Raw genomic sequence first — 72,089 nt, forward strand, 5'->3', positions numbered from 1 at the left:
ACACCCAGGAATGGGATTGCAGGACGATATGGTAGCTCTATTGGACTTTGGGTGATTATGATGTATTAATGTACATTCATCAGTCATAAGCTATGTACCACTCTGGTGGGGGATGTTGATAATGGAGGAGGCTATGTATGTGTGGGAGCAGGGGGTATACAGGAAATCTATTTACCTTCCTCTTCATTGTGCTGTAAACATAACACTCCTCTAAAAAAATTGCTTTAAAGAAATGAGCAGGAAAGAAAATCATTTAATTCAATCTGTCAGGAAACTGATATCTTAGAAAAAGTTAATATTTTTTTTAGCAATGGGCCATAACATAAGGTACTGTCTTTACTTTTGCTTTGAAATACATTAAAATTTTTAGAGGTAATTGAAAATTTGACTTAAATTTAACAGTTTCTTGTCTTTGTGGAATGCTCACTCTCAACTATCTGTATTACGGAACCTTAATGAGTATTTGTTGAATAAAAGACACTCAATTTCTCATTAATCACTTAAATTAAATGACTTGGAAACAACACTTATCATAGCTATATAAATGGATATATTAAGAAGTATGGTTGCTTTCTGCTATATGGAAATGAGAATATTTACAAAAGAGAATAGAGTCTATTCTTTTAATATTCTTTTAATCTTTTTAGGATTAAGTGTATTATTGACTCTAAAAAAAGATTGCCAGATGTTAATATTTTGACATTCCTGGCCAGGGAAGAGGGGAACAAGACTGCATTAATTATCAGCCTGGTGTTTAAGTCAAATCATTAAAAATGCCAGGATGATTGAAGTATTTGTACTGATGACTGAGGAGTGTGATTAGAATGAGGAAGGGGAAGTAGCTGAGCCAGTGAGATAAGAACAAGAATGTACTAGATGGGTGAGCTTCAGGATTTGAAGATGAAGAGAATTTAGCCATAGGAAAGTTACGACTTTACATTCCGAGACTGGTTTTCTACTTTTATGACCGTTGCTTTTCCACATTTCTGCTCAGCACTGCAATGAAGGCAAAATACAAGCAAAGCATTGTTTTATAAATTAATGAATATCTTAGTGCTTTATTTAAATACAGCATATGAAGGTGAATCAACATTGACAACTTTCCTCAAACTACAGAATGCAGTATCTTTTTGAAAATTATTTCATGTAGTTTTTCTATTGAATTATTTTCAGTTTTCTTTTAATGATATGATTCAGAAACAAACACTAAAGACATAGTGTAATATTGGTAAGATAGTTATTACCTTTTTTAAACTATCTTTCCATACTCTTCTTCTAATTATCTTAACCCTACTTCATTAAACACTCAGTTTAAGATATTAGATCAATTCTTCTAAATTTTTTTCCTTTCTTCTCTTACTCACAATTTACTTTAAGCTTACTTTAAGGATACCATAGCCAACCCAAAGTCTCTCTTAAGAAAACTTTGGACTCCATATTCACTGAAATTCTACCCATTTCTTCCACATTCCCCCTTATGGTAGATAAAAGATGACCACAAATTCTTTAGAAAGATCTCCTTCTATTGAGTTGTGAATCAGTGTCCATCTTGTGACTTGATTTTGACCTATAGAACTGTAGTGGAAGAGACACTGTTTAACCTACAAAGATTGGCCTTGAGAGTTCTGTGGCATTCACCTTCACCACTCAGGAAGTTCCCTCTTGGAAGCCAAATACCATCTAAGAAGTTGGACTACCCTAAGAATACCATGACCTAGTCACATGCGGGAAGGGAGGCTCCTTCAGGAGTGCCAAGGTACCCTGACATGTGAAACCCAAGGAGATGACATTGAAGAACGCAGGATGTTTCAGCCTAAAGGCTATAAGAGTATAGAGTATACTCTATAGAGAGTAACAAAAGCAGGCACTGAAAGGACAAGGGAAAAACTTAGGAGGCAAAACCCTGACTTTATTGATGGATCAGAGTTAATTACAGAGTAAATGAATTCTACTAAACTTATAATTTACCCAGGGTTAGTCCTGATCTTCTCTCCTAATAAATGACACCACTTGGTTTACATCTACTTTTTTCTAGCATTTAGAGGAAAATGTATATAGTCCAAAATGAAGACCAAACAATCTAATTGCTAAAAGAAAAAACAAATGGAGGCTTTAGTTTTTGCTTAAGAACCAGAACTTAAGTTTTAATACAGTCAACCCTTGGTATTTGCGGGGGATTGGTTCCAGCCCCACCCCCCTAACAAAATCTGAGGATACTCAAGTCTCATATAAATGGTGCAGTACAGTCGGCCTCTTTGCATCCATAAATGCAGACATCGTGGATAGGGGGTGCTGACTGCATACATTTTAATTCAATTTTCAGATTCCTATTTTAGTCTCTAATAATGCCCTATATCTTCTTAGTCACTGTCCTCTTTTTTATGAACAAATAGAAATTCTAATATTAAAACAAACTCTTTACAATAATATTTGCATCTATCTACTCATCTGTCTTCTCCATAAAATTGTAAACTCTTCAAGAAGAGTCATATCCTATTTATTTGTGTGTTTTTATTAACTAGTAAAATACTGAACACAAAATTAAATGTGTGATTAATTATGGTTGAATGAAAGAATTAAAGGATCCTGTATAATTCATATATTGTACATTATGCTGTCAGAGAGGCTAGCTGGTTAACTTATAAGTGGAACTGAAATAAATTCAATAGGTATTATTAAAAAATATATATTCAGAAATTCCCTGGCAGTCCAGTGGCTGGAACTCGGTGCTGAGAACTGGGATCCTGCGCGCCACGTGGTGCGGCCAAAAAAAATACACACACACACACACACACACACACATACACACACACACACACATGCACACACACATACACACACACACGCATATACACACACATACACACACACACATACACACATATACACACACACACACATTATATTCTTCATGGTTATTCTATGTAATTTGCAGAAACATGAAATACATGAATTTATTCCTAGAAATCTATTTTTAAATTAATCATAAATCTATCAGGTATGAAGTTTCTTATTAATGGACCTTAATTGTAGTTAATTCACTTGCTTTACATTAAAAGAAAAATATTTAAAGCAATTCATTATCTTTTATCGGCCAGACAAAATCCTGAAGGCAGTTAATCTGCAACCACCATGATATCCCTTAAGTATATCAAGTAAAAGGTAACAGTAATCTTGAATTCACATAAACAGCTAACTAACACATCATTTATACACTACTGAAAGATATAAATCTTTAAATTATGGAATGAAATAGTATGTAATACATTTACACACTTCAGGAAATATATTTTTGAAACACTCCTGAAAGTCTCTGTGGTATATGAGTTTAGACATACAGCTTCTATAGATAAGCACTTAATTATTCTCCCTAATTATTACTCTTTTACAGCACTCAAAAGCATTGATTCTAAAGCATTTCTAAAATGAACTTTTTTCCCAATCATTTGTTCACCAAATTATTTTTAATTTTGACGACGTGTCTGTTTCCTATGTATCATCTCTAAAAGTTGTAATTTTAATCCTAAAATACGTCACATCCCTAAAAGGAAAGTTTCTTTTTGTCATAAAATACCATCATCTAGGGCTTCCCTGGTAGCGCAGTGGTTGGGGGTCTGCCTGCCAGTGCGGGGGACATGGGTTTCAGCCCTGGTCCGGGAAGATCCCACATGCCGCGGAGCAACTAAGCCCGTGCACCACAACTGCTGAGCCTGTGCTCTAGAGCCCATGAGCCACAACTACTGAGCCCGCGTGCTGCAACTACTGAAGCCCGCGCACCTGGAGCCCGTGCTCCGCAGTAAGAGAAGCCACCGCAATGAGAAGCCCGCGCACCGCAACGAAGAGTAGCCCCCGCTCGCCGCAACTAAAGAAAGCCTGTGCACAGCAATGAAGACCCAACACAGCCAAAAACAAAATAAATAAATAAATGACCGTCCGAGCTTCATTTTAAAAAAAAAGAAGTACCATCATCTAGTAGCTGAAATTCTTCTATGAATATTTCCATGTTTACTTTAGCCGAACAAGATTTTTTATTTACAATCAAACACCCTCTAAGAGTAAAACAATGGTTAGCTATTAACCCCCCATGTATTTAATTATGAGTGAAATCTTCTAAGTCAGCACTTGTGAACTCATGGAATCCTTGCCAAAGGAATGGCACCTTTTATAGAAGGCAATAAGTTGCAGAGGTAATTACGGCTCATGAGGCACCCTAGAGAAAGACAAAAATTGTTGGGGTCCCAGAGGAGTGCTGGAGTTTGACAAGAGTGTGTGTGTAGCTACCAAGCAAATAACTTTGGATGGAGAATTAGGAGATGCACTAAAGCGGACATCAGGATACTTAAATTATTTTTTTTTTCTTTGCCACTTATTGCATGAGGCTGGGTAAAATACTTCAACCTCTCTAAGGTAATCTCCTCATCTGCAAGTGCCAAGAATACTAACTGAATGTGTTGAGTAAAGAATATGAATGTGCAAGCAAAAGCATAATAAAACTTAGAATTATACACAAATATTAGATATAGTAACTGTAAAAATTTATCTAGCACTAACAATAAATAAATATAAATAAATAAGAACCCTGAATCCTAATGGGAAATTAATAAGTTTAGATAGCAATATGCATAATTAGGCATTTTATAAACACTTGATTATTATATTAATCATGCTGTCTACAGAAAATAAAGCATATTTTTATATTTGCCCTTCTTTTTCTGAAATGAAAAAAATAATAGATATTGAAACCTAGGTAGGAGTTTTCAGTCAAAACACTAGTTATATTTATTAACTGGATTTAAATATAGCACACAGAAGGAAGCTCTTAATCAGGCTAAAAATAAGTTTGTTATTGATTTGAGTCCCTAATTTTCTTACACTTAGTAATCAAAGGCACAATGTAACCTATTTTTAGGTTTTTTTAAGCCAAGATGCCCTAAACCTTTTTGAAAATAATTTGTGCCTAGTAGACAAAAATATCAACTATGACACAATAATTTAAAAATACTGTGTGCATAGTACTGTTTTTCAGATGACTAGAGCCCCCATTGATTTTTGAGCTTTTCTTCATGAGTACTTCAGACATTGACAGCTTACTAACAATGCAATTCAGTTAGAAAACGGTAAGGTATACAATTCCTAGAAATCTGTGATGCTTTTTAATTTTGAAATTTATTTAACAAACATATAAATAAAGTTTTTTTAAAAAGTTACTTATCTTGAAAACATCAAAATGAACACAAAAGAAATTCAGTATTACATAGTCGGCAGACATAAATATGGAGTAGCCCAATTTTACTGGCTTTGATTTGGTGGTGATTACCACATCCAAAATTTACATAGAGTAAAAGGTAAAGTTTTTTGTTTATCACTGCTGTGGTGTGAAAATATCCGTATCTTTCATTCTAATGGTCCATGCTATGACTCTACAATCTATCTCCAATGCTACTGGCCTAGGCCAGTGTCCCATCAACTTGACCAACTACACTCTAGCCCCTAAGGACTCTTTCTGACTACAGTATTGAATCATCCAATCCATTCTTCTCTTGATTCATTAAAAAAAATCAAATTGGAACATGTCACCTCTTGAATGGCTCTATGTTGCTAGTGCCTAAGTTCTAAATTCTCCAATACAATCTTCACAATCTGTCATTAGGCTACTTTTCCAGGATCATTACTAACTACTTTTCTACTTTTCTCCCTCATGTCCACATGTAGTTTAATCCACAGCTGCTGTGAACTAATTCACAGGAATGCCCTTCCACATTTCTGTATTTATCATATGTTTGTGCAAGAATAATGTCCTATGCATAAAATGTTATTTGATCTCAACTCTCTTCAAATATAAACACCGATAGCCCTTCTTATGAAGCGTCCTTGACTCACCTTCCTTAGGGGCTCTTCATATTCTGTATATACCAATATGATACTGATATATATATATATATATATGTGTACACATATATACGCAATACATACTGTATAAATTTTATATATTATATACAAAAGTACTAATGTATTTTCTTCCTCAACTATCCTATATCACATAGAGAAGGTGTTTGATATTTGTACCAGATGTATCCTGGTTGCCTCTATTAGTGCTTAAGGACATCTCACTACAAATGAGAATACTGTCAAAAGATATTTTCAAGAACTGTTAAAGTCATAATTCTCATACAAGTATAAAATGAACACGTCAAAGATTTTTTTAACTCATTGATTACTGGAAGACTCACTAAGATGTCACTACTGGCTCATAGAAGATTTCAAAGTACCATTTATATTTAGGTCCTTCAGCAGAGCAAAATGAATTTACAAATAGTTATAAAATTGACGTTTTCCAGTTTAGGGACATCAACTGCCCTCCATCTGCATGTCTATGTACAAGGTCATCTGCATTGTTATCTAACAATTTGAAGTTGAAATAGTTCAAAGACAGTGAGTGTTGAGCATATTCTGGATGAGTACACAGGCATTCAATAATGCATTATTTTTCTATGCCCATTTTCAAACATTTCTCAATTTTTCCTGAGAGTATTAATAAAAATTTTTTGAACAAAACTCATATTTTACAACAAAACATGCATTATTAAGAGAACAAGGTGCAAGAGTAAGAAAATTATGCTCTACCAGGTACCTAATATTGATACTGTTCACTGGGGGCATGTAAGGGAATTTAGAATATTTCTGAGAAGCTTAAAAGGATAAGTTACTCAAGCATAAATATTTACTTGGAAAAATATTTTAGTGAATATATTTCTAATAGATGATGATTAATTCTAAAGCCAACACAAAGCAAACAATAGGTCATGTCTATTCAAGTGGTGAATTCGTCCATGAATTTTATTCTAATCATGACCACTGGGAACTTTATTCATTTTTAGAACCTGACTCCAGCATCATCTTCTTAATAAAACCTAACCTGTTAAATGCAAGAGACATCATCCCTTCCTCCTTGGCAATCCACACTATGCCTGCAGACACTTCTATGATAGCACAAATCCACACTTAATCCCCTGATGTATTGCCTATTTCACCATTTTAGACACAAACCCCTTGAGGGTAGAATCTGTGTCTAATCCATCCTTGTTTTCTCGGTATCTCACACACTTGTCACATACATGATTTTTAAAAATGTTTGCTGAGTATCTGAATAAAAAGGAAGAATATTTTAAAAATGACATTCATCTTTAAACACATTAATGGAAGCCTTTTTTCTCATTTTTGAACATTTAATACATTTATTTAGTACATCAAACTAACTTAAATAAAGCAATGAACCACAACAGAGAAAACACTAAAATTAATATAAGCTCATGAGCTATCTATACCTACTACCTCTTGTGTTTACAAGCTCAACTAGGTCATGTTATGAATACATGCCTTTTTTAAGACAGTGGTAAACTACTAAGAATTTGAAAATAATTAATGTTTAACGATAAGACTAAACTTGCAAACAGTATTTAAAATTATAAACATATTATACTATATATGTGATATAAAATCATATATTGCATTTTATATATATATGTATATATATATAATTGTAGTAATACTAGGAGATAAAATATTTTCTGTATCGACTTTATATTAGCTACCTGTTCTCTTATATAACTATAAGGTTCCTTACAAAATAAAAAAGGCTTAAAGCCTTGTCTAATTTACTGTTCATTTTCTGCTCAAACTCCGCCTCTGGTAGAGTTTGTGAACTAAAGTTAATTATTAAAGGAATTATTAGGACAAGTTATCTTGCATATTAATAGCTCTAGTGGTTATATCCAGAATTTGCATTAAAGTAAGCTCTCAGGAAAGAAAAACAATGTACAGTTTTGGGTTTTTTTCATAAATGTTGGGATTCTGCTGCTCTGAGGGTGTGAATCTATACTGACTCTACAAATTAATATTGATGTTTAACAGGGTTGACTAACATTAATCATATGCTTAGTATGTACAGCCATGGATAGAGGTGCTTTACAGACATCTTGCTACAGTCTATTCTAACATCCTATGGGGAGGTCTAGAGACACCCTTTTCTAAATGAGAAAAGGAAGGTTCAGAGAGATCAAGCATATCTTCCAAGGTGAAACAGGAAGTGAATGCCTGACCAAGAAAAAGCTGAAGGCTGTGACTCTAATACCCTTGCTCAAGTAGCGAGAGAAGAAGGGGCTTAGGATCCCTGACACAAGGGGGTGACTACATGCCTCTTGGAGTCCAGAGCACATCATGAAGGAACTTTACTGCCTTTTCAGTTTTGCATATTCAAATTTGAGAAACAGCTTGTGATAATTATACATTAATTAGAGATGGAAATCTTCACATCAGCCATATAATGCGACAAGAAATGGCAGACACCAAAAAAAGCAGGAATGGATATTAATTAAATTTAAAAATAGACAAATGATAAGTTACTAAGTTATTCAGAGAATAGATAGTAAATGAGGACAGTTATTATACAATAATGTAAAGCAGTGATTTAACCAGTGAAAACTGCCCCTGTGTAACGTTGGGGTAGCCCTTGAAAAGGCTTCTGTGCTTTAGGCGGCTATAGGAGATGGCAGACTCTGTAAGGGTGGAAAACTGCACCTCTATCTGGAGAGGGAGGGCGGCAAAGTATCTGAACAATAACTGGGCTCCAAGGAGACACGGTGTCTAGCTACCCCTTTCTTTCTTGGTTTTAAAATCCCTGCTTCCAGGTTCAGCCCTGGTGCATCAGGAGGAGTGGGTGAGTGAAGAGCTGAACAGTGTAAGTCTGACTCCTAGCCCATGGCTAGGAGGCTGTTAGGTGCAATACTGGTTTGGCCAGATACTGGGGTGCCTGTCCCTGTAATGCTTCCTCCTTCAGTCCGTAAGCAGTCACAAAACAGGTGACGTCTTCACATGAAGGGACGTAAGAGAACTTAGTGAAGGAAGTACCCCCAGAGCTGTGAACAGAGAACTATCAAGCTTTCAGAGATGGTATAATACTCCAAGTGTGACAGGGAAAAGAGTAGAGAGGGGCTACCTGAACCTGGGGGGAGCTTGTGTAAGTTTAACAACACTTTTGGTAATAAAATTGTTAGGTGAGAAGAAGCTAGAGAGTGAAAATCACAGCATCTAAGCAAAGCTAAATCGCTTCCATACAGATGGGCTGTAACCAACACAGGCATGGAGTGGTCTTTTCTCACCTCTGCCTCTCAGGTGCAATAGTGTGACTGTGTCTTGACCTGGGAGGTGCCTCTGGGCTGCTCTAATTGAGCACTTGAACTTTCTCTTCTTGAAAAGTCTCATAGCGGCCTTTCCCCACCTCCATCCCAGCTTTGTTCTTTCTTATCAAAATCCACTCCTTCTATTTAAAAGAGCAAGAAGCAGCACTTTTGTTGAATACAGGAGCAGACAATAAGCGTGATAGCTAAGTATGCCAGGCGCTGTGTGAAGAGTTTTATAAGACTCTATCTCATTTAATCCTCAGTACAGTCCTAAGAATACTAGGATCATCTCCATTTCACTAGTGGGTAAGGAAGTAAGGAGAGGGACTTCCCTGGTGGCACAGTGGTTAAGACTCCGTGCTCCCAATGAGGGGGCCCAGGTTTGATCCCTGGTCAGGGAACTAGATCCACATGCATGCTGCAACTAAGAGTTCGCATGCCACAGCTAAGAAGCTGGCAAGCCGCAACTAAGGAGCCCACGAGCCACAACTGAAACCACTTGCCGCAACTAAGAAGCCCATGTGCCGCAACTAAGGAGCCCGTGTGCCGCAACTAAGGAGCCTGTGAGCCGCAACTAAAGAGCCCGCCTGCCACAACTAAGACCCAGTGCAACCAAATAAATAAATAAATAAATTTTTTTTAAAAAAAAGGAGGTAAGGGGAGAGAGAGAGATTTTTTTGTAACTAATTATACTAGCTATCCAGGCTTTTATCAAAGCCTTTTAAACCTAATGGTGACTTCATATCAACAACATTTCCACATAAAGATTTTAAAAATCCTTTCACATTTTGCAAAATTGGCTAACTGACCCAATAAATTCCCAACTAAACTGATCTATAGAATGTCTCTCTCTCTGTCTTTTGCAGAAAGCCTTAAAGAAAACAAACTCATAATAATACATACAGTTTTTATATAAGATCTTTCAGCCTTTTTCATATGTTCCTGCCCACATGTGACGCTGTGGCACATAACTGGATACCTGTGGGATGAACTCAGATTGTGATATGTAACCAATAGTGGACAAAAATACCTGCTTTATGGGATACATAAAGATAACACTTTCCCAATTGGTTCGCAGGGAGTTTACCTTGTAGCTCACTTACACACAAATAGGAGAGCAAACACTTTCCCTCTGGAATACCAAGGTGTTCTATTCTGAGAACAGCAGAATCCAATGCAGGTGGCTATTGAATTAGCTATTAACAGTTGATTAGGAGGATATATTTCAGAATGTATTATTTCTCTCCAGAACAAAGAAAAGGCAATTTTAAACAGAACTCTCAGCTTCTAACATTTATGTCTGATTCCATCATACTATTTTGTGAAACAGAACTATAATTCAAACGTGTAAGTTAATGGAGTTTGACAGGAAGGTACACATCACATTTTGCAAAAGAGCCTTGATTACTTCCAGTGTTTCCTCTTGGTAGTAAAACCTTGACAGCTTCCATTTCTCAAAAGAACATCTTTATTATTTTCTCCTCAATTTAAAGTATTAACTTTAAAATAGCTGCAAGTAAACGCGATTTCTGAACTGAAAAGAAAAAAAAAAGCAGGTAAGAGGAATTTGTTACCCACTTTCTTCCAATCTTCTATCACTTAAGAAACTTAAAGTAACAAATGGGTGCAATTTAAAACTCTGAATACTTTAAAATGTTTTAGTTATCACTTAGAGACTGTATCACTCAGGGTCCAGGCAGAAAACAGGTTGCATACACTCAAATTGGGTGAATTGAGGAGGATTCAATAAAGGCACTATTTACAAAAGTGCAGGCTGTGGTGTAGAAAAACTATAAAGAACAGTTCACTACGGCAAGGCACTTTACTATATCTAGAACTAAAGAGGCAAAAAAAGGGATCCGGTTACTATAACCAGAATCTGTGATCTTTAGTTGAGGGAAGCAATCAGCTTAACACAACCTCACAGCCAGGGAGTAGGGAAGTACCTTGGCTTCTCTTTCATACCTTTTTATGACACTTTGGTGGTATTCAAAGAAGCCCATTGATACAGTCCATATCAGTCAACCTCCCTGAGTACAAAGTAACTTAGAAAAGGTAGAGTGGAGGGGTAAATGGAAGATATCTAGGAGAACACTCTTAGACAATCATTTAGATTATTTTTCTTTACTGACCTTTGGTCTTAAAGGACACACATTTGAGTCAGGATTTGCAATTTCTAAGGGCCATTCTAGAATCAAGTTACATTTTAGGAGGGAATGACATGATCCAGCTTGTACTCTTGAACCATGCATGGCTACCAGAGTTTTTCAACAATATAAGAGAGCTGGAAGCGGTGTCAGTTTGACAGTCCAAAGAATCCAAGGAAAATCAGAAAGCAGATCAACAGGTCATCTGATAGACTTCAGGCAGAATAACTGACCCGGACATCAACTGATTCCAGAACAAATAGAAGCAATAGCAATGTACTGTCTTGTCCATAAGCTTCACTGCTGGTTTACTCCATCATCGACACATTATTTCTTTTCTTGAGCATACCTGTATAGCAGCAATTCTGCAGAAATCAGCAGCACCCTTTCCATTCTAACAGCATGAAAAGGACTTTGAGTTGTATAACTGTCTCAATAATTATTCTTCAGTTTCACCACCAGTTATAAAATATAAGCATTTGTTTTCTGTAGACTCTTTGTATCTATGACACATTTAATAAATTCAACAAAAATTATTAAGTGATTACATGTGCCTGAAAATATTCTTCCTGCAGGGAATAAAACAGTGACGTAAAGTCCTACCTACAGGGTTGACCAAAGTCTGAATCCCTTTTGCACTCATAATAATACCAGGCAAACTCAGGGAAAATCTACACTGCAGGTAAAAACTATTATTAAAGAGTTGATTGAATAAATTCATATCATAATCATTGTTCAGAGTTTTATGTTCATTTCATATATGTGGAAAGTTACAGTCCTTGCTTTTAAAGAATTTATATTTTTGCAGAAAATACACACAAGGCTAGGCATCATGTTGCTCTCTACCCTTTCCTTTCTTTCTTTATTGCCACTGTGTGAATTTATAGAACAAAGGACAAAGTGCTCCATTCAAGTGAGATGGAACATCGTCAAGCGCAGCACAGCATTATGCATGTTTAAAGTATTGGTGAAGATATACAGAATAGGAATGCAGATTTGCATTTTATTTTTATTTCAGGGGAGCAGAGATGGGCTCTGCTACACACATATCTATTGAAGCAGTCACTGATACATGAATTCTTCCCTATTTGTTCCACTTTCATCCACTGCAGCACCTGGAATCACATTCTTGTTTGGTATTTTATTAGAAGGAAAGGCGGTAGGCTGGTTTGAAGGGTAAAGTTCAGGGTTTCTTTAAATCCTTTTTTTTTTTTTTAAAGTTTTTTTTTTTTTTTTTAAACAAACTGCAACCTATTTTATTTATTTATTTAATTTTGGCTGTGTTGGGTCTTCGTTTCTGTGCGAGGGCTTCCTCTAGTTGTGGCAAGCGGGGGCCACTCTTCATCGCGGTGCGCGGGCCTCTCACTGTTGCGGCCTCTCTTGTTGCGGAGCACAGGCTCCAGACGCGCAGGCTCAGCAGTTGTGGCTCACGGGCCCAGTTGCTCCGCGGCATGTGGGATCTTCCCGGACCAGGGCTCAAACCCGTGTCCCCTGCATCGGCAGGCAGATTCTCAACCACTGCGCCACCAGGGAAGCCCCCTTTTTTTTTTTTTCTTTTTTTTTTGACATTTCTCGTATTGCACCATGTCAAGTAAGCATGAACCACTGTGTACAGTATATTGAATTTTCTTCAGGTAGTTCAAAACAAATTAATTCTCTACCCACACATCATTTAAAGTACTAATTCCCTGTGCAGCCCAGCAAACTTCAAGCTGTACCTGTTCAGCATTTAAAGTTAAGGCAGCGCACCATAAACACCTGTTAAAGTTTATAGCCATCTGCTTCCTCAAGAAATCTAAATTCTAATAATATGAAATTAACAGATGGGAAAGAACTGTTACCTCAGCTCTGAAGAGGGGACCTGCAACCTTTGAATTAACATGGTGCCATTTTGCTGGTAATTGTTTGCAATGGCCACAGGGACACAGTTCAACAATGATGGCCCATTAGTAGCATACTTTGTTTTTGTTCAGGGATAGTTTGGATAGAGAGTATTTCTTAATGATTTCTAAAACTCCACATTTAGGTGAATCTTCCTTGTCTCAATGAAGGAGCAAAATAATTAAGATATAATGAAATGTGGTTCAGCATACGACAGTCCTGAGGGTAATGAAAAGATACCTTTGAGACTGGAAATGGCAATTTTTTAAATAAGAAGTTAAAGTTGGTTACAATCCACTTGCATAGAATTAAGCAGAAAAATAGGAAATTGAGAGAAAATTCATAGCAAACTGTATGGATATTCAGGAACTAGTCCTTTTCATGTTCACAAATAATTGAAAAGACTCTTGTTTCATGAAGGCTAATTCAGAAAAGAAAAAAAAAATATAGACATCAGGGTTTTGTTTTGTTTTCTTTTGCTTTGCAAAATTAGCATCTTTGTGTTGTTTTCTTTCTCTGATCGTAAAAGTAATGCCTGCTCAATATAAATAATTCAAACCCTACAGAGTGCTCAAAGTGGAAATGAAAGGTAGCCATGATTTCATGCTCCACAAACCTGAGCAACAGACATCCATAAATCTCTTTTAGTTTTCCAATTAATGACTCGAGAACCCACATGCTCGTTTCATAAGGAGTCTACTATCTACCTCGTGGGGCTGGCCCCAAGCTGTCCACATTTCATACGAGCTAAGTAGCCCCAGTCATGACCACAGTATGAAGAGATAACCCGAGTGTTAGCACCTGCCTTTTCCAACCCGCACTATCACTGTTGAAATCTGGCCCTTGCTTTGCTTCCAAAGGGGACAGTCTACACTGTAAAGGTGCTCAGCAGTGCACGTCTCTGCTCGGTCCACTGCAGCCTTTGTTCACAGACCCTACCGTGCCCCGGCCACTGAGGCTGTCCAAGTTGTCCCCCATACCAGATGTATCAGTCTTCTACTGCTGCCATGACACATGTGGACATGAGAGAAAGCCACCCACAGGAAAACAAGCAAAGGCTTGTTATTCAGAGCTCGCGGTGTAAGTTGTCCCCCATACCAGATGAAGCAGTCTTCTATTGCTGCCATGACACATGTGGACATGAGAGAAAGCCACCCACAGGAAAACAAGCGAAGCCTTGTTATTCAGAGCTCGCTGTGTAAGTTGTCCCCCATACCAGATGTATCAGTCTTCTATTGCTGCCATGACACATGTGGACGTGAGAGAAAGCCACCCACAGGAAAACAAGCGAAGGCCTGTTATTCAGAGCTCGCGGTGTGATAAGAGAGTCAGCCGCCACCACTTGAGTTTGGCAGAAACTTGAAGGTATGCGAGTGTAGCTGGCCCTCCCTATCCATGGGTTCCGCATCTGCAGACTCAATCCACCTCAAATCAAAGACATTTGGAGAGGAAAAAAAATTCCAGAAATTCCAAAAAGTTTGCTTCGAACTGGCAACTATGTACATAGCATTTACATTGTATTTACAATGATTTACATAGAGTTTATACTGTATTCGGTATTATAAGCAATCTAGAGATGACTTAAAGTATTTGGGACAATGTACATAGGTTATATGGAGATACTTACACCAGTTTATATAGGGAAATGATCATCTGTGGATTTTAGTATCCACAGGGTTCCTGGAACCAATATGAGGGACAACTGTATAGATGCTTATAGTGAAAAAAAAGAGAAAGCTTAATGTGTGCCCTGATTGCAGGTTGTTGGCATGGGGAAGCTGGAAGAAGGCTAATTAGAAGCAAGGTATTCTATGTGTCTGGTTATGCAAACCAAATACGGAAAGCATATTTGGCTTTTGCTGATTGGCCTGAGGTTGATAAATGGGGCAAAACTTAGAGAACCTGGCTGATCAAGTCCTGATGCTTTGAGGTCCATTGCTACCGAGGCTGTGGTTTGACCTCCTGGACTGGTTGCTGCAGAGGTTGTGGGTCAGATTTCTGTTTTTATATGTGATCTGGCTGTGGTCCATTTGTACATTCAGTGTCTCACAAAATTACCATAAACTCAGCAGATTCAAAAATACATGGCTGGGACTTCCCTGGTGCCGCAGTGGTTAAGAATCCGCCTGCCAATGCAGGGCACACGGGTCCGAGCCCTGGTCCGGGAAGATCCCACATGCCGCGGAGCAACTAAGCCCGTGCGCCACAACTACTGAGCCTGCGCTCTAGAGCCCGCGAGCCACAACTACTGAGGCCACACACCACAACTACTGAAACCCACGCACCTAGAGTCCATGCTCCACCACAAGAGAAGCCACCGCAATGAGAAGCCTGTGCACCACAATGAAGAGTAGCCCCCGCTCGTCGCTACTAGAGAAAGCCCGTGCACAGCAACAAGACCCAACGTGGCCCAAAAAAAAAAAAGAAAACAAACGCATGCTTGTTATGTCACAGTTCTATAGGTCAGAAGTCTTATAAAGGTCTCAGGGGGCTAAGATCAAGCTGTCAGCAGAAGATGTTCCATTTGGAGGCTCTACTGACAAATCCACTTGCTGCTCACTGAGATTGCTGGCTGAATTTAATTTCTCATGGCTACAAGATCATATCTCAGTTGTCTTGCTGGCTGTAAACTAAGGGCATTTCAACGCTTCTAGAGGCCACTGGATTCCTTGGCTTTGGGCCCCCTTCTTTTAACTTCAAAGCCAGCAATGGTGGCTTTCTGTTATTTAAGCTGCTATGTACCAATAGGAAACTAACACAGATGTGAAGGATGATTAGGGGTTTATTAGACAATTGGGTATATGAATGTAAATACTTGGTGAAAGGGTGGGAGGGCCTTCAAAGCAGAGGGAATAGTGTGTGTAAAACCACTGAGGCATACAAGAGCAGAATGAGATTCAGGAATTAAGAGTTGCTTGAGATTGTTGGAACTTAAAGTATGAGTGGCACACAGCAAAACTACAATGGTCAACATAGGTAAAATCAAGATACTTGTACTGTCCTGCTAAGGATTTACGACTTTTTTTTTTTTTTTTTAACCTACCCCTGCAAAGGTAACTGACATACCAATTGTTCATATATGAGCAACAAGAGGATTTCAAAACATCCTTGCTTTAAAATTCCTTATAAGTGAATCATTTAGAGAAATATTCTGTTTCTGCCAGTCACGAGAGGTATGTGCTGGGCAAATTTACTTAATTTCATGGACTCTCCATTTCCTCACCTGTGAGACAACTTGCACACATGTTGTGAGCATTAAATGGAAAAAGATATTTTCACGGCTTAGAAAAACTCAGAATACTAGCAATAATGATAGTTTATTTTATACCTAAAATATATACAATTCTAGATCTAAATCTACAAAGAGATTAATTAGGTCAGTGGATCTTTACTCCTGAAAAGATGAAGGCCATGTTGTCACTCAGCTGGGCATGTCAGTATAACTAACAACTTAGCTGGCTGAGGTCACATTTCAATTTGCAACAGAAGCATCCAAGACGTGTTTAAAGTACTGGTATCATTCAGCTGCAAGCCATCACTTATACTAAATTAGGTTAATACCTGGAGACCATTCTATGTCACAATAGATTATTTGTTCACTTAATATCTAGTTAGTATTTACAGTGAAGTAAATTGTTTCCTCCAATTGGCAATTAATATCACATATCAATTTATTCAGAATGGTGGTTTCTGGTTGGATGACCCTTAGAAAATAAGGAGGACAAGGCTAAATGGCAATGGCTTCTATGTCTAATATATAATTATATTATCTCTAGTTTTCAAAACCTGCTTGAATTTTGTCAGTTTTTCCTTACAGCGCTTGCTATTTTTCATGCAAAAAGACAGGAATAAGATATTAAATGAATTACAGTTTACCTTTGAGAAATCTCACAGTGGAAACATAAATTTTAGGAGAAAATTATTATTTGGAGTATGCCGTCTCATTTTTCATTTCTTAGACTAGCCCTGTGTGATTTGAATACCCAGTACACACTGAAAAATTAATAACTAAAAGCAGCCCAAATAAAAATGTTCTGTGGCAATTCTTGAGATTATAGATATATAATTCATATAGTTATATATATGTATTGTTTTATGTATATATAAACATACACACACACACACACACACATCCCCCAGAAGACATAGCTAACTATATGTTGGGGATAATAACAGTATCTACTCTCATATTGTCGTAACGGGTGTGAAATTCTTAGCATAGTGCCTGGTAAAAACAAAACATCCAATTGCAGTTAGACAATCTTATCATCGTCAGTCAGCATCATCATGGTCATTGCAGTTTTAATCATCATTAAGCATTTCTTCTGTTTGAAACTTTTTAGTTGTTTGGCTATAGACACCTCTGGGAGAGAAGAATCAGGTCACCCAGAGTAGCAACGAAGAGAAATATCCTCAGGGGACTCCTGGCTACTCCAGGTCCCCACTAGAAGTTTGGAGTCTCTAAGCGTGCTTTGGTGATGTCATAAAAGTCAATATATGCCTAGGATGTGAATGGCACTTCCTAAAAGCTCATACCCTTGTGTAATGCACAATTTGAACCCCTCTATCCATATGCAGTGGTCTTTTGCACCCATGCACTATGTTTCAAGTATCACAAACCTCTTGAAGTCCTTTGGGTACATGGCACTCTTTTATGTCTTCATGTTTTATGTGTGTATTATCCTTTATCCGCCCACTGAACTCTGTCAGACGTGCCTTTCAACACTCAGCTTAAGCATCTTCTCTTCTCTAAAGGCTTTGCTGGTCTAACTGAGCATAATTAATCATGTTTTCCTTTAACCACCACAATATAAGGTACACATATTTAAAAGTTCATTCCTGTGAAATTGCCAATATCCCACATCTTTTTACCTAAGGATTGGCAATCTTATATGTTTGATCCTAATAGAATTGCACCAATAAATTGTTTTGTAAACATTTGTTAAAATGTCAGGTAATCTGTGAGTTTCTCATTGATAGGGATCATGGCTTATTCAAATATACTGCTATATTTAATAGGAGTTAAGATGTATGCTCGTAATCTGCTCTGATAATTTTTAGCTGTAACCTAAACTTCCTATTTATCAATTTTCTTATCTGAAAAAGAAACAAATAACAGAATAAGTAAGATTTTTTGCAAGCATTAAGAGGGATACATGTACTAAAGTTAAATTTCATTTTCAAACTTCACATTATAGGTTAACTCTTTTCAACTAATCCAATTACTGTTCTTCTTTGGAATTAAGATAAGTTACCTGTATAATACATGAAACTGTAAACATGGGGCCTGCTTCAGGAAGAAAAACAAACACACCAATAGTAGATTGAACTCAAATGTGGATAAACTAATCTTGTTTATTTCAGCCAGCCTGATAACTGAACATCAGACTTTAGAAAATCATAGCAAAATCAGGTATTGGATCCACAGTCCCTAAGGTATTGATTGTTTTGTTTCGATTCATAGAGTTTCCTACAGAAAACTTAAAAATAGATGTTCTCAGTGACTATGCAGATACAAGAAAACTTTTGAGTGATTTATACTCTAATCTTAAATGTGTGCAGGAGTGCTCATAAATACATAGAGTCAGAAAAACCATCTCAAAAGCTAAAATGTACACTAAACAGTAATGAAATTAGGGAAGTGTTCTTTAAGCAAAACAGGAATAATCACAAAAAAGAAAAATGTTAGTTTTTCACTAAAATAGAAAACACCACTATACTAAAATTAATATTAAATACATGCAGAATTAAACTTGCATCATCAGATTCAATCTTTCAATTAGTATTTCAATGATGATTGCCTTAGGAAGTAGTGCTGCATGGCAGAATAAGAATGGACATTGTGGTCACAGTGATCTGAGTTCAAGTTCTCATTCTACTTATTGGCTATATGAACTTGGACCATTTAGTTGACTTGCCTGGAATTCAGTTCTCTCATTTGAAAAGTGTAAATAATAGAACATTCTTTACAGGACTGTGATAAAAATTAGCAAAGATCTTAATCCTATAAATAGAACATGTAGTTCTTCAACAAAATAGTATTGATGATACCAAAAGAGGAAAAATAAAAATTATACAATCAATTAATAATCTGAATAAAAACAGAAGTGGCCAAAGCCAGATGAGGACTCACACAATATTTTGGGGAAGGGATTTAAGATGTCACATGAAAGCTTAAAATATGTCTCCCAGACAAATTGCTGATCTTTATATTCATTAATAATAATTTATGAATAATTTTATCTGTGAGATTATACCATAAACTCAGTGCATAGTTCCATCAATTAATGGATTTTAAGAATAAAACATAAATGATCAGATCAGAAAAACAAACAAACAAACAAGACAACTTTTTGCAACCTAAAGAATCAATTGGAAGAATTAATGAGTCAACCATTAGGGAAACAAAAAATAATTGTGGCCTAGAATAGGGTGAAGGCTGGGGACATTAAAACAACAGGATTTGGTGACCAAGGAATTTATGCCATACCCGTTTCTGACTTAAACAACTGAACAGATGGTGGTGGCACCATTCATTGAATGAATGACAACAAGGGAAGAAAATTACTTGCAAGTAAGTGGACAAGCTCAGACACAGAACAGCTGTTTGAAGAATATTCAAGTAAACAGATCCAGCTCCAAGCTGGATGCGTGCACTGAAAGAGCAGAAATATATCTGAAGGTGAATGTAAAATATAAAGTCATCCATTGGAGCCATGGGAGAAGGTGAGAACAATCCTATGTAAAGGTATCTAGAACAGAATTCTTACAGACACCATTTTTTTTTTTTTTTTTTTTTACAGACACCAATATTTAACTGATGGGTTAAGAAAGAACCTTCAAGGAAGGTTTCAGTGCAGTGGCCAAAAATCAGGAGTAGGTGGTGCTATATAGAAGCTGATGAATGAGAGTGTTTCAATGTAAGAATAGTCCACAGTGTGAAATGCTACTGAGAAGTCAAATAAGACAACAAGTGGACTCATTCATTGTATTTACAAACAAGCAAATTATTAGTGATGTGAGAGAAAGTGGTTCAGTGGGAGATGAAGGCAGACAATACAAGTTGACCTATGAATGACAGATGAGAAATAAAGACAGCAAGTGTAAGCTGCTACTATAAACGCTTGACCATCAAGTGGAGGAAAGAAAGGCGGATCTGGAGAGAGACGGGGTGAAGGGTTTTATTATGGTTCTTTTGATAAAATGGAAAAACTTGAACAGGATTAAATAGTGACAGGATGGCACCAATAGAGATTGAAGAAACACACAATTAAGAGAGAATTTATCTTGTGGGAAGGAATGAGATCCAGATGTGTAGAAATTAGTTTTAGACAAGAACAACAACTTCTAGCTAACAAGAGGGGGAAAAAAAGCTTTTATGTGTGTGGAGGTGGGGAGAGGGGTATGGGGGAGGGTTACAGGACGTTCAAAGGATTTGTGAGGATTTTATTTTCTCTGTGATGTAGAAACTAAGGTCACTCACTCATAGCGAGGAGGGTGCTAGGAAAGGAGATTTTAAAAGAGAAGGTTTGAAATAGTTACCTTAGAAAATAGGAGAGAATGAAGTAGGGAAAGGACAGGATTTCTATGCGATACTGAGGATCAGATTGGTGTTGGAAACCAAGAATTTTCTAGCGCTCAATCAACATTCCAGTATTAGTCCTGAAGAAGGCGAACAAGTTCAGAGTCGGAGTTTTGCCCCATGCATATACTGGGTAGGCAAGGCCAGGAAAGAATTGAAGATATTGACATGAAAAAGGTGGAGTAGGATTTCCCTGGCGGTCCAGTGGTTAAGACTCTGGGGGCATGGGTTCGATCCCTGGTTGGGAAACTAAGATCCCACATGCTGCGTGGCGAGGCCAAAATAAAAGAAAAGAAAAAGGTGGAGTAATGTCCATCACATGTAAGTCATTAGAAAGGAAATGAAAGGTTTGACAGATATAATAACACTTTCCTGAACATCTAGAAGGGTGTGAGAAACATTTCCGAAAGAAACAATTGGAACAAACGGAATGCCACATACGCTTAGTTCAAAAAAATATTTTTTCAGAAATAGCAGAATTAAATTCTAATTTCAGCTGGCTCCTAATCCTGTTGAAAGATGTAAAAGGAAAAAAAAATCACATTTAGATTATAGATATATTCTCCAGTAAAAAGAAAAATTAGGCAATGGACTTTTTAATACAAAATTGAACTAAAGAAAGTGGATGAATGAATTAAAATGAGGAATGATGATGAGAGTTGTTAAATATTACATGGTTAAATAAGGAGAGCTAAGAAATATTCTTCCTGAAAAGCTTTAATAAAAGAATGTCCAAGTTATTCGAATGATTTAAGTATGACCTTGCTGGAAAGCAGAGAGATAGGCAAGATAACCTCTCAATGTCTTTCTCAATCCAGACATGCTTTACAGAGCTATTTACCCTCTGCAGGTCAGTTGTCATTGTGAGTAAACCTGGAACTCCTATTGATCACAAAGGGAGTTTCCATATGGACAATAATGAGGCTATGCTGAAATGACCTTTTTAGGTACCATGTGCATATTAAGATTTTGGTGAATAATACCTAAGCTTGGAGTTATTTCTTAATTACCCAAGTCATTTTACTTAATAGTATGTAACAAGATCTGTATTTGTACATGCAGATTCTCCTTGGTCTAAGTTCTAAACCTGCCCATTAGTACCACTTAACAGTTGTTAAATAGAATATTCAGTTGTTGCTCTCTTGATACAAGTATAATCCCAATGTTAATTGCTCTCACTGTGCTACTGTAAGACCATGCAAAGAAAATTTCTTAAAAGCAGAATATGGAATGTTTTACGTTAAGTGTGTAAAATCTTTGTAGGCCTACTGAAAAGTCTAAGAATAAAAAGTGATCAAAACTGGAATATGTGAAAAGAACCAGTGAGTTAACTATCTAGTGACTGAGCAAATGTAGTTTCTCTCCTCAATTATTTGGAAGACATGCAATTTAGGGAGGGAAACAATGTTAGGGACAGCAGTGGGAAGGATGCACAAAGTTAGAGATTTTACTGCCTATAACATTACTTGTTCTCCTTATAATGGTAACATTCATTTTATAATGTTATAGCAGCCTATATCTTAAACTTTTAAATTAACCTGGTTTACAAGGTATAAATATAGGCTAAATAGGACAGGCACATTAACACAGTGGCAAATGAGTTCACATGAACCATTTTCAAGTTATATGTCTAAGCTTTTACTTCCTACATATTGATTTAGATAATTTAAAGCATTAGATAATTGCACATACCAATGCCCAAACCAACAATAATGGCGGAATAATATAATTCAAAATGCTGATAAAATCTGACTCAGCCTCAGTGTCAGCTATTAAGGCCACCTTAAACAATGCACACTTCATTTTTATTGCTACCAACTGTGGAAGGCATTAGGTTTTATTAGTTTCCAAATGGACACATCGATATTTATTTAAAAGAGATTCACTATTGCCCAGCATCTCTTTCAAAGAGATACCAGAAACAAGGAAATTGGAGATTTTATTGCTTAGAATATCATTTGTCAATCATTTGGTTTTACTGATAATAAATTTTAGGTTCATTATTTTAAAAAGATCAACGAAATAGGAAATTGTCAGGAGAATAGATAGGGAAGTGTGGAATAAACTACAAAGCCAATCATCAGCCTGTTTGAAAGTCAGTAGAAACACGACTTACTATTACTGCTCTTAGAGTAAACAGTATTTTTCAACAGTAAATAAAACTTGAAAAATACAGCTTAATATACAACTAGAATTTTCTTTAGGGCAATTGTTTTGTATATCTACTTTTGCAGTAATGCAGAGGTTAAGGCCTGAGGCTCTGCAGTGAGGCATTTATAATTTCTGCAACGTCTTTGTGTGGTTTTAGACAAGCAATCTCTCTAATCCTCAATTTCCCCATTTGTATAAAAATACAAAATACATCTATCTGTATTATTTCAAAGGACAAATGACAATTAGTGACAACAATGAATGTGGAAGACACGTGGAAGACAAATGTATTTAAAAACCATAGGACAGGGCCTGGCATAAAATAGGCACTCAATTAATAACAGGTCTTCTGTTAATAGAAAATGACTTAATGAAAATAACTTTTTCACCACTCTCCAGGAATAAAATATATAACAGGTTTAAAGTTGGGAATAAAACTGAAAAACAAGAGCTTTGTTAGAAAATATAAACTATGTATGACACTACAAGAGGATTTCACTTAAAATATCCTTTTTACACTGATTTGTATGTATAAAGGAAATTGTGGATCTGAAAATGTTTATAATCTAGTAAAGGAGATAAGATGTGTTCCAAAGGCAAACAAAACAAAATAAAGCCATTCAATATGACACTCTCTATGACACTTTGTCTGTTTTCATCATCTTGATTTATTCTTTTTTTTTAATAAATTTATTTTTTATTTTATTTTATTTATTTTTGGCTGCATCGGGTCTTCCTTGCTGTGCACAGGCTTTCTCTAGTTGCAGCGAGTGGGGGCTACCCTTCGTTGTGGTGTGCGGGCCTCTCATTGCGGTGGCTTCTCTTGTTGCGGAGCACGGGCTCTAGGCACATGGGCTTCAGTAGTTGTGGCTCACGGGCTCTAGAGCACAGGCTCAGTAGTCGTGGCGCACGGGCTTAGTTGCTCCACGGCATGTGGGATCTTCCCGGACCAGGGCTCGAACCCGTGTCCCCTGCGTTGGCAGGCGGATTCTTAACCACTGCACCACCAGGGAGGCCCCTGATTTACTTATTCCTGAGTAAGAAGCATGGCGAAGCCATCTACTCTTTATCCTTATTACTGAATTTGGTCTCTCCTACATTTTTCCAGACCTTGCTTCATAACAGCTTCTTCTGTCATTCCACTGAATACTTTCTCCTCAAATCTAGGATCCTGAGTGGTTCCTGCTGTTATTAATAAATAACAAGTCTACTTTCATATTTGAATATTCTCTTGCCATTTTATTTAGATAAAGATCCAAGAAAATTTAAGCCTCTGCTCTGTTACTCTTCCTTTTCTCATTGCCAGCTTTCTTGAAAGGGCATGCTACACCTGGGTCCTATAATTCTTCATTGCCGACTCAGTGTTTAGATCTTATATTATGGTTTCTGCCATACCCACTTTCCTGAAACTGCTTGCTCAAAGGTCACCAACTGCTTCCACAAGATTACAAAATCCAATGGGCTGTTTTGCTTCCAATTCTATTTCAGCATTTGACATTCTTAATCATGATTCTCTACTATGAGCTGCTGTTTCCTTGACTTCCCCAGCTCTATATCTTCATTTATGTTCATAGCAAATAATGCATTGATTGCTGCTTGTATTATCAGGCAGAAAGTTGGGGATATAAGAATGAACGTGTAAGATACAGTCCTTGACTGCAGAAAAAGGAAATGGCAAACACCAAAACAGACCAATGCATGTGAAGATTTCTGATGAAATAAGGGTTTGAAGGAAAGAAATACTCTATAATAAAAGATAATCCAAAATAAAACGGGATTGGTTAGTGTGAAGATTTGAGGCCCTGGATTGGTTTCCTAGAGCTGCTGTAACAAAGTACCACAGACTGGGTGATTTAACAGAAATGTATTTTCTCACGGTCCTGGAGGCTAGAAGTCTGAAATCAATATGTCCACAGGGCCATGTACACTCTGAAGGATGTATGGAAGAATCTTATCTTACCTCTTCTAGCTTCTCGTGCTTCCTGGCAATTCTTGCAATTTTTGCCTGCAGATGTATCACTTTAATTGCTGCCTCCATTGTCACATGACTGTCTTCTCCTGTATATCTCTACATTGTCTTCCATCTTTCCTCTGTGAATGTTGGTCTCCGTGTCCAAATTTCCTTTTCATGTTGGACTAGGGCCCAACCTAGAGACCTCATTTTAACTTGACTATATCTGTAAAACACCTATTTCCAAATGAGGTCACACTCACAGCGACAGCAGTTAGGATTTTAACATATCTTTCTGGGGATACAATTCAACTCATAACAGACCCTCTAAGGATATGACAATTATAAAGCAAAATAGGAGCAGCCATGTAGATAGCAAGAGGGATGGAAATATTCATTACAGACAGAGGAAGCAGTCTACAGAAACCCTTTAGAAAACCAGTTTGTAACCTAAGTCCCCGGATTATTGTCAGAGATAATAAGAGTAGCATTAGACAGGATTAGAAATTATGCAGGATCCAGATGTGAAACAATTTAGGTTTTTGGAATTCATTTTTTATTATTATATGGAGACAGATATGAGAGCAAAAGATATTTTTATTATTTTGGATGGGATATACTAGAGAATATTTCTTTGTTAATGAGAGTGATTTGGAAGACAAGAGGGGCAATCGATACTGAAGAGAGAGGGGTGAGAGGAAGGGTGAGTCACTGAGAAGGTAAGAAGGGATGGGATTCACTGAATAGTGCTTCTGAAAGGAAAAGGGCTACGCTTTTCATTGTAAAGGACAGAACAAATACCAGGTGAGGGCAACGATGGGCACATTTTATGTTTGGTGGTGGAATGTAAAGGCAGCTGACAGTTTTTTGGTTTTATTTTTACTCTTTAGTGATATCTTTTTTTTTTTCTCAGTGAACCATGCTCAGATTTCAGATTATTAAATACAACTACTTAATTATTTTTTATTAAGACTTTATTTTTCTGGAGTGTTTTTAGGTTCACAGAAAAATTCAGAGGATGGTACAGACATCTCACACATACCCTCTCCCCCCACACATACGTAGCCTCCCCCATTATCAACATCCCTCGCCAGTGGTATATTTGTTACGACTGATGAACCTACAGTGACGCAACATAATCACCCAAAGTCTAAAGTTTACATTTTGGTTCACTCTTGGTGTACTTTCTATGGGTTTAGAGAAAAGCGTAATGACATGTATCTATCATTATGGTATTGTGAAGAGTATTTTCACTGCCCCAAAGATCCTTTGAGAGCTTTCATTCTTAACAATCAAGTGAGAGAAATGATCATCAGTTGACAGCAAGTACAGTAAGTAGTTAATGTAAGAGAGAGCATGAAATAATAGTTTTGGGGAGTGAGAAATTGTTCTATAATACTGCTTAATTCTTGGCATCTCTTTTGTTCATCTCCCTTTCCCCTTCTGTTTCTTAAATGTGATATGCTTCATGGTATTATCAAACATCTGTGTTTCTCTTACTTGGGAAATAACATTTATCCCCCTGGAAAGTAAAATATTTTCCTACCATCACTTTTATAAAAAAAATAATAACTCATCCCCATAGTTTATTAATTGCCCGCTTAATATCTCCATTTGATGTTCTGATTGTATCTTATTGTCACAATGCTCAAGAGTGAACTTTTTCATAAAATCACTTTCTCCTCCACACGTCACAATTTCTGTTAGTGGCACCCTCATTCTTTCAGTCTTGCCGAAAGTGTTTTTGATGTTTAGTTCTCCCTCTTTTTCCACATGCAGGCAGAAGTCATGCCAGGTACATCCTGTACTCGTGACAGTTTTCTCCTCTATTCCTGTATCAACCATTAGTGACGCTCTACTGTTCATTTTCTTTCTAGTGAATAATTGCAAAATGCTCCCAAATAATACCTTGCCTCCTTTCTCTCATCCCAGCAAATCGTAAATACTGCTAACAAGTAACCAACACATATGTGGAAATATATTTAATTTCACATGTAATCCAACAAATGCAAATTAAAGCAAAGATAGTAGATCATTCTGTTTAAAAAAAGAAGCAAATGATTTTAACCAAGCCATTGTTCAGAGTATACCTGTGATATATAAATATGTTTACATAAAACCTGTGTGGTTTTATGTTTATAGTTCTGTTTACTTAAAAAGGCTTGGGTGGTGGATAGAAACATGGAAGAGTCGTGGCAGTTTAATTGAAAATATGGCTGCAATTCTTTACCATTTTCTGATTCCGTACCCTTTGAAATACAACTTCGAATCTCTTCACATCAAAAGGTGGAGTTAATTTCCCATCTCTTTAACCTGGGTTGGTCTTGTAAGTTGCTTTGTGTTAATATGCCACTCCTGACCTCAAGAGGCATTGTATACTCTGTCCTCTCTTTTTGAATCCTGTGATTTGCATGTTAACAAGCCCAGGCTAACCTGCTGTAGCAGGAGAGACCATGTGTGAGTGACCTGCTGCCCCCGAGCCATCAGCCAGCCAATACCCAGAAGCACAGTTGGCCAACTAACTCACAGCTGGACACGGAAGCATGTAAAAGCCCAACGGAGAGCCAGAGGAAGAGCTCAGCTGAGGCCAGTCTAAATTAACAACCCACACACTAGTGAGCCAAATAAATGGTTTTTATTTTAAGCCACAAAGTTTTGGGAATTAATTGTTATTTTAAGCCACAAAGTTTAGGGGATAGTTTGTTTTATAACAATAGTGAACAGAAACAGGGATATACCCAAAGTAATAACACTGAATATATCTGAGCAGTAGAAATACAGGTCTGTGACTTTCAATGTTATTTTCTGCTTTACTGTGTTTTCTAAATTATTTCAGAAAAAAACTTGTAATTTTGTAATAAAAAGAAAATAATCACATTTATTTGCTACTAAAATCAAATTAATTAATCTTCATCATAATAAATACACAGTCTGGAGTCAGGCAGACCTGATTTTTTTTTTTTTTTAATTATAAGCTGTGTAAGATTTTTCTATGAACTTTAGTTTTCTAATTTGACTTATAAGCATACTTATAAACATCCACTTCATTGGGCTGCTGTAAATATTGATTGCATAAATCAGCCAATGAATATCTAGAGTAGAGTGTATCTGTAAATTTTCTGCTTTCCCTCACTAGAATTTAAGTTTTATAAGGGATTCAACTCCATTTCCCCATCACCTTGGGCACTGCCTGCATGTGATGGGCCATCAATTAATCTTTGTTGAACGAACGAATGAACAAATGAATGAATGAATGAATGAGGGAGAAATGACAATGAAGGTCAATTTTTAGTTGACCCAATGTTACTATCCTGCCCCTTTAATTGTTCTCCACTATGGTAGAACTCACCTAACATATGTCATGACTAAAAGAGAATAAGGCAATGTGAGACATTAAGGATAATCACAAGTTCTTTGCCATTTCTCCTACTGAGAGGGGAGTCCAATTCTTCTTTCCTAAATTTGGGCTGGCCTTGGTGACTTGCTTGACCAATAGAACAGATCAGAAGTGATATTTTAGGATTTCGAGGCTAAGTCATGAGAAGCCTTTCAACTTCTGCTGGACCACTTACAACACTGGAGAAACTCTGAGCTGCCATGTAAGAAGTCTGAATGCCCTGAAACTGCTGTCCTGGAGATACCACTTGTGAGCGCTCTGATGGACAGTCCCTGCTGAGCTCAGGCTTCAGGTATCATTGCAAAAGCACAATGTATGTAAATGACACCTCTTGGACCCTCTTGAACAGTCCATTTGCCTGCTGAATATCATCAAACAAAGCCATTGACATCGTTTAGAACAAAAAACTCACCCAACTGAGCTCCACCCAAATCCCTGACCCAGATTATAAGATAATAAAATGGCTACTATGTTTATGTTTAGCCATGGAGTTTCCAAGTAATTGTTTATACAGCAACAGATTCCAGGAACAGGTGAAAAATATTTCCAAGAATAATAACTGGTTCAATTCTTATGTGGTAATTGAACATTTAAAACCACATTTTGTTCAAACCACTAAAAAACTGAAATCATTTTGGGATGTATGCCCTATTTCCAAAAAGGACTGTACACAATCCAAGAAAGGACATTAATTTTGAATCTCTAATTTATGGTCCCTCACTTTAGGTACACTACAGTCATTCAAACGGCATGGGTTGGTCACAGAGTGATAAGCAATGCTGACAAGTGAGAAGTCTTACAGAGCACAGTGTAGTCCATAGGGAACCGTGAGCTTGCAGGGCTTTTAGAAGGCTTACTGGAAGGACACAGGGGTTAATCAATGTTTTAGCAGGGCCTAGAAGTTTATCACCAAGTAGGACAACTAAACCTAATTCGGAACTGAGCCTATTCCCATGTTGTTTCTGTCTATCACACTCCAGATCCAGAAAACTGCAGTTGAACATAATCACCGAATGAAGCCAATTGTTGCCTTTCTGCTATCTGAGAAAGAAATACAGAGGAAAAACACGTTTCAAGTTTCTGGATCATGAATTAAAGAATATATGCATTCAGAAAGGTTACTGCAAAGCATAAGAGACAGATTTGTAATTGGCTAAACAAACAAATAATTGCACAAACAAATTGACTAGCAAAGGCCAATATAAACTGGCTATGAGCTGCAGAGAGTTTACAGAAAATGCTATTGCTCCTTTTTCCCTTGAAAATATATTAATTCAAGGTTTAGGCAGCTATCACTCAATTATCTAACCACCTAACGCTCCTGACCCTTCTTCATTTCAAACTAAGTATGCCATACATGCCCTAGTTCTCATATACCGAACTCAAAAACTCACTCCTAATCTTTCCTTCTTATTAATGCTTCCTATTAGAAATAAAAGAGACAAATACATAAAATTGAATCAACTATCTGTGACACAAATACACAGGGAAAAAAATGGTCTGGGAACAAAGCTACATAATAAAAATGTGGCACACAGAGACTTTTCTATGGAGTTGAACAGACTACCCCTACAAATGATATCATCTTTTTTCTATATTCTCTTCTTTTAGGACATAAAAGGTCACATATCTTATGATTGGTGCAGGATATTTTAAATCTCTGTGTCAAAATGGCACTGAGGTTAAAAGCTAGCTAGTGAATGAGGAAATGGCTATTAAAAAGAGAATGAAAGTTTTCAACATTTTTAAAATAATGCAGTGGAATCTAAGTAATTATTTGAAAGAAAAGTAGTCAAAATACTCTATTTGAAACATGAGAAATATCCCAGATGTAACTAACACACGGTATGGAAAACATCTTCAGAAATGTATACTACTTACGACTTTTCAGGGATGCTTGGGTTGCATTTTAAACACCTGGAAATTGGTAGAGAGTTATAGAGCTCTAATTTCCCATCATAACAGAAGTCATATTTTAGAAATCATGGCAGGGGCTTCCCTGGTGGTCCAGTGGTAAAGAATCTGCCTTCCGACACGTGGGACACGGGTTTGATCCCTGGTTGGGGAACTAAGACCCCACGTGCCACAGAGCAGCTAAGCCCGCACACCACAACTACTAAGCTCATGCGCCTCAATGAAAGAGCCCGCATGCCACAACTATAGAGCCCACGCACCCTGGAGCCCACAAGCCACAACCAGAGAGAGAAAACCTGCATGTCACAACTAGAGAGAAGCCTATGTGCTGCGACAAAGATCCTGCATGCCTCAATGAAGATCCTGCGTGCCCCAACTAAGACCTGACGTGGCCAAAAAAAATAAATTAAATAAATAAATATTAGAAATCATGGCAGAATCTACTGAGACAATGCATTTGAATTTTCTTTCTTTTTGCTATTCTTAAAAGTAAATATATTCTTAGGCATATTATTATACAATTATGACCTAAAGCAAGTTTTAAAAAATTTAATCTAACATTAAAAAATCTGAAATTTACTTTATTTTCTTTCTTACAAAACTGAACCTATAATTCCTTTTCTTGATTTATATAGCCTTGTTGGTCTAATTTTTACATGTCTACTAGTAAGATAAAAAGTCTATATACATACTACTACTATTTACTGCAACTATTATTTACTCTGAAAATTTAAAAGAATGTTGCTTTCCTTATTGAGCTCCTGCTGTATGCATGGAAACCCTTTCTATATACACTTTATATACAGTATCTCAAAAATCATTTCCACAAATCTACACGTTGGTTTTAGAGGGAAGGAAACAATTCTATGGCTCCATACATTTACATGATTTGCCCAGACCACAGGGTTATTAAGGTCCTAAATCAGTATTCAGACCCAGGTCTATCTCTCTATTAAACATCTTTTTACTTATGTTGCATATAATGTCTTTAATTATTTCAAATTCTTTAATTCATTCTGGATAAAATTCTCACATAGGTACTATAGAAATAACAGACATTACCCCTGAACCCATGAATCTCACATTTCATGAGTGAATCCAGGCAACAAACAAGTAAGTGGTAAAGAAAAATAACTGCAAATTGTAATAATGGCTATGAGGGAAACAAAATGATAGATATTAAAAAGAACAAAGGGTGCTATTTCAGGTAGTATTGTCAGAACAATCCAGGAAGGTTGACATTTCAGCAGAGCCCTGAAGGAAGTGAAGTTGCTGGTGATGTAGAAAGTAGAGGAGGTACATTCCAGGCAACAGTGTCAGGAGCAGAGGATGGAAAAGGTTGACCTGTGCCAGGAGCTGAAGGAAATGCAGTGAGGTAGATGCATAGGATGGAGGGTGGGAGGTGGCTGAAGAGTAGGTTCACATGCTCCTACATATCATAGAATGCAGGGCCTTGCTGCAAGGCTAGGTGTTTTTCTTTTATTCTCTGTGATATGGAAAACTATTGAACATTGTGAAGCAATTGAGTTGTGTGATCTCATTTATATTTTAAAAATATTTCATTTGCTCTATGTTATGAATGGATTGGTGAAGAGTGAAAGCAAACTCAGAAAGACCATTTAAGAAAATATTGTGAAGAGGCAGGGAAGAAATGATGGTGGCCTAAATAAAATGGTTGAAGTGGATATAGAGAAAATACTGAATTAAACAATTGGAGAGAGTACTAACAGAACCTGCTGTTATATTTGATAGAAGGAGGAGGAGGGATAATGAGAGAAAGTGAGGATCCAAAGGCAATGCCAAAGTTGCTACGTGAGAAAATGGATAGTGGTGCCATTTAATTAGAGGGAAAAGATTCAGGAGGCACAGACTTGGTGTAAATAAAGAATTCTCCTTGGCTATTTTAAGTGTCAGGCTCTTTGGTTGGTGACATCAAATCAGACAGTACAGAGAGCAGACAGCAGAAGCAAGAAGAACTACAATCCTGCATCCTGTGGAACAAAATCCATGTTCACAGAAAGACAGACAAGATGAAAAGGCAGAGGGCTATGTACCAGATGAAGGAACAAGATAAAACCCCAGAGAAACAACTAAATGAAATGGAGAGAAGCAATCTTCCAGAAAAAGAATTCAGAATAATGATAGTGAAGATGATCCAGGACCTCGGAGAAAGAATGGAGGCAAAGATCGAGAAGATGCAAGAAATGTTTAACAAAGACCTAGAAGAATTAAAGAACAAACAAACAGAGATAAACAATACAATAACTGAAATGAAAACTACACTAGAAGGAATCAATACCAGAATAACTGAGGCAGAAGAACAGATAAGTGACTTGGAAGATAGAATGGTGGAATTCACTGCTGCAGAACAGAATAAAGAAAAAAGAATGAAAAGAAATGAAGACAGCCTAAGAGACCTCTGGGACAACATTAAACGCAACAACATTCACATTATAGGGGTCCCAGAAAGAGAAGAGAGAGAGAAGGGACCTGAGAAAATATTTGAAGAGATTATAGTCGAAAACTTCCCTAACATGGGAAAGGAAATAGCCACCCAAGTCCAGGAAGCACAGAGAGTCCCATACAGGATAAACCCAAGGAGGAACACACCGAGACACATGGTAATCAAACTAGCAAATATTAAAGACAAAGAAAAATTATTGAAAGCAGCAAGGGAAAAACGACAAATAACATACAAGGGAACTCCCATAAGGTTAACAGCTGATTTCTCAGCAGAAACTCTACAAGCCAGAAGGGAGTGGCATGATATACTTAAAGTGATGAAAGGAAAGAACTACAACCAAGATTACTCTACCTGGCAAGGATCTCATTCAGATTCGATGGAGAAATCAAACGCTTTACAGACAAGCAAAAGCTAAGAGAACTCAGCACCACCAAACCAGCTCTACAACAAATGCTAAAGGAACTTCTCTAAGTGAGAAACAAAAGAGAAGAAAAGGACCAACAAAACAAAACCCCAAACAATTAAGAAAATGGTAATAGGAACATACATATAGATAATTACCTTAAATGTGAATGGATTAAATGCTCCAACCAAAAGACACAGGCTTGCTAAATGGATACAAAAACAAGACCCATATATATGCTGCCTACAAGAGACCCACTTCAGACCTAGGGACACATACAGACTGAAAGTGAGGGGATGGAAAAAGATATTCCATGCAAATGGAAATCAAAAGAAAGCTGGAATAGCAATACTCATATCAGATAAAATAGACTTTAAAATAAAGGATGTTACAAGACACAAGGAAGGACACTACGTAATGATCAAGGGATCAATCCAAGAAGAAGATAAAACAATTATAAATATATATGCACCCAACATAGGAGCACCTCAATACATAAGGCAACTGCTAACAGCTATAAAAGAGGAAATCGACAGTAACACAATAATAGTGGGGGACTTTAACACCTCACTTAAACGAATGGACAGATCATCCAAAGTGCAAATAAATAAGGAAACAGAAGCTTTAAATGGCACAATAGACCAGATAGATTTAATTGATATTTATAGGACATTCCATCCAAAAACAGCAGATTACACTTTCTTCTCAAGTGTGCACGGAACACTCTCCAGGATAAATCACATCTTGGGTCACAAATCAATCCTCAGTAAATTTAAGAAAACTGAAATCATATCAAACATCTTTTCTGACCACAACGCTATGAGATTAGAAATGAATTACAGGGAAAAAAACGTAAAAAGCACAAACATATGGAGGCTAAACAATACGTTACTAAATAACCAAGAGATCACTGAGGAAATCAAAGAGGAAATCAAAAAATACTTAAAGACAAATGTCAATGAAAACACGACGATCCAAAACCTATGTGATGCAGTAAAAGCAGTTCTAAGAGGGAAGTTTATAGCTACACAAGCCTACCTCAAGAAACAAGAAAAATCTCAAATAAACAATCTAACCTTACACCTAAAGGAACTAGAGAAAAAAGAACAAACAAAACCCAAAGTTAGCAGAAGGAAAGAAATCATAATGATCAGAGCAGAAATAAATGAAATAGAAACAAAGAAAACAATAGCAAAGATCAATAAAACTAAAAGCTGGTTCTTTGAGAAGATAAACAAAATTGATAAACCATTAGCCAGACTCATCAAGAAAAAGAGGGAGAGGACTCAAATCAATAAAATTAGAAATGAAAAAGGAGAAGTTACAACAGACACCACAGAAATACAAAGCATCCTAAGAGACTACTACAAGCAACTCTATGCCAATAAAATGGACAACCTGGAAGAAATGGACAAATTCTTAGAAAGGTATAACCTTCCAAGACTGAACCAGGACGAAATAGAAAATATGAACAGACCAATCACAAGTAATGAAATTGAAACTGTGATTAAAAATCTTCCGACAAACAAAAGTCCAGGACCAGATGGCTTCACAGGTGAATTCTATCAAACATTTAGAGAAGAGCTAACACCCATCCTTCTCAAACTCTTCCAAAAAGTTGCAGAGGAAGGAACACTCCCAAACTCATTCTATGAGGCCACCATCACACTGATACCAAAACCAGACAAAGATATGACAAAAAAAGAAAATTACAGACCAATATCACTGATGAACATAGATGCAAAAATCCTGAACAAAATACTAGCAAACAGAATCCAACAACACATTAAAAGGATCATACACCATGATCAAGTGGGATTCATCCCAGGGATGCAAGGATTCTTCAGTATACGCAAATCAATCAAGGTGATACACCATATTAACAAACTGAAGAATAAAAACCATATGATCATCTCAATAAACGGAGAAAAAGCTTTTGACAAAATTCAACACCCATTTTTGATAAACCCTCTCCAGAAAGTGGGCATAGAGGGAACCTACTTCAACATAATAAAGGCCATATACAACAAACCCTCAGCAAACATCATTCTCAATGGTGAAAAACTGAAAGCATTTCCTCTAAGATGAGGAAAAAGACAAGGATTTCCACTCTCACCACTATTATTCAACACAGTTTTAGAACTCCTAGCCATGGCAATCAGAGAAGAAAAAGAAATAAAAGGAATCCAAATCAGAAAAGAAGAAATAAAACTGTCACTGTTTGCAGATGACATGATACTATACATAGAGAATCCTAAAGATGCCACCAGAAAACTACTAGAGCTAATCAATGAATTTGGTAAAGTTGCAGGATACAAAATTAATGCACAGAAATCTCTTGCATTCCTATACACTAATGATGAAACGTCTGAAAGAGAAATTAAGGAAACGCTCCCAGTTACCACTGCAACAAAAAGAATAAAATACCTAGGAATAAACCTACCCAGGGAGACAGTAAACCTACCTAGGCAGAAAACTATAAGACACTGATGAAAGAAACTAAAAATAATACAAACAGATGGAGAGATACACCATGTTATTGGATTGGAAGGATCAATATTGTGAAAATGACTCTACTACACAAAGCAATCTACAGACTCAATGCAATCCCTATCAAATTATCAATGGCATTTTTTTACAGAACTAGAACAAAAAATCTTAAAATTTGTATGGAGACACAAAAGACCCCGAATAGCCAAAGCAGTCTTGAGGGAAAAAAGCAGAGCTGGAGGAATCAGACTCCCTGACTTCAGACTATACTACAAAGGTACAGTAATCAAGACAATATGGTACTGGCACAAAAACAGAAATATAGATCAATGGCACAAGATAGAAAGCCCAGATATAAACCCATGCACCTTTGTTCAACTAATCTATGACAAAGGAGGCAAGGATATACAATGGAGAAAAGACAGTCTCTTCAATAAGTGGTGCTGGGAAAACTGGACAGCTACATGTAACAGAATGAAATTAGAACACTCCCTAACACCATACACAAAAATAAACTCAAAATGGATTTGAGACCTAAATGTAAGACCAGACACCATGAAACCCCCAGAGGAAAACATAGGAAGAACACTCTTTGACATAAATCACAGCAAGATCTTTTTTGATCCACCTCCTAGAGTAATGGAAATAAAAAAATAAATAAACAAATGGGACCTAATGAAACTTCAAAGCTTTTGCACAGCAAAGGAAACCATGAACAAGAAGAAAGACAACGCTCAGAATGGGAGAAAATATTTGCAAACGAATCAACAAAGGATTAATCTCCAAAATATATAAACAGCTCATTCAGCTCAATATTAAAGAAACAAACAACCCAATCCAAAAATGGGCAGAAGACCTAAATAGACATTTCTCCAAAGAAGACATACAGATGGTCAAGAAGCACATGAAAAGCTGCCCAACAGCACTAATTATTAGAGAAATGCAAATCAAAACTACAATGAGGTATCACCTCACACCAATTAGAATAGGCATCATCAGAAAATCTACAAACAACAAATGCTGGGGAGGGTGTGGAGAAAAGGGACCCTCTTGCACCCTTGGTGGGAATGTAAATTGATACAGCCACTATGGAGAACAGTATAGAGGTTCCTTAAAAAACTAAAAATAGAATTACCATATGATCCAGCAACCCCACTACTGGGCATATACTCAGAGAAAACCATAATTCAAAAAGATACATGCACCCCAATGTTCACTGAAGCTCTATTTAGAATAGCCAGGTCATGGAAGCAACCTAAATGCCCATCGACAGATGAATGGATAAAGAAGTTGTGGTACATATATACAATGGAATATTACTCAGCCATAAAAAGGAACGAAATTGGGTCATTTGTTGAGACGTAGATGGACCTAGAGACTGTCATACAGAGTTAAGTACTTCAGAAAGAGAAAAACAAATATCGTATATTAATGCACATATGTGGAACCTAGAAAAATGGTACAGATGAACTGGTTTGCAGGGTAGAAACAGAGACAGAGATGTAGAGAACAAACTTATGGATAGCAAGGGGGGAAAGCTGCGTTGGGGGGGTGGTATGATGAATTGGGAGATTGGGATGGACATGTATACACTGATGTGTATAAAATGGACGACTAATAACCACCTGCTGTAAAAAAAATAAATAAAATTCAAAACTTCAAAAAAAAAAATTAGACCATAGGATATGTGTGTCTGGAGCACAGAGAAAAATCTTTCTGCATAATAAGATAAGGTGAGAATCGACAGACCCTAATTCAGTTCAATAAGTTCTTATTGAAAGTTCTCTTTACACAAGGTGCTCTTCAAGGAATTTGCTTTAAAGAAGATACCATTGTGTGTGTGTGTGTGTGTGTGTGTGTGTGTGTGTGTGTTGGAGGGGGATAGATATTATTACTGATGCTAAACAGAGGAAAAAGTATTCGTGGGGTGGTTAATTCTTAGGGGCATTGGCAATAATGGAACAGTTCACTCACTCAGAAAGTACATTTGATCTGAATTTTGAAGAATGAATAATTTGGGTAATTTGGGGGGGGAAGTATAGATAGAAAAGAGGGATATGAACATTCCATCCTGTAGGAGCAGCAGAAGCAATGTCATGGAATAAATAAATAACTTCCAGAGACTTCTACATATCTGTAGCTAAGCCAGGTACTGGTTTTACAGTTGTGGACAAAGGTAGACCTGGTAACTGTCCTCAATGAGCTTATACTTGACTCAGACTGGCATTCACCAACTTTTGAGAAGTATAATCACTGTTACAAGAAAAATATATTTGAGGTAATGCATGAGTGTAAGTAACATAGAAAGAACTAAGGCAATGTGAAGTTTGGGTAGGTATTACATCTCTGAGAAAGTGAGGTTTCAACTGAAAATTGTAGAATAACTACATACTAGCTACACACACGCAAAAAATAATATCAGAATATAACCTTGGTTAGAATTAGGAGACTGAATGGGAAGGAGGGGAAGCGAACAAGTCCACAGACTACAGAAGTATGCCAGATAGACGATAAAGATGTACCAGTGTGGAGGCAGTGATGATTGAAGAACAGATCAGAAATTGAAAGATACTTAGGAGTTAGAACTAATGAGATTTAATGACTGACTGACAGTGGGAAGTGAGGAGGATGAAAAAGTCAAGGTGACTTCAGCTTTCTGACTAGAATAACTCAATAGATCATGATGTCATTTATTAAAATATAGAACACCCAGGAAGGAGTGGGTATGCAGTAGGGGACGGGAAAGATGATGATTTCAGTTTGGGGCATTTTATACTGTAATGCTTTGGAGGTCAGCAGGTAAACTGTGATAATCTAGTAACTAAACTGAAGACCCCATGAAGCTGATGATCACTTCTATGCTGTTCAGTGTTGCGTCCCTAGTGCTTATTATACTACTTGATATCTAGTAGGCCATCAAAACTATGCCTTATTAATTCTTAGTGAGCCACTCTAAATTGTTTTAGGAAGCATGTGGTTTCAAATATCTCTCATGCAGATAATGATAATAACAACATTTCCAATTTAAAGTATCCTTTGAGTGTAAGTTTTCAGTGTAAACACAAAAGCTCTGAAAGGCAAGTGCCCTTTTCCAGGGGAAAAAAAATTATGATGAAACTGCTAAGGTGACTGAACCCCATTATTGTCTATGGCATTTATTTCAAAAAGTATTCCATGGATCACAACATATGGTAAAATGAGTGGTGTCCTGAGAAAAATGATTTGCCATGTTCCCTTCATAGAGATTCATGATGAACAATAATATGTAATAGGCTCTACAAAATCCTATAGTATAAACACCTGCTTAACGTTGTTTCTCCTGTACTAATTTAAACTCCAGACTTCCTCACCACTCTCTCCTTTTTTCCCCAAAGTATCTTGTGAAACTATTTCTGTGAAACACCCATTTGTAATTCACTAGTCTATAGCATTGCTCGATGTGATTCTCATCTAAATCTGCTGCAGGGTAAAAAAAAAAAAAAAAATACGGGTTTGAAAAGTCACTTCCATATCTGAGTTCCATCAATATCATCATTAAATTCAAATTTCCAAGATGGATGAATATTGTAGATGGTGAGGTTTTAAAAGGGAAAGGAAAACTGTATAAATATTAAGTAAGAGAAACCATTTCTTCCTTTTAATACTTTAAAAGATCATACCTTAAATCTTCTTTTCAGGATGATCTAACAGAAGTGTGTGTATTTCCCTGAACACCGCCTTCCAAATATTGCTTGTTGTAGGGCAGATCTTTCACAACAGGGGGGTTTAAAAACTCAAAGTCATACCTTTAGATATAGCACAACAAAACAGAAATGTGCCAGATTACCCAGAAACAATTTGGATCACTGGCAGACAGGGCTGCCTGCTGGTTTGTGAACAGTGTAGGTAATTTGCCACTCAACTCTCCTCTATTTTCCTCAACAAATTGTAGGGTACTTAGAACCCAACTATCTGTTATCCATCTGTCTGTATCTCTGCTCTGTCAGTGTCTGACAGTAGAAAGGCTTCATCTTGTCTGTCTCTCTTACAGCTGACAGGGAAGATATAAAAGAAATCAGCTGACTTTGGAGGCTGATGTTTGTAGAATAGAACATCTCCTTAGTCTGCTAGGAGAAAAAGGTGGTAAGTCCAAAATAAAAATAGAAGGGAACATTAAGAAGAAACTCGAGGGCTTCCTTGGTGGTGCAGTGGTTGAGAATCTGCCTGCCAATGCAGGGGACACGGGTTCGAGCCCTGGTCTGGGAAGATACCACATGCCGCGGAGCAACTAGGCCCGTGAGCCACAATTACTGAGCCTGCGCGTCTGGAGCCTGTGCTCCGCAACAAGAGAGGTCGCGATAGTGAGAGGCCCGCGCACCGCGATGAAGAGTGGCCCCCACTTGCCACAACTAGAGAAAGCCCTCGCACAGAAACGAGGACCCAACACCACCATAAATAAATTTAAAAAAAAAAAAAAAAAAAAGCAGTAACCAGTGAGAGCTACTAGGAATACTCACTTGGAATAATACAGAAATTTGTACTTAGAATTACTTGTGCTAATTTTTTTTCTGAAAAGATTTGGAAACTATGGCAAAAACTAAAATGATGCGATGACAGCAATATAAAGCATTGAAAACATAGTTTTTCAAATCAAAGGAGCTGGGTTCAAGTTCTAGCTTTACCCTTAATAGTTGTATAATTTTATATAAGGCATTTAACTTCTCTACCCTTGATTACTCTTTGACAAAATGGGAATAATATAAACATGGTATTGGGTGGTTATAAAAATTAAGAGTAACAACAGTGGGTTTCATTTTTATTAAATTTTTAATATTACTGAATTATATTTAACTATTCTTATTTGGAAACAAGCAATTAGGTTAAAATATGTATGTATTTTATATATACATACACACACACACACACACACACACACACACACACACATATTAAGAGCAGAAATACCAAAAGAAAAGTATTTTTATTTGTCTCCCAGATAATATAGAGTTCAAAGAAATCGAAAACCTTCCTCCCAGTGGATCCATTTTTCAGATCTCAAAGAAAGTTTTTCTGATCCTTTTCCACAAATTTCAATATTTCTCATTCAAAGTTTTAAATCAATATAAAATTGTATCATTCTGTGCACTACTACCTCATTCCTCACTTTAGTGTAAAACTTAACATAAGCTACTATAATTTTAGTCTCTATCCACAAACTATTCTATGAACAACTTACAGGCAATAAGATAGTCTTGTTTATCCCTGTATCCTTGCATCTAACTGAGTCCCAAGAACACCTGGCCGTTTGAAAATAAGTTTGCTGTGTAGTAATGCAAATTGTCCCATATCCAGAGGCTTTATACACTATCTACTCAAGATATGAAACATCTCACCATCATTTCCCTATTAGGTACAGGAGTGGGGGGAGGGATGGTGATGATGACAAAGATGGGACTTGTATGGAGGAAAAAAAAAGTGAAGCTGTGCTGTTGACTTCCAGAATTTGCCAATCAGGGAATATGCTAGGAAGGAAGAGAAAAATAAAAGAATATATAACACAAAAATCATTGTGGAGAAACAACAGATGTCACACAGGACTCATGGTTTTTATTACTTCCAGAAAGCATTTTTGACAGCTTACAATAAAATCAATGCAATTCAAAGGCAGGTACTAAGAGCTATACACAAAGAAGAAAAAAAAAATTTAATTCTTGGAGAGTACAATTTCCACATTTGAGCATATGTACTATCTCTGAGTTTTATACTACAGAGGTGAAAAGGAAAAATGGATAAGAATTTTCCACGCTTAGGAAGCATACTAACTCATGAGGGAAAACATGTTCTCTTGGCCCTAATCGCTGAGATGAATCAGTTATGAAGATATTTTCATAATGGGTTTTGGGTAATAAAAATGCCCAAGGTCAGAGTTTTCAAATAAATATAGACTTGTTTCACAAAAAGTTGTTTCTTTTACTGAATGTAGGTATAAACCGAAATACTAGGACCAAGTCAGGGAAGAGGAATTCCAGGGATCTGAGAGGCATGGTTTGGAAATACAGCCTTCTGGTAGCCTTATTACAGACATATAGCATAGAAAATCTTTCAACCACTTTTCTCATGCTGAGATTTCTATAATATGTTGCTGTTTGTTTCATTAGAAAAAAGATTTCATGGTCAAATAATTTTTAGAGAAAATGCATTATAAATTGTCTTCTACATGCTAATTATCTCAATCAAGCTTGAGACTAGAACTATAAATATTTCAAAATATAGTTCATGATGAGACACCAAAAGGAGAACTAGCATTTATTTTATTCATGTAAGGTATATTTCATTGAATTTGATACTTTTCTACATATTACTCCATTTAATCCTCACAAAAATTTATGAAGATGAAGAAACTCAGACACAAAGAATTTTGTACCTTGTACATAATCTCAAAGTAAAGTTCCTCACCATTACACAGTGTAGTCCTATTTTTTTTTGATGAGTTTTGCATAGTTGGTTCAGAGACAGCATGCATTAATAGTAGGCATGGTATGATTTATTTAACTGAGGTCCAGCCATCCTACCTTCGCTTGAGCTTCCTTTTGATTTGTATTTACAAGATTCACTGACCTTTCCCTTTCTCAAGTCCATTTTGCTCCTGAATCCACCTGGTGAATTTTTAAAATCTTAGCTATTATATTTTTTAACAGTAAAATTTCCAGTTTTAAAAATAACTTTTATTTTTTGGCTGATAATTTAAATTTTTTCAATTGTTTCAAGAGCGGTCACTTTTGCCTCATGAAGCATGGCTACAATGGCTGCTTTAAAGTCATTGTCTGATAATTCCAACATCTGGGTCATTTCAGGTCGGCATCTGTTTACTGTCTTTTCCCTTGAGAATTGATTATTTTTTTCTGGTTATTAGTAACTTTGGGTTGTATTATGGATATTTTGAATATCCATTTTGAGACTTCGGGTTCTGTTAAATTTAGGCAGAGAATGTTGATTTGTGTATTTGTTTGTTTATTCATTTTAGCAGGCAATCACCTGGTTAGGTCTAGCCTGTAAGGTCTGTTTTGCTTTCTATAGAAAGTGATTTAAATATTAGTTTAGTTTTCAAAGCTCTTGCTGTGTTGCTTGTGTCTGCTCATCACATGAGCCTCTCAGGAGGTGGCCTGAGAGCTTGGATGGAGCTTTATATATTCCTTCTCTTCTTGAAGCCTTTGCTCTGTTTCTTTGGCTCTGTTCTGCCCAAGCCCAGCTTGGGGGGTGTGGCTTTGGAACTTGTGTTGGTTTATACACAAAATTAGGGATCCCTTTTTCTAGCTTCTTGTGTATTTATCCCTCACTCTCTGGCTTCCAGAGTTGTCTCATCAGGTCAAATAGAGAGTTCTTTCAGAGATTTAGCTTTCTGCACTCTTGCCCAGATATAGACAACTAGAAGCAGAGCAGTGAGGCAAGGGTGAGAGAGAAACATAATATGATTGATTCCTCCTCCCCCATTCTCAGAAACCCTTCTCCTGGTTTCTCTATCTAAAGGGAGAAGTTTTCTCTTGAGTCTTATATACCTACACCAGCTACATCACTGGGGCTGGTCTCAGCTCAGTGCTAGGAGAAGAAAAAGACAAAAGAAATGAGGACTTCTATAATCTACAGCTCACCAAGGCTATTTATTTTCCTGATCCTCTGGCCCAGTTTTGCTGACCATGATCATCACAAAGTTCCTGGTTTGTCTTGCCCTCAGTTCAATGCCAGGAGATAAAGGAAGAAAATAAAACCATAGGAAACTCATCATCACGGTTATTCAAGTTTTGACTTATCTCTTCTATCTGAGTGCTATTATTTATTTTTCAGAATCCTTATTTCTTTATTTACTCATTCATTCATTTATTATTTTTATTTTGTTCAGAGTCTTTAGTTTTAATCAGTGGGAGAAATAAACTACAGTGGGATTCCTTCATCCTGGTGAGAAACAGAAATCAGTGTAAGAGTTTTTAAATATCCAAATTTTGTACCAGAAAGCATGGTAATAGTTGAGTCTATGACCTAGGAAAGTGTTTTTTTTTAAATTTATTTTATTTGTTTATTTATTTTTGGCTGCATTGGGTCTTCGTTGCTCCATGCAGGCTTTCTCTAGTTGCAGCGAGCGGGGCTACTCTTCGTTGCAGTGCACGGGCTTCTCACTGCGGTGGCTTCTCTTGTTGTGGAGCACAGGCTCTAGGCGCGCAGGCTACAGTAGTTGTGGCACGTGGGCTCAGTAGTTGTGGCACGTGGGCTCTAGAGCGCAGGCTCAGTAGCTGTGGTGCACGGGCTTAGTTGCTTTGCGGCATGTGGGATCTTCCCGGACCAGGGCTCGAATCCGTGTCCCCTGCATTGGCAGGTGGATTCCTAACCACTGCGCCACCAGGGCAGTCCCTAGGAAAGTTTATGTACAAGTACGTATAACAAACTATCAGGGCTCCTGGGAAGACAGTGGGATATTACAGCAGATAGACCACTGCATGAATTCCACTTTGAGTCTTTACTAAACATCTCTCAGGACAGTTATCTCTTCTGTACTATGAGATAGTGAACCCTACCTCACAGAGCATTAGTGAGTAATACATTATTGAATGTTTGAATGTAACATACCACTTAATAAAAATATACCACACAAAGCAGGTGCTTAATAATTATAAATAACTATGTTATTGTATTAAGTATTGTATTATTCAGGGTTCTGCAGAGAAACAGAACCAATAGTAAAAATAGATAGATAGATAGATTTAGCTCAAGTGGTTACGGAGGCTAAGAAGCCCCATCTGCAAGTTGGAGACCCAGGAAAGCAAGTGCTATAGTTTAGTCATAGTTCAAGGCCTGAGAACCAGGGGAGTTGATGGTGTAAATCACAGTCTGAGGGCTGGAGAAGACCTATGTCCCAGTGCGAGCAGTTAGGCAGAGGAGCAAACTCCCCCTTCTTTTGTTTTTTGCTCTATTCAGGCCCTCAGCAACTGGATGCGTCCACCCCCACTGTGGAGGACAATCTGCTTCACTGAGTCCACTAATTCAAAGCCTAATCTTATTCAGAAACACTCTTACAGACACCCCCAGAAATAACGTTTAGCCAAATATTTGGGTACTCCGTGAGCCAGTCAAATTTCACATAAAATTAATCAACACAATTTCTACAAAATACTTAACCTTAGAAAATCATATCCTAATCTGCTCATCAAGATATACAAAGTTCAAAGTGAATAGCCAGAAAACTACCTACCTTATCTTTCTAACATTATTATTTGGCATAATCTCATATAAGTGATATATACAGCTATGCTGGCAATGTACTAATCTCTCTAAATAATTTTTGAAATTAAATTCGCCACAATTTTGCAGGTCTAAGAATCATTACCATCTCCATATCACATGTGCAGACAAAGAGCCTTACGTGGGTAAAGATTCTTGGGGTAACTTGCCCAAGGTCAACCTAGTAAGTATAAAAGCTGTCTTTCTGGCTTCAGAGCCAAAAGTGGTACTATTACCTCTTTTGCCTGCATTTGTTTCATCATAACCGATATATAAACGACCTGGAATAATACTATTGACCAGTTTTAGCTGCTGCTGAGGAAACTTCAAGGGCTGGAATGTAGGGCCTTGTCAACAATATATAAAGTATGTTTTGGGCTCTCGGACAGAGATAGCATTTGATATTATGTGCCCTCAATTTCTACCTAGATGTGCAAAGTCATTGTAGATTAATTTTTTTTACATCTAATACAACTACTTCAAAAAAGTCACTATGTAAAACTACTATTAACAGAACGGAGTATATAGCGAGTGGATTTTAATAGACAATTGAAAAATAAATAATAATGCAAGTTTCATTTTTTCTAGAGCCTATCATTCTATCAAATGCATGAATGTGAATATGCCCAGGAAATAGATTCTGTATTTCCATGATAAGTAACAATTTATCTCAAAAGGAACTAAAGAAAATGAGACATGTGACAGTGAGTCAAACATAAAACAGCTCAACAACAGTGAGAATATTTAATCTGGTGAAAGGGCAGGAAGCCATTAAGGTATTAGTTTTAGTCAAACTTACTATACATCAATAAATTATTATTTATTCTCAGTGATTATGACCCCCAGGAACGCAATAAAGTCAGACCAAGTGGCAGATACTTATGCATTCACCTATACCTGGATAAGAAGTTTTCATATTTTGGGAGGAGAGTTTACTTTATCCTAATGAAGTATATGATCAAGGGCTTTTCTTTAGGCAAGAAATTAAGACCATCCTTATGATGACAGATTCTTATACAGCAATTCTTATAGAGAAGTTCTTCCTGTTGCTTAAAGCCCCATGCAGGGCACCTGCATATCATTGTTATTCGGAAAACGTTCATTGTTACCAGATGAGGCTAATGCCTCTGTTATGGCTGTTGGTGGAGGATGGAGATTAATCTGCCAGTTTTCTTAGGTTGTCTTTGAAAGGGTACCCAGGCAGACTTAAACCATTGTGACTGCCCAACTGACTGACCCTAGACAGACTGTTTAGCCCCCATCAGTCTCAGTTTTCTCACCTACAAAGTGGGAAAGAAGATGAAAGAGAAGGATGACAGAATCTGGAAGAAGATGGTTTCTAAGGTTCCTTCTAAAAATAAAATTTATGTTTTCATAAATTTTTATGCATTTCCTCTAGCAGCATACATAGTATAGTAGATCACATGCTAACTCCTCAAGAAGTTTTCAGATTTTAAAGAGAATGCACATGTATCATAATTTTAGATGGTACTACACAGAATCATTGTTTTAAAAGAACTATACTGTCATTTTTAAAAACTCAGGAAATCAATGAAAATAAATAATCTGCTATATAAATGCCTTGAGAACAAAGACACTAACTTATAGGTATTTGTTTCCCTCAGTGCTTAGCAGTGTCCTGTGCATAGTAGATAAACAATCAATAGTCACAATCTGCATTACGACAGAGTATTAGTCTTCTGACCACCAAAGGATTCCCCAATATTTACACTGCAATGCAGATACATTTTATTCCTACTAATCCTATTTATAAAACATTAAAATGTAACATTAGGACAGTTTAATAATAATTCTTACGATCTACATTTTCAGTTAAGATACACATGGTAAGTTTGAAGAGTGTTTGTTTACCATGATTAAACTTCAGAAGTATGATACTACAGATAAAAGGATATAGATCCATTTCATGGGGGTATCTGGATTTGTGAGGGATGATGAATCCTAAGTGTAATAAAGTAAGTTGTAGCCAGAAACTCCATTTTCCACAATTTAGATTACAAAGAGAAAATAGTACTACCTGAGGAGAATTGACATTGACAATTCAATGCAAGTAAAGATCAATAAAAAAGAATCAGTGGCAAAGAGTCTAGTATTGGTGTCAAAAATGGATCAGAGAACAAACCAAAATACAGCATACAAGAAAAAAAATTTTTTTTCAAGGATACTGTCTCCTCTAGGAACATTACCCATTAGTTTCAATATGTGGTAGATAGAAGAGATTATCTCATCTTTTTTAAAATACAAAAATAAGGGCAGAATACTCAAATACGTTCATTTAAGAGTTTGGCATTGAGATGACATGATACACTCTAAATGCCTTCAGAACCATTTTTCATTCAGAGACAGTGACCCTAACTATGCTCTAACTTGCATTTCTTTCTCCCTAGGTTCCTTTCTTTTCAGCAATGAGTAGGTTGAAAATAAAAAAAATTTAAAAAAAGACAAAAGAAATAGAAAACAGCACGAGTTAGTCCAAAGTTGACTGGATCATCTACTTCGTCTAAAACTGTTACCACTGAACCAGCAGAGCCCTCAGGTACCACCAGTGTTTCTTCCATTAGATTTGGAGCCTCTGTTAACCGACCCTCAACCTATCAGGAATGTTCCGCTTACACACTGATGCAGACAGCAGCAATGCTACATAAACAGGAAAAAAAGTACAGCTAAACCCCTCACAAGTTATACAATACTTGTCAACCTATTTTGGAGTCCCAGTTTCTTTTAGAACACAAATCTGTAGCTATTAAGCAATAATTTAAGTTTCACTTTTCAAATAAAATATGTAAAGAGAGTCAGCATTTTCAGAAATTTAATTATTTTTATGTTAAAGAAAAAATATTATAAGTGGAGAACAATGCTATAAAGCAAAGGAGATGAATGGGTGCTGATTTATAATTTGTGTTCTCATTGATGAATTAATAATGAACATGACAGACATTGTGTGAGGTGTTGGGGACCCAGAGATTAAAGAGAGTTTCTCTCTCTGAGGTGCTCATAAATTAGAGGAAGATGCAGAGAAGTAAGCAGGCATGTGTGACATGCACGATATAGTGGTATAAATGCTACAGTGGAAGGATGCACATTGCATGTTGGAAAAACAAAGAAAAGGAATTTAATACAGAGGGAAGTGATCAGAAAAGACTTCACATAATGGCTTGTTCTTAGGCCAAGTTTGGAGGAGGAAGAGGAGCTAAACAGGCAAAAAATAGCACTGAGGTTATTCCAAGCAGAACAGACAACTCAAGCAAAGCAGAGTTGTGAGCGAGCAGGGTGGATTCAGAAAACTGCAATTAATTCAATAATCCTCAAGCGTAATGTGTGAAGGAAGCATGTAACCATTGAAATGGGAGACTTAATCAGGGTACAAGCCAGGCCAAGTTAAGAATGAAGATGGCAAATTGCAGAAAAATGTCATGGAGGAAAGGCAGCTAAAGCAGTAAGAATTAAGGAAATACGTTCATTCATTCAACCAACCAACATACTATGGGCAAGTACTTTTCTATGTGCAGGGGTACAAGAGTCCACAAGAATCAGTAATTCATACCCTGCTTGAGTTTATATACTAGGTGTTCTTATGTGTATTATCCTGGAATTATTCAATTTTTGTTTTTAGGTAGACTTGACGATTCATCTTAAGTTTGACTGGAAATTCCCTAAAGAGAGCTATAATTTTTTTCAACTGCCTGAATTTTAGAATTAGGTTGCTGGATGTTGGGCTAAATCTAGATTAGTTTAGGGGCTGAGGTAACTAGCTGTGTAGGGATGGATGGGAAAGAAAATAGAAAAAAAGGCTACTAAATTAGAAGACAATAGTTGATTCCAGGAACCAGAAAATCAGATGATGATGTCGGTGAAATAACTGGTCTAATAATAAAATGAGAGGATTGAATAGACTCAAAATAGTAGTTAAAAATGAATATATTAAAGCTTAAGATTTTAGAAGTTGGCCTTTCAAATTGTAATGGAATAATCTCTATCCCATGTATAGGGACACTTTGAAAAATACGAAGGTCATATTACAAACATAGAAGTGACACCAAAGCCACACCAAAATATATACATAAATGCATGTATAAGATATATAATATAAATCAATTCTACATATGAATATCCATGTAAAATTCTAAATAAAATACTATAAAATTAATTTTAATACCACATTATAATAATATTTCATCCTTATTAAGTGGTTTATAATAAGAATTCAGTGATTTTCAGCATTAGAAAATCTCCATCACACCAATAAGTCAAAATTCCCTAAACTGCTAAACATAATTCTTTTGAACCAATATACAACATTATATTTATGGGTAAAAACTAGAGGACTCACCATTAAAATTTGGAGGTAAAAAGATAAGAAAGCCCACTATTTCTTCCACAATTTAAACATTAGAATTTCTAGCAAAGTAATAAGATAAAAAATTTAATAAGACATATGATAAAATAACTATCATTATTTTCAACTAATCTGATCATCCATGAAGAAAATAACTCAAAACTGTTTAAATTAATAGATTTCAGCAACACTGATGGATTGCTGTACTACGTCAAAGTCATTTGACACAAATTTGTCATCTAGTAATCCATTCTAAAGAATTCATCACGGATGTGGCCAAGTGCTGTATGCAAGTATGTTTTCTATAGCCCTATCAAATGAAAAACTGAAAATAATCTGGACACTGAAAAAGAGGAGAAAGATATAGCTATCAAAATATTTTTGAAGTCAATATAATGACACAAAGGAAAAATAGAGATGCTAGGTAAGAAAAATATCAATATACAAAAGTACATATATGTTGTGGTCTTAATTTTGTATTTGACTTATATTAAAAATTGGGAATGAATATTCAAAAATGTGAACTGTTAAGTTTTTTTTGATATATAAGGTTTTTAAATGAGTTATATGCTTTCCAAATTTTCTATAATGAGATAAAAACAATAAAATAAACAATTTGCTCATGACAAAGAAGTAGGTCAACTCGAAGATGTTTCACCCTCAAGTTCTTGTTCTTTATTCTGTGCTAGGTTGAGAGTACGCTCCCTTACTCATTTTGTATCCACCTGCCTAACACACCGCTTCACACAGCATGTAAATAATAAATATTTACTGAATGTTTAAGCTATCAGGTAAAGAAGTACTTCTACCTAAATATCCCCACACAATTCTATCCAAATTAGTTAAAACTTAACTTTTTTCAGTAGTAGCACAGGGTAGTAGGAACTCAAGCTTACCAAACTAAAAATTTTACATAATATTATCAGTGCCTGATGTATAACACACATATCAAAATACATATTATAATCACATATATATTGATTTAAATGAGATGAAAATTCAGATGGAGACTTAAATGAAATTTCAGAGGTCACTCTTTCATTTAATGTGCTCAAATGCATGTGAAATATCAAGAAGTATAACAAATACTGAGACAGATACGTATGGGAATCATGCTCTTCAGCGTTGTGTAGTCAAACAGATGAAGGCAAGTGAAAAACTCAGTGAAATGTGATAAATTCTACAACAAATTAAGAAGAAGGGCACCAAGAAAGCACAGGGAAGCATCTTGTGAGCTTCAATTTGAATAAAACGGGAAAATACACTAATATGCTTGCAGGGGAGGTCAGGAAATGTTTCTAAAATAGGAGTTCTCTGAGAAAAGGAAAATGAGAAGAGAAAGGCTCTCCCAGGTAGGGAGCAGAAGTGTGTCATAATTCTCCAATGACCCTTACTCACTGGGTCACTGTAAGCAGAGTCCCTTCAGGTGACCCACTGGTTTGGAGACTTGTGATGTTAACCTGAAATATACAACACTTTAGCTCACATTCAGATATGCTGTCAACCTGTTACCCTTTATATTGGACAATGATGTATTTTAGAATTTTTCTTATATTAACACACAACTGTTCAACAATAGGCACAACAGAAAATAAAACCATACCCTATGACACAAAAATAACTCGAGAGTAAACAAAATAAGAATATTTTATAAAAATTGCCTTCTTTTTCCCCTCAGGGATCAGATTTGATTAGAAATTTTAGTGTATTCAATAAATTTGCTATTTGACTCTTGCACCCTTTTCTGTTATCAAAATCACTATATTTTTGAAAAATATTGAGTGGTCTTTGCTAAGAATGAAAAGTAACTTCAACCACCCCAAAAAGAATCTAATTGTGCGTTATAAAAAGATACGACATCTGTGAAACTGCTGTCATTCAGAAGAAACAGGAACTTTAGCATCTTTTCCTCTGGATTCACATAGCTCAGTAAGTACCATGTGGTATGAGCTATAAGGTAGCCTGACAGTTTCAAATTATACGAAAAAAAATGTATTTAACATGTCAGAATCTTTACAGGAAAACTTTCACAATGGAATTTAAATGTTTATATAAGACAATGGCAAACCCAGACCAGGCTGTGTAGATATTATAATGGCCTTCACCTTGGTGATCTCCATTTCTTTGTGATAACTCTCCCCAGTAGGGGCCCAATGTCTGATACAGGCCTTTTACTAAGACTTTTTAAAATCTTGTCTTATATTGTTTGGTTTAATAATACTGTAACATCAATTCTAAGCTCATAACTCATTTCCTTATGATTTCAACTTATGTAACATACAAGATTCCATATTCTCTGGATTATATTTTACATGTCTCTTGTATATTAATATTATTTACGGAATCTTGCTATACTATTAATAGTTTCACTTAACATAGGTATTAATAAATTCTTAAGAGTTTGGATCAAAATTATTAATAACTTAGTTTCTACCCTATACTCTTTTATCACATATTAGTATTTCATGCATCACAGTTTGGTGAACAAGGTAATACTGTCCAATAATTTACTTGACAGATACCGTTGTGATTTTGTTCCTAGCATGAAAGCAATGTGTCTTTCTGCCGTGAAACTAATATTGAGCAAATCTTGCATTCATTAAATCCAATTTGGGCATGGGGAAGTTTTCTGTAGGATTAGCCTGTGATTACTGCATCTATACTCTGCTTTTAATAAGACTCTATGTTCTAAACTGAAGAATGCTGCAAGTAACAGCTTAAAAATTCGCTTTAAAATGTATGAACTTTAATTCTTGTTTTCTCACAGCCTCCATTTTGTTCAGGTTTAGGGCAAAAATCTAATAAGCAAAAAGTGCAATATTATCACTGGCTTTAGATAAGGAATGTCTGAAGTGATGAAATCCTTTGTATTAGCAAGAGAATTGGTTCTTTCTGTCAAGATGTACTTCGTAGGCTGCATACAAGGATTTGCAGTGATTCTGTTTGGCTCCCATTGATGTACAGCTGTCTTAGTTCGGGCTGCTGTAACATAAATACCACAGACTAGGTGGCTTAAAAAACTAACATTTATTTCTCATAGTTCTTAATTCTGAGAACTCTAAGATCAAAGCATCGGCAGATTTGGTGTATGGTGAGGGTGCTTTCCCTGGTTCATAGATAGCAATCTTCACTCTGTGTCCTCACGTGGAAGACGGAGAGCTCTATACTCTATATCCCAGCATAAGAGCATCAGTCCCATCATGGGGGCTCTACCTCCAACTTCTCATCCAAACCCAGTTACCTCCCAAACTCCCACCTCCAAATACCATCATATTGGGATTAGGACTCAACAAATGTACCTGGGGGACACAAATATTCAAATCTATACCAGGAGTGGAGTCCTAACTAAATCTCAGTTAAGTCGCACTATGATTCCACTATCTTTTACTAAACAAAACCCAAGTCTTTGGCTTTTATTAAAATAATTGGTTGTAAATAGTTAGATAAAATGGAGTTAATCATGCAGGCAAGAAAGAACACTTTAAAATTCATTACACATCTCACATTCACCTCTAGGAATATGATAGTTATCTTAAAGGAGTAATGGTTTAAATGTTTGCAAGCCTCCTGCACGTATAGTTCTTTTTATCCTTTCTTTTAGTCTAGTTTAGCAGTTCTCAAACTTCATTGTACATAAGAATTACCGTACGGAATGTTACACATAAAACAATGTAGAATTTACAGTATTTTATGCAAAAGATAATAAGTACTCTGACTTTATAATCTAACTGTATAATAGAATGTTTCATGGTATCTTGACTCAGGAAATTAGCCTTGTCAGAAAAGGATCCTAGAGTCTCCAAAACAAGGGTATTTTCAAGACTTTCTCACCGAACTGCCAAGTTCCAGAGAGAGAGAGAGAGAATACAGGGCTACGTGTCTCAAGTTAGCTCAAGATATAAATGTTCCCATCACTCATTTGCCAACAAACCCTGACTTTACTATACCCCTCCCCTCATTTTGAGTATGTTTAGGAAAGGGATTATCAACACTTGCTCAGTGTATTTGATCACTTAACAAATAGTTTCAAAGAAACTGAGTGGAGATAGTACAAATGCAACTACATGAATTTATGAAGGTTTTAGGTATAGTATCCATAAACATGTGAACTTAGGTCTTTTGAAGTATCCTTTACTTCACTTTGGAGACTGCTGGTCTGGAGGTTGGATGGCAAGGAAACAAGCCTAAAATCAGAGAGAGGAGTTAAGGGGCCTTTGGAGCTATGAGGGCCTGTCCTCAGGCAGAACAGAGAGGACGGAGAGAATGAAAGTTAAGGAGGCAGAAGAGAACAATTTGGGGAGCAGGTCTGATAGAAGGCAGTGGGGACAGGGAGGTGAAATAGGTGACTCCGAGGTTCCTGGTTTAGGTGATTCTGGGAAGATTCCACCATGATCTTAGACTGAGAATGTTGCCTAGCAATAGAAAAAACCATCCTAACATAAAGCAAATTTCTCACTCAGCTTTCTGGTTCCCACGATCGTGAGGCAATTAACATATTCTGGCTGGGACAGCTTCTTTGAAAGATTATAAATACATAAAAAATAAAAATTAAAGGGGTTTTCTGATTTGGGGAAAGAGAATGAGTTCCATGACAGATGTCATAAATTTGAGGCTTTTTCAGGCCTCAGGTTCTGGAAGGAGAGACGATACAAACATTCCAGGACACAAGAAGCTGCCTTTCTTCTTGGGGAATCTACAACTTAGGAGTGGTCGTTAAACCGATAGGAATATGAACAAGGTTTTCTTCACCAAAAGATCACAGCCAATACTACAAAGAAAAAAGATTCAAAAATTAGGAAGCACCTGGCCACTGCTTTTCTGATAATGTGGTGGGTTCCTGGAAATGTAATTGCCTTGTTCCCACAAAAGGCAGCTACGGAATGAAGCTGGAGGGAGGAAATATGCCTGATTCATCCCTAAATGCACTTCCATCACATTAGGTCCAGATTCCACAAATCTTCAGGAATATGCATGTCCTTAGGATTTAGTACAGAGTTCATTTCACTTGAAAACAGAATTGCAATCAATTCCTGATTATATAGCTACAGATTACACACATTGGGGGTTGCTATGCTATAATAAACACTTTCATTTTTTACATTAACTGACTTGGCCCACAATATTCTATTTAACCTGACTGCATTCTAGCTGAACTGACCCACAAATCTCTTGGATGACCTACAAAAGCCCTCCATAGGCAAAATATAGTATTGTCTCAGAAAAGTTTGAATTTAAAAAGTTGGAAAGTTCATATAAATCAGCAAAGTATTGTTAACAAAATTTATTTTAAACGTTAAAGTGGTTGTAAGACCTTATTGATAAGTTGAAAAGATTTCAAAGAAACTTGACAGAGTGGGTGGAGTTGATTACCTGAGCCAAGAAAAATGGCCATTCCTTGGACTCAGAGGATACTAATTTTCCCTGCTCATACACATCATTAAGGATTTTTTTTTCCAGGCATGCACACAGGCAGGAAGACTGTAATTATAGCTGTTCTCTTTGTTTTTCTTTTTTTTTTTTTTTTTTAAATTTATTTATTTATTATTTATGGCTGTGTTGGGTCTTCGTTTCTGTGCGAGGACTTTCTCTAGTTGCGGCGAGCGGGGGCCACTCTTCATCGCGGTGCGCGGGCCTCTCACCGTCGCGGCCTCTCTTGTTGCGGAGCACAGGCTCCAGACGCGCAGGCTCAGCAGCTGTGGCTCACGGGCCTAGTTGCTCCGCGGCATATGGGATCCTCCCAGACCAGGGCTCGAACCCGCGTCTCCTGCATTGGCAGGCAGACTCTCAACCACTGCGCCACCAGGGAAGCCCTGTTTTTCTTTTTTTAAACATTAATTCTATAGTTATGGAGCATTGCCTGCTTAAGGCTGTTATTGAGCCCCAGGCCTGACCTGCAATAAGATCTCTGCACTGACAAGTACATCTGTCCCTTTCATCCCCTCACCTTACATTTAGCACAGATGGGGTTTCAACTCATTTCTATATACCTTAGTTATCTGATATCAGAAACTGTCTTACAAATTCCCATACTGGAGTCCAATTCAGAATGGGCCTGTATTATGAGGCATCTATAACGTATCTAAAAATATACTATTTTTGTTCAATTTTACACCTATATGGCTACTTTTGCAGTTTATTATAAATGACTTTACTGTGTGGCTTAGAAAAATAACCTTGGAAATGCTTTTATTTTTCTGTCACTTTTAGCACATGGAAGAATCTTCTTCCTTTCTTATTCCCTCTTATTTTCAGTATATGGTTCTCTTAGGAGGACATGGTCACTCTCTTAAAACCTCATCTCATTCTATAATACTAAATACAACACTTACGACGTTCTGATTCAGAAACAGTAATCCTAAAAGACATTTAAACTAACAGCTGAAATGGTAAGGCAGACAAAAAAAATAATGTCAAAAATGATAGATCTGAAATTTAGAATCTTAGAGAAGAGAGAGGTGGGGAGAAGCAAAATGGTGTTGTATAGCCTCCTAGTAAAATCAATATGTCCTCTGGATGCAAAAAAAAAAAAAAAAAAAAGGAACCAAACAGTTTCTTTGACAGGAAAAAGTGGAAAGGAAGATAGTCTGCAGTGAAAGCAGTTCAGAAAGCACACCAAGTCATTTTACAATTAGGATTTCTTTGCAATAAATTCACAGACCAGTTATATCTATTCACAAGCATCTTTGTTTAATATTTCATGGGGTTTCAGATACTCTTTACGTTAAATATTTGTTAAATGTTTAAAATTTTTTTGATTGCAAAACAGATAAAGTAAACCACACATAAATATATGTATGGCTTAACAAATTACAGACATACAAAATTGTAACCACAGCTCACTTTAAGACAGGACGTTGCTACTCATCCTGGAAGCCATTTCTTTCTTTCTTTTTTAATTTTTTACGGATTTTTTTTTTAACTTCCTTATTGGAGTATAATTGCTTTACAATGGTGTGTTAGTTTCTGCTTTGTAACAAAGTGAATCAGCTATACATAAACATATATTCCCATATATCCTCTCTCTTGCATCTCCCTCCCCCCCTCCCTATCCCACCCTTCTAGATGGACACAAAGCACCGAGCTGATCTCCCTGTGCTATGTGGCTGCTTCCCACTAGCTATCTATTTTACATTTGGTAGTGTATATATATCCATGACACTCTCACTTCGTCCCAGCTTATGCTTCCCCCTCCCCGTGTCCTCAAGTCCATTCTCTAAGTCTGCGTCTTTATTCCTGTCCTGCCCCTAGGTTCTTCAGAACCATTTTTTTTTCTTTTCAGATTCCATATATATGTGTTAGCATATGGTATTTGTTTTTCTTTTTCTGACTTACTTCACTCTGTATGACAGTCTCAAGGTCCATCCACCTCACTACAAATAACTCAATTTCGTTTCTTTTTATGGCTGAGTAATATTCCATTGTATATATGTGCCACATGTTCTTTATCCATTCATCTGTCGATGGACACTTAGGTAACTTCCATGTCCCGGCTATTGTAAATAGAGCTGCAATGAACATTGTGGTAAATGACTCCGCTTGAATTATGGTTTTCTCAGGGTATATGTCCAGTAGTGGAATTGCTGGGTCATATGGTAGTTCCATTTTTAGTTTTTCAAGGAACCTCCATACTGTTCTCCATAGTGGCTGTATCAATTGCCATTCCAACCAACAGTGCAAGAGGATTACCTTTTCTCGACACCTTCTCCAGCATTTATAGTTTGTAGTTTTTTTAATGATGGCCATTCTGACCGTTGTGAGGTGATACCTCATTGTAGTTTTGATTTGCATTTCTCTAATGATTAGTGATGTTGAGCATCCTTTCATGTGTTTGTTGGCAATCTGTATATCTTCTTTGGAGAAATGTCTATTTGGATCTTCTGCCCATTTTTGGATATTTTTTGATATTGAGCTGCATGAGCTGCCTGTATAATGTGGAGATTAATCCTTTGACAGTTGCTTCGTTTGCAAATATATTCTCCCATTCTGAGGGCTGTCTTTTCGTCTTGTTTATGGTTTCCTTTGCGGGGCAAAAGCTTTTCAGTTTCATTAGGTCCCATTTGTTTATTTTTGTTTTTATTTCCATTTCTCTAGGAGGTGGGTCAAAAAGGATCCTGCTGTGATTTATGTCATAGAGTGTTCTGCCTATGTTTTCCTCTAAGAGTTTTATAGTGTCTGGCCTTACATTTAGGTCTTTAATCCATTTTGAGTTTATTTTTGTGTATGGTGTTAGGGAGTGTTCTAATTTCAGTTTTTACAGGTAGCTGTCCAGTTTTCCCAGCACCACTTATTGAAGAGGCTGTCTTTTCTCCATTGTATATCCTTGCCTCTTTTATCAAAAATAAGGTGACCATATGCACGTGGGTTTCTCTCTGGACTTTCTATCCTGTTCCATTGATCTATATTTCTGTTTTTGTGCCAGTACCATAGTGTCTTGATTACTGTAGCTCTGTAGTACGGTCTGAAGTCTGGGAGTCTGATTCCTCCAGCTCCGTTTTTCTTTCTCAAGATTGCTTTGACTATTCAGGGTCTTTTTTGCTTCCATACAAATTGTGAAATATTTTGTTCCAGTTCTGTGAAAAATGCCAGTGGTAGTTTGATAGGGATTGCATTGAATCTGCAGATTGCTTTGGGTAATAGAATCATTTTCACAATGTTGCTTCTTCCAATCCAAGAACATGGTGTATTTCTCCATCTGTTTGTATCATCTTTAATTTTTTTCATCAGTATCTTATAGTTTTCTGCATACAGGTCTTTTGTCTCCTTAGGTAGGTTTGTTCCTAGGTATTTAAATCTTTTTGTTGCAATGGTAAATGGGAGTGTTTCCTTAATTTCTCTTTCAGATGTTTCATCATTAGTGTATAGGAATGCAAGAGATTTCTGTGCATTAATTTTGTATCCTGCTATTTTACCAAATTCATTGATTACCTCTAGTAGTTTTCTGTTAGCATCTCTGGGATTCACTATGTATAGTATCATGTCATCTGCAAACAGTCACAGTTTTACTTCTTTACCAATTTGGATTCCTTTTATTTCTTTTTCTTCTCTGATTGCTGTGGCTAAAAATTCTAAAACTATGTTGAGTAATAGTGGTGAGAGTAGGGAAGCTTTTCTTGTCCCTGATCTTAGTGGAAATGGTTTCAGTTTTTCACCATTGAGAACGATGTTGGCTGTGGGTTTGTCATATATGGCCTTTATTATGTTGAGGTAAGTTCCCTCGATGCCTACTTTCCAGAGAGTTTTTATCATAAAGGGGTGTTGAATTTTGTCAAAAGCTTTTCTGCATCTATTGAAATGATCATATGGTTTTTCTCCTTCACTTTGTTAATATGGTGTATCACACTGACTGATTTGCATATATTGAAGAATCCTTGCATTCCTGGGATAAACCTCACTTGATCATGGTTTATGATCCTTTTAATGTACTATTGGATTCTGTTTGCTAGTATTTTGTTGAGGATTTTTGCATCTATGTTCATCAGTGATATTGGCCTGTAGTTTTCTTTTTTTGTGATATCTTTGTCTGGTTTTGATATCAGGGTGATGGTGGCCTTGTAGAATGAGTTTGGGAGTGTTCCTCCATCTGCTATATTTTGGGAGAGTTTGAGAAGGAAAGGTGTTAGCTCTTCTCTAAATGTTTGATAGAATTCGCCTGTGAAGCCATCTGGTCCTGGGCTTTTGTTTATTGGAAGATTTTTAAACGCAGTTTCAATTTCAGTGCTTGTGATTGGTCTGTTTATATTTTCTATTTCTCCCTGGTTCAGTCTCAGGAGGTTGTGCTTTTCTAAGAATTTGCCCATTTCTTCCAGGTTGTCCATTTTATTGGCATATAGCTGCTTGTAGTAATCTCTCATGATCTTTTGTATTTCTGCACCGTTAGTTGTTACTTCTCCTTTTTCATTTTTAATTCTATTGATTTGAGTCTTCTCCTTTTTTTTCTTGATGAGTCTGGCTAGTGGTTTATCAATTTTTTTTATCGTCTCAAAGAACCAGCTTTTACTTTTATTGATGTTAGCTACTGTTTCCTTCATTTCTTTTTGATTTATTTCTGATCTGATCTTTATGATTTCTTTCCTTCTGCTAAGTTTGGGTTTTGTTTGTTCTTTTTTCTCTAGTTCCTTTAGGTGTAAGGTTAGATTGTTTATCTGAGATTTTTCTTGTTTCTTGAGGTACGATTGTATTGCTATAAACTTCCCTCTTAGAACTGCTTTTGCTGCATCCCATAGGTTTTGGGTCGTCGTGTTTTCACTGTCATTTGTTTCTAGGTATTCTTTGATTTCTTCAGTGATCTCTTGGTTATTTAGTAGAGTATTGTTTAGCCTCCATGTGTTTCTAGTTTTTACAGTGTTTTCCCTGTAATTGATATCTAGTCTCATACCATTGTGTTCAGAAAAGATACTTGATACAATTTCAATTTTCTTAGATTTACCAATGCTTGATTTGTGAACCGAGATATGATCTACCCTGGAGAATGTTCCATGAGCACTTGAGAAGAAAGTGTATTCTGTTATTTTTGGATGGAATGTCCTATAAATATCAATTAAGTGCATCTTGTTTAATGTATCATTTAAAGCTTGTGTTTCCTTATTTTTTTCATTTTGGATGATCTGTCCATTGGTGAAAGTGGGTTGTGAAAGTCCCCTAGTATGACTGTGTTACTGTCGATTTCCCCTTTTATGGCTGTTAGCATTTGCCTTATGTATTGAGGTGCTCCTATGTTGGGTGCATAAAAATTTACAATTGTTATATCTTCCTCTTGGATTGGTCCCTTGATCATTGTGTAGTGTCCTTCTGTCTCTTGTAATAGTCTTTATTTTAAAGTTGATTTTGTCTGATATGAGAATTGCTTCTCCAGCTTTCTTTTGATTTCCATTTGCATGGAATATCTTTTTCCATCCCCTCACTTTCAGTCTGTATGTGTCCCTAGGTCTGAAGTGGGTCTCTTGTAGACAGCATATATATAAGACTTGTTTTTGTATCCATTCAGCCAGTCTATGTCTTTTGGTTGGAGCACTTAAGCCATTCACATTTATGGTATTTATTGATATGTATGTTTCTATTACCTTTTTCTTAATTGTTTTGGGTTTGTTTTTGTAGGTCTTTTCCTTCTCCTGTGTTTCCTGCTTTTAGAAGTTCCTTTAGCATTTGTTGTAGAGCTGGTTTGGTGGTGTTGAATTCTCTTAGCTTTTGCTTATCTGTAAAGGTTTTAATTTCTCCATCAAATCTAAATGAGGTCCTTGCTGGGTAGAGTAATCTTGGTTGTAGGTTTTTCCCTTTCATCACTTTAAATATGCCTTGCCACTCTCTTCTGGCTTGCAGAGTTTCTGCTGAAAGATCAGCTGTTAACCTTATGGGAGTTCCCTTGTATATTATTTGTCGTTTTTCCTTTGCTGCTTTTAATATTTTTTGTTTGTATTTAATTTTTGATAGTTTGATTGATATGTGTCTTGGCGTGTTTCTCCTTGAATTTATCCTGTATGGGACTCTGCACTTCCTGGACTTGGTTGACTATTTCCTTTCCCATATTAGGGAAGTTTTTAACTGTAATCTCTTCAAATATTTTCTCATTCCCTTTATTTTCCTCTTCTTCTTCTGGGACCGCTATAATTAGAATGTTGGTGCATTTAATGTTGTCCAAGAGGTCCCTAAGACTGTCCTCAATTCTTTTCATTGTTTTATCTTTATTCTGCTCTTTGGTAGTTATTTCCACTATTTTATCTTCCAGGTCACTTATCCGTTCTTCTGCCTCAGTTATTCTGCTATTGATTCCTTCTAGAGAATTTTTTATTTCATATATTGTGTTGTTCATCATTGTTTGTTTGCACTTTAGTTCTTCTAGGTCCTTGTGAAATGTTTCTTGTATTATCCCGATTCTATTTCCAAGATTTTGGATCACGTTTCCTATCATTACTCTGAATCTTTTTCAGGTAGACCGACTATTTCCTCTTCATTTGTTTGGTCTGGTGGGTTTTTACCTTGCTCCTTCATCTGCTGTGTGTTTCTCTGTCTTCTCATTTTGCTTAACTTACTTTGTCTGGGGTCTCCTTTTTACAGGCTGCAGGTTCGTAGTTCCCATTGTTTTGGTGTCTGCGCCCAGTGGATAAGGTTGGTTAAGTGGGTTGTGTAGGCTTCCCGGTGGAGGGGACTCGTGCCAGTGTTCTGGTGGATGAGGCTGGATCTTGTCTTTCTCATGGGCAGGACCGCATCTGGTGGTGTGTTTTGGGGTTTCTGTAAACTTATTATGATTTTAGGCAGCCTCTCCGCTAATGGGTGGGGTTGTGTTCCTGTCTTGCTAGTTGTTTGGCATAAGGTGTCCAGCAGTGTAGCTTGCTGGTCTTAGTGTTGAGATGGCAATCTCTGAGAGAGTTTTTGCCATTTGATATTATGTGGGGCTGGAAGGTCTCTGGTGGTCCAATGTCCTGAACTCGGCTCTCTCACCTCAGAGGCTCAGGCCTGACACCTGGCTAGAGCACCAAGACTGTCAGGCTCAGAATAAAAGGGGAAAAAAAAAAAGAAAGAAAGGAAGAAAAAAATAATAATAAAATAAAGTTACGAAAATAAAAAATAAAAGATTATTAAAAATAAAAATTAATAATAAAATAAAGAAAGAGAGAGCAACCAAACCAAAAAACAAATCCACCAGTGACAACAAGTGTTAAGAACTATACTAAAAAAAAAAAGAAAAGGGACAGACAGAACCCTAGGACAAATGGTAAAAGCAAAGTTATCCAGACAAAATCACACAAAGAAGCATATACATACACACTCACTAAAGGAGAAAAAGGAAAAAATATATATGTTAAAAAAAAAAAAAAAGGAAGAGAGCAACCAAATCAATAAACAAATCTACCAATACGAATAAGCTTTAAATACTAAACTAAGATAAACATAAAATCAGAAAGAAATTAGATGCAGAAAGCAAACCCCAAGTGTACAGTTACTCCCAAAGTCCACCGCCTCAATTTTGGGATGATTTGTTGTCTATTTAGTTATTCCACAGATGCAGGTACATCAAGTTGATTGTGGAGATTTAATCCGCTGCTCCTGAGGCTGCTGGGAGAGATTTCCCTTTCTCTTCTTTGTTCAGACAGTTCCCGGGGTTCCGCTTTGGATTTGGACCCGCCTCCGCGTGTAGGTCGCCTGAGTGCATCTGTTCTTTGCTCAGACCGGATGGGATTAAAGTGGCAGCTGATTAGGGGGCTCTGGCTCACTCAGGCCGGGGGGAGGCAGGGGTACGGATGCGGGGTGAGCCTGCAGCGGCAGAGGCCAGCATGACATTGCAACAGCCTGAGGCGTGCCGTCTGTTCTCCCGGGGAAGTTGTCCCTGGATCACGGGACCCTGGCAGTGGCAGGCTGCACAGGCTCCCGGGAGGGGCGGTGTGGATAGTGACCTGTGCTCGCACACAGGCTTCTTGGTGGCGGCAGCAGCAGCCTTAGCATCTCATGCCCATCTCTGGTGTCCGTGCTGATAGCCGCCGCTCACGCCCGTCTCTGGAGCTCGTTTTGGCTGTGCTCTGAGTCCCCTCTCCTCGCGCACCCCGAAACAATGGTCTCTTGCCTCTTCAGCAGCTCCAGACTTTTTCCCAGACTCCCTCCCGGCTAGCTGTGGCACACTAGCCCCTTCGGGCTGTGTTCACGCAGCCAACCCCAGTCCTCTCCCTGGGATCTGACCTCTGAAGCCTGAGCCTCAGCTCCCAGCCCCCGCCTGCCCCGGCGGGTGAGCAGACAAGCCTCTCGGGCTGGTGAGGGCTGGTCGGCACTGATCCTCTGTGCAGGAATCTCTCTGCTTTGCCCTCTGCACCCCTGTTGCTGCGTTCTCCTCCGTGGCTCCAAAGCTTCCCCCCTGCCACCCCCCATCTCCGCCAGTGAAGGGGTTTCCTAGTGTGCGGAAACTTTTCCTCCTTCACAGCTCCCTCCCAGAGGTGCAGGTCCCGTCCCTATTCTTTTGCCTCTGTTTTTTCTTTTTTCTCTTGCCTTACCCAGGTACGTGGGGAGTTTCTTGCCTTTTGGGAAGTCTGAGGTTTTCTGCCAATGTTCAGTAAGTGTTCTGTAGGAGCTGTTCCACATGTAGATGTATTTTTGATGCATCTGTGGGGAGGAAGGTGATCTCCACATCTTACTCCTCTGCCATCTTGAAGCTATCCCCCCTGGAAGCCACTTCTATGGACCACATCCCTACCACAGGCCTTCTCTCCCTTCAAGAGCAACCACTGTTCTGACTTTTATTGTAATCTCTTGTTTTTACTTTGAAATAGATTTATCACCTAAATATACTTCCTTAAATAGTATAATCTACTTTTACCCATTTTTAAACTTTGTTACATCTTTTAAGTCTTTTTTTAATTGATAGTTTCCTTCCATCTGTTTCTTTCCCAATGGTGTTTTCCATAGCCTGGATTTTGCTAGTTGCATCCTCATGGTACAGTTCCATATGTTCCTCTGTTCTCTGTATATCTTACAAATTGGAAGCTGGATCAAACGCAGGTTCTATCTCTTTTGTGAGACCATAGGTGGTGGTGTGTTTTGTCATCTGGAGGCACATAGTATCTAGATGTCTATCCTTTTGTAATGTTAAAAGTCATGAATCATTGGGCCTATCTCTCCTAATTTACTGGGGCTTCCAAAAATGATGATATTCCAATTTTGACATTTCTTTTTAATGTATTATGTGTGATATTTTTATAGAGAGACATTTCTCAAATACTATTTGGTCAATGGTACAGTTCATATCAAAATGGCAGGATGGGAATTCCCCGGTGGTCCAATGCTTAGGACTCCATGCTTTCACTGCCGAGGGCCCTGGTCGGGGAACTAAGAACCCACAAGCTGCGTGGCACAGCCAAAACAAAAAGGCAGGTTAAATCTTTCCCTTTATTTACCAGTTTTTCAGATATCTTTAATATGGCATTTTTCAATCATTCAATTCATTTTTTTCTGTGTTCTCAATCAGGCATGACTTTATTCAAGCTAGAAATCATGATACTGAAATAAGTATAACATGTATTTGTCCAGAAAGTATACTGCATAAAATCAAACAAAAAGTCAACAGCTGCTGAAACAGTTGCTGAAAATCAATATGTTTGTGTCATTACCCCTAAAACACATATTTTATCTGCCTGGGAAAAATAAATGCTTATTTGTTTCAAAATAGAAGACAAAAGGTGGTTAAATGTCATAATGTTTTCCAAATGTTTCAAAACTAGTTGCAATATAGTGACATAATTCACTTACTTACCCGTGGTGACCTAATAACAGGCTGATTCTTTTTTTATATATAGCAGAAAGCATGGAGAGTACCTTAAAAATTAAATAAAATATACTGAAATCTCAACTCCTCCACTACTCTTTAATAATAATCCAATCTGGAAATGGCTTAGCTGGCAAAATAATTTCTAAACAGCTGTCGTGTCATTGGCAATGACAACCTTTTCTTAAACCTCTGTTTATTTTATCCATCTTTATATCAATTTGAAATCCTTTCAGTATTATATTAGTTACAGCTATTGTGCTCTTTGAACTTTTCTATCTAATCTTCAGAGTAGTGCAATCATCCTAAAAATCACTGCAGTTGATTGACTCATACCACTAGTGCCTACATGGTTGCAGAAATATATTAGTTTTAACCTGATGATTTCAAAGAATATACCTTTAATTCATTTTAGCTTTTTCCAAAGAGGAAGACTCTAACAGTGAAAGAGAAGGCAAACCAAACTTATATCAAGTTCCTTCTCTGGCGAAGTCGCTGCTGCTTTTGGGCAAGTCACGAAGGTTGAACCCAACATTGGCATAAGTTTTTTTTGATTGCCAGGGCAATCTCCTTTTACGCGTTATGTTCTACCGCTCAGTTCTGATTGCATTACAGTGACTCAGCTATGTGTCCAGTTCACCTAGCAATGTTTAGTAGGTGCCAAGAAGGAATCTTTAAATAAATTCTTGCTGAAGCATAGCACAGACTCAAAGTGTTATCCAAATACCCACAGGCTCCTGTACAAATATCAGCTTCCTCTGCAATTGGGTTGTCACTATTTGAATCAGGTTCTTGGCATTGAGTGATGTAAATCATTTTCAGGCCTGGTGCTTAAAATCATCCTACATGAATCCCAAACTCTTTGATCCCTCTTTGGGGACTCTGGAAGCTTGGCTTCCAAATGACAGCTGAAAGGTGGAAATTAAGACTGTTTGGAGAGGAAAGACCTGACCCACACTGAACTCCATGTGAGGGAAAAATAAACCTATTTTGTGTAAAGTCATGGGGATTGTGAGGTTTGTCTTTTGCAACACTTAGCATCACTCACTCCAACAAAAACAAAGAGAATGGCTTAATATGTACTATTTTTATTTTAAGAAGAAATTCCTGGAAAAATTTTGCTTTAGGGTACTTCCCCTGATTATATTTTCATCATATCTAAAAAATAAAAAACAACAACAAACAAAAAAAACAAAACAAAAATAGCCATCTTTCCTAATTAATTTTTGGCTGGCCATTCACTTGATTTCAGATGAAACCGAAGCCAAACATAAGTCATTTCTTCTGGCATAAAAAGAGCAAGTTTATAGAAGCAGGCAGACATGCTGAATTTCAGCTCTGCATTTTTCCAGCTGTGTAGCTGGGGGCAAATTATTTAACATCTCTAGGATACAGTTTTTTTCCTCTGCGTTACAAATAAAATATTTCTCCTTGAATATCGTAAGCCCTATAATAGAGAGAATTTACTTCCCTTATCTGTACTATTCAGTCTTTAATTGGATTTTCGTGGAACTAAAATGCACGAGATTTATTCATTCACTATTATTCATATTTATTCATTCACTATCATTCATATTTATTCATTTAATATTCATATTACTCATAGTTCACTAACAACACATTCTAATAACTGATGTTGGATATCGTACTATAATCATTATTGCCCAGCAGACAGCCTGGTATATTAAGTTAACAGCAGTTGTTTTATTTCTGGGATTTAGAAAAAGGCAGATCGAAATTTAAATACTGGTTTTACTCAGTTATATTAGTGATTGGCATACATCTGTGAGTCTCAGTTTTCTCAAGTGAAAAATAGGGATAATAACAAGTAATATTTACCTTGAAAATTATATTGAGTAAATAAAATGTGATTAGAAGTATCTGGCAACTCTCTGGGACAAAACAGAGATTAGTTGCCTTCCTGAGATTTTACAGGTATTTATGAATTCCAAAGATCTTCAGAAACCTTCCTTATTTAAAACCATCAGGCAATGTTAGTTTGTAAGAGTTCACTGGGAACTTAAACTGGTACACTAATTTATCACAATAGAATCACAGAGAACCCTAATTAAATATCTTACACTGTTTCCATTCATCAGCATTAACACAGATACATACATTAGAAAGCCAATCCCCAAATTCCTATCTAAAATGGAAAAAGAATTAAATCATGTATATTCACCAAACCTCCAAAGAATTCCTCTGAAAGATTTAATAGTTCATATCAAATATTCCATTTTATGGTCCATTCTATATACATACTCCATCAATCTTTTGATTGACTGACTGTGAAGCTCTATTAATGCATCTTACAGTCAAAGTTTTAATGGAGTTTAATGGAACTCATCCAAATCTATAATAGCATATTCCCCCCTAAATTAACTTATAACCCACAAGTTAATGAAATGAATGTAGCTACCATTTACCCAGAGGAGTCAAAATGCAGGACCCGTCACCAGGGAGATGGCCTAGTGGCTTAGCACCCTTCAGTTCAGCCCTGGGACACCACAACCCTGGAGGTGCATTAAGGATGTTACTAAACCCTCATGCATCCATTAACAAAAGCACTGGGCACCAAAGAACATTAAGTGGCATTTTAAAGCTCATAAGAGTATTTACCAACTGCATATATTGAACCAAAGTTATCAAGACCAGTGGCGATGCCTTAGGTTTATTTTAACCTTGGTATAGTGCTTTACATCTAATAAGACACCTGATAATGTTTATGGAATAAATCAATACACATGTGCTACTTTAAATAAACTGCAATTAAATAGTTAAGTTGCTGAAATTGGAATTCACAATCGGTTTACTTATACTATACTTTCCCCTCTGAATAAAAGAGCCCAGAAATGAGTGAGCTGCCCAGAAAAGGCTTGGTCCTCTCTCTTGAGTTCAGAAGTAATGAACTGTTTGGGAAATGGGTCATTTGAGGAAAGGCTACAGAACCGAATTTATTTACAACAGAGAACAGAAGGCTGGCAAAGTGTATGGTGGAGGTGCTGGAGGCTGGGGGAGTCACAGTTTCCAACTATATAAAGCAATAGCATATGGGAGGTGTTAAGCAGCTGTTCTATTTCTGCTCAGGAAAGAGTTACGCTTAGGAGCTCTCGCCAGCAGACATAGGACCAATGGATCAAAGTTACAGCCAGGCAAACTTTAGCTCATCATATAAAAAGAGCATGTTTAAAACTGGAGTTGGAAATTAGAATAGGCTGCCTTGGGAGGTAGCATGCCCTGGTGGCTCTGGAGCCTCACTGAGCAGCCAGCCTTGGCTTATCTCTATTATGATGCTATTCCATTTTAGAGTGAAAAAGGAAAGACAAGACAATAGATAGGAAGAGAGAGGAGAGAGAGAGAAATATTTCCACGTGAGCATTATAGAAGACCAGGATAATCCCTGCTAGGGATGGAAGACTTGTTTATGAGGATTTCTTAAACAGTGTTTTAGTTCTAGAAACAAGGGATTTAGCAACTAGTCTGGTATGGTAAGTAATTTCCTAATAAGGATGCAGGGATTTTGAAGCTTTTCTCTGACTACTGTAGAGCGGAAAGGCAGGGAGGCAAAATGGAGAAGAGGAAAGATACAAGAGAGGAGGAGAGGCAAGGCCCAGCAATATGGTGAGATCAGGAACCTTAGAAGAACATGGCCTTGAATTTTTAGGAATAATAGTGTATGATTTTCAATTCAAGGAAGTTTCCTATTCTATACTGTGTTAAATCCTATTAGTCATTCATTCAGCAAAGAGTTACCACGAGGCAGGCAGTTTTCTAAGTTATGGAGATTCAGTGACAGCAAGACACCCTCACAGACTTCAGTTCTAATCATAACGACACATCACGAACAAGTAAACTGATTAATACATAATAAGTTTGCAAGTACTGAAAACGTGCCATGAAGAAAAAAATCAAAATTGATAAAAGGGGAATGTGATATTTTCATACCTGGCCGGGAACGTTTTCCCTGATGAGGTGATGTTTGAGCAGATATTTGAGCAAAGTAGGAATTAGCCACGTGGCGTCCTAGAGGATGTGTGTTTCAGATGGAGAGGTGGGAACGGGCTATGTGTGTTCAAGATCAAAGTGAGAAGAGAGGTAGGAACTGAAGCCACTGAGGCAGTCAGGAGCCTGATCCTGCAAGGCTGGTCTTGCATTTTTTTCTAAGTTTGTGGTTTAGGCAGGGAGTGATAATGCTCTGACTTACATTTTTAAAGCTTCACCCCTTAGGAGAAAGAGTACGGGGGTTTAGACTAGGAGGGAGTTTGTGGAGTTTGAGATTCTTTATCATATCCAGGTTATAATTTAAAGGAGAATGGCAAACCTAGGTTATCATTTAAAGAAGAGTAGTCAAACTGTTGTTACATTGGACACATGGCAAAAGAAAAAGAAAGGAATCAAGGTTTTTATCACAAGAAATTGAGTGAATGTTGATGCCACTTAAAGAGATGAGGAAAACAGGTTTGAGGGTCAGAGAATCAAGGATTCTGTTTTAGATGTGTTAAAACTGGAGCTCATGGCTGAGAGATAAATATGGATGCCATTAGCATATAAATGGTATACACAAAATAAAAGTAGGTGACTGAATGAGATCTTTGAGAGTGAGTATGGAGAGAGATGTGAGAAGAAAGCCAAACATTGAATCCTAGAGGATCACAACTTTAAACAATCAGAAACAAAGTGGAAGAGCCAGCAAAGGAGATTGGAAAAGCCATAGAAATAGGAGGAAATGAGAGAATTAAGTGTCTTGAAATTCAAGTGAAGGATATATTTCTTCCAAGGGAGGAATCCACTCTTTACTCCTTTACTAAAATAAGGCAGTGAGTTCAAATAAAATGAGGCTGATAATCAAATACCGAGACTTGGCATGATGGAGGCTCTTAGGGACTGAAGAGGGAGGCTTTAGCAGGTTCTGGGGGAGATTGAGTCTGATTGGGCTAGGGTGAAGATTGAGACTGGCATATTGAACAAGACAGTATTTTGTACTCTTTTGAGAAATTTTGCTATAAAAGGGAGCAGAGGAATAGAGGAGTACAATGGAAGGGAAAGGTTGCTTTCGTGTTTTTTTGCTGTTTGTTTATGTTGTGAGACATTACATCATGCTGGCATGCTAAGGAACTTCTCCCACACACAGGGCAGAGGGATGATTTAGGAGAGATGTGAGGTAATTAAAGGGGCAGAAGTCTTCCCCGGGATGATAGGAGAAAAGACAGAGTGTACATGTGGAAAAGTTATCCTCAGAAACAAAGGCAGCTCACCCATAGAAAGGCAGGTAGTTATGGTTTGCTTGTTTTGTAGGGGGAAGTACATTTTCTATGAATTACTTCCATTTTCTCAGTGAAATGGGAAGCGAGATTATGAAATGTGAGTTGAGTTGAGGGGCTGTTGAATGCTTGACAAGAAAAAAGATGAGAAACCGTCATTTCTGAAACTGTTTTCCCTAGTTACGTGGACATAAATAAGGATGGATTTATACTTTCTAAACAGTCAAAGATATAAGAAACAAAATAAGCATGTGTATAAGCACATACCCTTTACTTATTAAAATTAATAAAAAGTTGAATATGTTCATTATATTCACTTGTTTTTACATCATGATAACTATGTATCCTGCAACTTTTAAATTTAAGTATGCATTATGAATAATGCAAATCCAACTTAATTCAATTAACTATAATTATTACTTTTTTTATTGGAATATAGTTGATTTACAATGTTGTGTTAGTTTCAGGTGTACAGCAAAGTAAATAAGTTATACATATACATATATCCACTTTTCTTTCTTTTTTTTTTAGATTCTTTTCCCATATAGGTCATTGAGAAGAGTTCCTTGTGCTATACAGTAGGGCCTTACTAGTTATCTATTTTATTTATAGTAGTGTGCATATGTCAATCCCAATCTCCCAATTTATCCTCCCGCCCGGCCACTTTCCTCCCTGGTAACCGTAAGTTTGTTTTCTACATTTGTGACTCTATTTCTGTTTTGTGAATAAGCTCAAATGTGCTATTAGTTTTTAATTCAAAATTTCTATCTTTGTCTTGGCCAGTGGGTGTCTGTGGTAAGGACAGAATTCTAAGATGGTACCAAGATTCCCACTTAACCATCCCCCACCCCCATTCTCACCCCAGACACACACATACCATATGTAATCCCCTCCCCTTGAATGGAAATGAGGACTATGAATATGATGGGATATTACTCCTATTAGGTGACCTTGCTAGGAAAAGGTAAAGGGATTGTGTGGATATAGTTAAGTCTAATAAATTGACTTTAAAATAATCCAAAGAGGATTATGTAAGTAGGACTGGCCTAATCAGGTGAGTTCTATAAAAGAGGTCAGAGACATTTGAAGTAGCAGAGATAGTCTCTAGATTAGAGAACTAGAAAGGGGAAAAAGGGAGACTTCCATGGTGGTTAAGAACCCGCCTGCCAATGCAGGGGACACGGGTTCAAGCCCTGGTCCAGGAAGATCCCACATGCCTTGGAGCAACAAAGCCCATGCGCCACAACTACTGAGCCTGCACTCTAGAGCCTGAGAGCCACAACTACTGAGCCCACGTGCCACAACTACTGAAGCCCACGCACCTAAAGCCCATGCTCCGCAACAAGAGAAGCCACCGCAATGAGAAGCCCACGCACTGCAACGAAGAGTAGCCCCTGCTTGCCACAGCTAGAGAAAACCCGCACACAGCAATGAAGACCCAACACAGCCAAAAATAAAAATAAATAAGAAAGGGAAAAAGGATTCGTTTAGAATAGGAAGTAGAAGTAAGAGGACCTTGAGAAAAGAATGGAGATGCAGGGGATTTTCCTGATGACAGATCCTGATTTCCAAGACGCATAGTCTGAGGAAAGAAAACGTATGAAATAGTTACCCTAGAGTGGGAAAAATTGAGCCTGCAAAAGAAACATAATACAACATTTGAGGTCCCTGATCATGAAATTAAAGTAAAAGCAATCAGTCTTGTCGAGCAACTGTTTAAAGAAATGTTTTACTGTTAGGATACAATTATGAAAAAGTAAGAGTTTAAGTGGACCTAGGGTTAGAGTTTTGCCAGCAAGTAAGATGGAGGAGATGAGGCGAGCAAGTGGGGAGTAAATGTAAGGGACTAATTACAGTAAAGATGGAATCTAAACTGTGTATGGCATAAGCCCAAGTTAAAGCTGATGAATAGGGAGCAAGAAATAGTGGGAACAATGGGATTAAAGTTGCAGTCAGTTCAAATAACTTTTCCAGTGGAAATCTTGAGTGAGGGTATCACAGTGCAGACATCCATGCTATATCCTGTCCAGAGGTAAGAAAAGGGAGAGGGTCAACAGCTTCCACCTGGGCAGGCTGCACAGTCAACTTTGATGTTAGGAGTTCAAGCCAGCATTCAAATCATAGATTGAGACTATGGAAGAACTTGCCGATCACAAATGTTCAGGGACCTACAGTAGAATGGAGGGGGAGGGAGAGAGTGAGGAGAGGGAAGAAAGACTGGGTCACATGGCTTGTTGTTGACTTACTTATTAGGAGATGGAGTTGTCAACATTTTTCGTGCTTGTTATCCCTGGCCAGCTCTCCCTGGTCAGTTATCTCTGGTTTGGTTATTGTGCTACAATCTGAAGATGTTTCTAAAACAGAGCAACCTCTAGTCTGGATCCTAGGTGAAAACAGATTAACCCATGTCATGGCCTTC

Source organism: Eschrichtius robustus, chromosome 6 (genome assembly GCF_028021215.1).
Source record: "Eschrichtius robustus isolate mEscRob2 chromosome 6, mEscRob2.pri, whole genome shotgun sequence".
Lineage (NCBI taxonomy): Eukaryota > Metazoa > Chordata > Mammalia > Artiodactyla > Eschrichtiidae > Eschrichtius > Eschrichtius robustus.